The sequence below is a fragment of the Heterocephalus glaber genome, unplaced genomic scaffold (genome assembly GCF_053883595.1).
Source record: "Heterocephalus glaber isolate CG9 unplaced genomic scaffold, H.glaber_assembly_v1.0 deba00000071, whole genome shotgun sequence".
In the NCBI taxonomy this organism is placed as follows: Eukaryota; Metazoa; Chordata; class Mammalia; order Rodentia; family Bathyergidae; genus Heterocephalus; species Heterocephalus glaber.
Window position 1 is genome coordinate 28162386 of NW_028258137.1, and position 67790 is coordinate 28230175.

The 67790-nt window shown below is 49.2% G+C and overlaps 5 protein-coding genes across 8 annotated transcripts in view; 2 read left to right on the top strand and 3 right to left on the bottom strand.

The window, feature by feature from the left end:
• Window positions 1-1275: 1275 nt before the first annotated feature.
• Window positions 1276-14178, top strand: Dok4 (docking protein 4). Of its 2 annotated transcripts, XM_087206098.1 has the most exons (10): window positions 1300-1415; window positions 5751-5914; window positions 6482-6744; window positions 10220-10327; window positions 10478-10592; window positions 10866-10985; window positions 11081-11270; window positions 12017-12155; window positions 12478-12601; window positions 12706-14178. In XM_087206098.1, exons 3-10 carry the CDS (start codon window positions 6679-6681, stop codon window positions 12822-12824), a joined length of 981 nt encoding a protein of 326 aa, XP_087062224.1. In that variant the 5' UTR covers window positions 1300-1415; window positions 5751-5914; window positions 6482-6678; the 3' UTR covers window positions 12825-14178. The 2 variants fall into 2 exon arrangements, with proteins under 2 accessions (XP_004843219.1, XP_087062224.1); XM_004843162.3 differs by lacking the exon at window positions 5751-5914 and having other exon boundaries at window positions 1276-1415.
• Window positions 14179-14403: 225 nt separating this feature from the next.
• On the bottom strand, window positions 14404-23010 carry Polr2c (RNA polymerase II subunit C). Its single transcript, XM_004843160.4, has 9 exons — window positions 22835-23010; window positions 22644-22693; window positions 20177-20245; window positions 19973-20025; window positions 16633-16761; window positions 16203-16254; window positions 15827-15995; window positions 15627-15701; window positions 14404-15082 (listed from the first exon to the last, which is right to left on the bottom strand). Exons 1-9 carry the CDS (start codon window positions 22918-22920, stop codon window positions 14938-14940), a joined length of 828 nt encoding a protein of 275 aa, XP_004843217.1. The 5' UTR covers window positions 22921-23010; the 3' UTR covers window positions 14404-14937.
• A 1884-nt stretch (window positions 23011-24894) lies between these two features.
• Coq9 (coenzyme Q9) lies at window positions 24895-40992 on the bottom strand. 2 transcript variants are annotated; one of them, XM_087206114.1, is made up of 9 exons: window positions 40857-40992; window positions 36541-36709; window positions 34776-34911; window positions 29683-29825; window positions 29317-29401; window positions 27667-27771; window positions 26259-26414; window positions 25879-25932; window positions 24895-25556 (listed from the first exon to the last, which is right to left on the bottom strand). In XM_087206114.1, the coding sequence occupies exons 1-9, from the start codon at window positions 40930-40932 to the stop codon at window positions 25521-25523; spliced, it is 960 nt and encodes a 319-aa protein (XP_087062240.1). In that variant the 5' UTR covers window positions 40933-40992; the 3' UTR covers window positions 24895-25520. The 2 variants fall into 2 exon arrangements, with proteins under 2 accessions (XP_087062240.1, XP_087062251.1); XM_087206125.1 differs by having other exon boundaries at window positions 24895-25684.
• Window positions 40927-57446, top strand: Ciapin1 (cytokine induced apoptosis inhibitor 1). Of its 2 annotated transcripts, XM_004843166.3 has the most exons (10): window positions 40927-41087; window positions 41312-41494; window positions 46999-47184; window positions 47619-47771; window positions 49136-49212; window positions 50844-51012; window positions 52422-52495; window positions 53369-53484; window positions 56066-56147; window positions 56514-57446. In XM_004843166.3, exons 3-10 carry the CDS (start codon window positions 47028-47030, stop codon window positions 56622-56624), a joined length of 939 nt encoding a protein of 312 aa, XP_004843223.1. In that variant the 5' UTR covers window positions 40927-41087; window positions 41312-41494; window positions 46999-47027; the 3' UTR covers window positions 56625-57446. The 2 variants fall into 2 exon arrangements, with proteins under 2 accessions (XP_004843223.1, XP_004843224.1); XM_004843167.4 differs by lacking the exon at window positions 41312-41494 and having other exon boundaries at window positions 40961-41087.
• Window positions 57447-65911: 8465 nt separating this feature from the next.
• Ccl17 (C-C motif chemokine ligand 17) overlaps window positions 65912-67790 on the bottom strand; it is a 1888-nt gene continuing 9 nt past the window's right edge. The window contains exons 1-3 of the mRNA XM_004843168.3: window positions 67665-67790; window positions 66904-67021; window positions 65912-66319 (exon numbers count right to left, since the gene is read on the bottom strand). The exon at window positions 67665-67790 is cut by the window's right edge and continues 9 nt beyond it. Coding sequence (XP_004843225.1) covers window positions 66202-66319; window positions 66904-67021; window positions 67665-67734 — 306 coding nt within the window. The 5' untranslated portion in view covers window positions 67735-67790 and the 3' untranslated portion in view covers window positions 65912-66201. The remainder of the gene's footprint in view (window positions 66320-66903; window positions 67022-67664) is intronic.

Consider the following 67790-nt stretch of genomic DNA (forward strand, 5'->3'; position numbering starts at 1 on the left):
GATTGAGTGCTGGGCCTTTATGGGCTGTGGTTTGAAGCAGAGCAGGTAAGGTCAAGTTTGGAAGATGGATAGGAAGGTCAAGAGGTCCAGGCCCAGGGCAGCAGGCATGGGGCAATCCCCTCCTTCCTTCCTGGCAGCCTGGGGCTGGTTAACTGAAGCTCAAGGACAGAGGCTGCTGGAAGCCCCAGGGCCTCCTTTCTTTCCTGGTCACAGGCACCACGGTGGCCATTCAAGGACATTTTCAGGGGAAAGGAAGTGGACAACTCAGTGGGCAAGGCTGAGGCCCAGGGGTCTTTTTGGTGGGCAGATGAACTCCATGGGTAACTGGGGTCCCTGGTTGCTCCAGGAGTTAAGCCTATCCCTCTGCTGGATTAGGCTCAAGGGCACTTTCCTTTCTCAGGATTTTAGTTGTTCAGGTGTGGCCTTTGGTTTAGTTTTGTATATATGTCCCAAAGCAGGAGTTTTCACATATTAGCATGCATCAGAATCACTGAGGGGGTCTGCTTGAAACTCCCAGAAATTCAGCTTTTATAGGTCTGGATTAGGGTACAGATTTTTTTTTTTTTTTTTTTTTTTAAACAGGGTCTTGCTACGTAGCTCAGGCTGGACTTAAACTCACTATGTAGCCCAGGCTGGCCTCCTGCCTCACAGTTTCCTGGTTGCTGGGACGACAGGCAGGTGCCACCATGCCCAGTGGGATGGGAAATTTGCAGTTCTGACAAGTTTCATGGTGATACAAAAACTTCAGATTCAGATTCCACACTTTGAGAACGGATGATGTAAAACCAGCAGAGGAGACTTCCCTGCCCAGGGCACAGCTGTCACCTGTCACAATCTGTGATTCCCACAGCACAGGGAACCAGCACCTGCGCAGCCCGAGAGAAGCTAGGTGAGCTCTGGGGTGGAGGTTGGAGGAGGTCATGGGGCATTTGGGGAGAAGCAGAGATCACGGGGCGGGGGGACAAAGGGTGGTGCGCTGTGAAGAGCCAGGAAACCAGGAAATCATAGGAGATAGGAGAGCAATGGGTACGCATGGGATTCCTGCAGAAGTTGGGTGAGGGGGCTGGGGGCTGATCTGGGGTTCAGCATTCAGGGGCTGAGAGGCAATGTGAGATTGGGGTTTGGGGCCCAGAGAGGAGTGGTGGGGCTGGCCCAGCGCGTGTCCCGCGGCTCGGAGGAATACGGCGGGGGCGGGGCGGGACGGGGAGGGGACCAGAGGAGGCTGTGGCCCGCCGAGTCCCAGCCCGACGCGATCCGGAGCCCGGCGGCCGCGCCTCCCGCGCCGTCCCCGCCCGCCCGGAGCCCAGCGCCCGGGGCCGCCGCCCTCCGCCCCCGCCGGCCGCGCTGTGACACGGGCATGAGCCTGTCCCGCGGCCCCGTCGAGCCAGAGCCCGGGCCCGGGCCTCGGCGCCCAGGTAAATGGGGGGTGGTGGAGAGGGGGACCTAGGCCGCGCTGAGCCTGCGGGACCCTCGGCTCTCCCACCCTAGGGCACCCTCGGGCACCTCCTGAACCTTAGGACTCCGACCCCAAAACCTTCCTACTTGGGGGGGGGGGGCGGACTGGAAGACGCGACCCCCGAGCTAGCGCCCGGCCAGGAAACTATCCGTGAGCTGACCCCACCCCCAGCTCCCCTCTCTGGGGAGCCCAGGTTGGGCTCTGACCCCAGCTGCACTCACAGGTACCCATCAGAGAAACCCAGACCCTGCCCCCTCCCAGGCCTACCCTCCCGAAGGGCCCCCACCTCCCGGTTTCCTGCTTCCCGTGGCCTCCAGTTCCTACAGATTATTTTCCCTAGTCCTGCTGGCCCCAGTGCCCACCTCACCTGCAGATGGGGTTTCCTAACCACTGCTTATACTCATGGTCAGGTGCCTCCTGCCCTTGAACCTTTCTCCTTGGCCTGAAGGTCCTGCCCCCCCAATCCCAGCCCCCACCCCCGCTTTGGCTCCATTTAAATGCTTTCTGTCACTGATAAAGGAGCTTGAGCCAAGGCTGGGCACCTAAGTGATGTGGGCAGAGCAGGGGCTGGGGCAGAACAGTCGCCAGGCACTGGGAGGGAGGACTTGGGTGTGCGGTCAGATAATGCAGGGCAGTGGGGTGCTGGGCACCAGCTCTAGCTTGCTCGCTGTACAGTGGTTAGGGTCTAGGCTTCGCGCACTTTCTTTCCTGGCCCTTCTCAGGGAGATGCTGCTCCAGTACAGGCCAAGCTGTTCCTGTCCCCCTTCTGGGATGTGTCCCAGGAACTGTGCCCCTCTCACTCCTTTGCTTGTATTTGTGCCTGAGTGCTGGTTACTTCTGGGCAGGGCAATGGGCTGGACATGACCTCAGCCAACAACCCCAGCTAAGGTGGGGCTGGCCAGGCCTACAAACAGTGCCAGCAGTTCACTGTCCCCCGAGGCAGCTTTAAACCAAACTGTGGGGTCTGGGCCCAGTTGGTTCTCTAACAACAACTCTGCTGCCCATGATAGTCAGCACTGGGACCCTGGGAGGTGGGAGCTAATTTTGGAAGCTGAGCTGGCGGCTGGATGGATGTTGGTGGGGGTGGGAGAAGGGATGAGGAGTACAATACAGAGTGAATCATTCATTCAGACCCCAAACATTGAGCACCTCCTTGGCATTAGGCAGTGTTCTAGGAGCTGGGACAGAACTGTAACCAGATAGAGGAGCCCTGGCCATCAGGGAGCTGACATTCTAGATGTCTCTTCATGACCAAGTAATAAATGCACAGTCGAGGAACAAGAAAATCCTGTAGTGATGTGTGTATGACAAAGGTAGTGACGCTAGATTATGTTAGAGAGCTATCAGGGCTCTTCTGGTCAGAGTGGCCAGAGTGGTCAAGGAAGGCCTCTAGGAGGAAGTGACCATTGAACTGAGACCTGAATGAAGTCTTGAGAACACGTGAGGGAATAGTGTTGTGCACTCTATAGGAGGAGTTTGGCATGTCACAGGGTGGGCAGGGGACCAGGAGAGAACAGATGGCGGTGGTACAGGGGCATAGCACCACTTTCCTCGTTAAGGGGCTGGAGACCATGCTGTTCAGATGAGCCTCCTTCCCTTCCTCTCTTCTCGGTTAGGTATTGGTCGGTCTCTGCCACCCACTTTGGCTGGGACCTGTTCAGGGTGGTGGCTCCTTATGGAGATTTGGAGATTTTTGGAGCACTCCTGTGGCCTGTAACAAGCCCATGGGGGAGGGAGGTCAGATCAGCAGGTGATGGGAAATGACCCTGGTGCTGGAGAGAATCCACCCCACTGATAGGATCTTTACTGTGGGGTGGAGACAGGCAGTCTACGTGATGGTGAGGAGGTGTGCAGGTAGGGCTGTCCCAACACTCTGATAAGATCCAGCTGGAGCTGCCAGGAGGGGAGGCCCAGCCAGCCAGGCAGCTCTGCCATTGGTTGCTGGCCTCAGTGCGTAGCGAGTAGTGTTTGTTCTGGAGCCAAAGCCTCCAGGCAGAATCCAGGGAGGGAGAGCTCAGAGTGGCTGCCCCACGGGGCAGGTGGACAGGCAGGGCCCTGCCTGGCCCTGCTGGGCACTTGAGACACCCCCTCTCCACCTCTCCCCATAGGCACCTGCCCTCCCCAGCCCCCAGCCTGGCTCTCTCTGTGAGGAGCTGGTGGTGGCCTGACCCAGGCCACTGACTCTAGAGGAGCAGCCACGTCAACGCCAGACTGGGACGAGGGATTGGGACCCTTGTGCCCCACACCAGAATCTTGAGAGGGGCTGCCGGACTCCCTGCTTTGCTATTCTGGGGGCTCCCAGTTCATGTATCTCACAACCTGTGCTGGGGAGGGGCCCTTTCAGAATAGTGGGCCCTCCCTGCCCAGGCCTGAGAAAGGCTAGTGGTGATGGCTCAGCAGTGATGCGGACGGCCCCAGGGTGGGCAGGACAGGAGCTGCCTCAGCTGCCCCCTACTTCTTGAAACCTGTTGGGTCTTAACAGGGGGATCTTGGGGCCCCCTCTGTTGCTTAACACAGTGCAGTTCTTTTGGGGGATGGCCCGGCTCCAGGACCCCATTGCCTGTCAGATCTGTGGGTCCACCCTTTGTCTCTTCCTATACTCCCTGCTGACCTTCCCAACTGCTCTTTGCCATAGCACTTTGGGGCCCAGATTGGAGGGTGCTCTTGCAAACCTCATTAGAGACTGAGTGTGGCCCCTGGAACTCGGGGCCAGAGTAAGCTGCCAGGACGTTGCCCCCCAGGCTTCCCTGTGAAGGTTGCTCTTACTGCAGGTTTATTCCCATAGGACTTCTTCTAGGACCTGAGGTATGGGCGGGGATGTGGGCCTAGGGACAGACACAGCAGGAGCATGCTGAGTTTGATGACCACTGTCCCTCCCAGGCTGCCACTGGGAGCAACATTGGGCAGGTAGAAGGCGGCCTGAGGGTGATTTCACAGTCAAGGCTTGGCAGCAGCTCTTGGAACCAAACCAAACCAACAAACAAACAAAAACAGCTCTGAGTTTTCAAGGCAGAAGTTCTGGGTTGAGTGTGAGTGGGCAGTTAGATACCTCTTGGATTCATTTCCTCTTTTAAAGTAGCTAGATTTATCCTTTAAAAAAAATTAGTGGGGAAACGGTGCGAAAAAGTTAACTGGGTTGCCCATGACAACATGGCCAGCTGGGTCACAATCCTGGTTGTACCATATCCTGGGCACTCTGGATGAATGAGGGGTCTGGGGGCTTCTTCTAGGTGTGTTGAGAAAGGGGCCTTCGTGCTGGACCCACAGCCGTGGCCACCTTAGCGGGGACACTGTGGTGCTGGTCCTTGCTCTGGGGACAAGGTAGCCTCAGAGCCAGGCAGTGGAGACAGAGCTAGGAGCATTGATGCTCTTCTGACTACCAGAGCCCAGGTGAGTCAGGGCCCATGGGGACCGGACTTTCCAGGAGGAAAGCAGAGCTGCTGGGCGTGGGAGGGCCTGGGACCCCTGGAAACTGGGATACAGGAAGTGAGTGGGCAGAAGGGACGCTGGCAGGGCTTTCAGGGTGTGCATGACATGGGGGAACACCACCACCCTCTGCCCTTCCCCTTGTTTGTACGTGCCCACTGCGGTGTCCCATCTGTTCCTTGTTAGAGACTCAACAGACAGGCCTCCAGAAGATTAATTAATGCCAAGCTGCTGCAGCGTGCTTGCTCTGGGGCCCCATCCTGGCAGCATAGATACTCAGCTGATCCCCGGAGTGCTACTGAATTCCCACCCAGTGATTCTGAAAACACGGAGCCATGTTGTTGGTATGCCCCTGCCGCTGAGGCTTAATGGCAGAGAAGGCTTAGGTGGTAGCAGACAGTTGGAGGTGGCTGCAAGATGATGTTCTGTATCACCCATCCTGGAACGTCTCATTCATTCCTGGCTGTGCCCTGGACTTGCTGTGTGACCTTATTCTGGTGGCTTACCCTCTCTGGGCAACTTTCTTTTCTTATCTGTAAAATGAGGTTGGTAGACTGGGTCATTGCCAGAATTCCTATGAGTTTCTGTCTCTTGATTTGTCTGATTGAAAGTCTCCCTGTTGGTACCCCCATTTCCTATTCCATGTTGAGCTCTGCTTGGCACCCATACTGTGGTCTGCATCATCTGGGCTGGGCCCTGGGCCCAGGCTGCTTTTCCCTGTAATTAACTTCTGCCCATGCTCAGAACATGAAGGCAGTGGCTGGCCAGAGCCGACCTTGTGGCCTGTTGGGACCCAGCCCTACCCTTAGGTTGGCCCAGACTTCCCAAGGCCAGGGCCAGGGCCAGGCCGAAATGTCTGTTTCCACAGTAGCCACCTCCAGCCGGCCCAGCACATTCCTCAGGCTTATCTAGGGGCCCTCCCTGCTGGACTCTGCCCTCCCACCCAGGAAACAGCACCCAGAGGAGCTGCCAGAGGGCTCCAGGGGCCACTCGAGCAGAACCTGAGTGGGCCTGGGGTGTTGGAGAGACCAGGTATAAGATGGGGTGGGGCAGGGGATCTGGGGTCTTCAGAGGCCAACAGGGCTAAGTGTGGGGTTTGCTCAGACACCAGACCCTGGGCCGTCTCCTGGGTCCCCCTCTCCATTTCCCCTATCCATGGCTTCTATACTCTGCAGGGGGTTTTGTGCTGGCAAATTGCCCTAGGGGCTGCCCCAAAGTTGTTCCAGGAGAGAGGGCCAGGGGCAGAGGAACTGAGGGACAGCAGCTCCCTGGTCCCCGGTCCCCAGCCCTGGGCTCCAGCCACCTCCCTTCCTCTGCCCCCACCTCCGAAGCAGGAGCGGGAGCTGGTCCTCCCAGGAAGGGGTTAACCGCCAGCCCCAGTCGTGAGGGAGGGGACTGGGCTGGACCATTTTCCTCGCTGCTGCCTCCACCTCGGTTTTCCTGAATGGTTCTGTCGCCCTGGGGTGGGGAGGGAAGGGAAGGAAGAAGGGCGGAGGGCGGGAGGGAGGAGTGTGGGAAGAGGAAGGAAAAAAGAGCGAGACAGTGAGAGGAAGAGAAAGATGTCACTGTCTCTAATCTCCCTGTCATCTGTGTTTCCAGCAAGCACCAGGCGAAGGAACTGTTAGAACAATGCTAAGGCGGGCGAGGTGAGGAGGAGCCCCCGACACGGACAGACTAGGACAGAGTGCATCTGGAACAGGTGATCAGAGGAGTCAGAGACAGAGGCCACCTGGGCATCCCTCCCCTGCCTCAGCCCATCCCGGCGCCCCGCCCCAAGACAAGACAGTGGGGCAACCATGGCGACCAATTTCAATGACATCGTCAAGCAGGGCTATGTGAAGATGAAGAGCAGGAAGCTTGGGGTGAGTGATTGTCGCTGGGGCCCTGCTGAGGGTCCGGTCTGGAGGCATGGTGTGTGGTTTGTGCTTTCTGACGGTGGATTGGCATCGTGTGTTTGTGGTCTCCAGTCTTCTCACCGTGGGCCACCTGGCATGTGCCAGCCGGGCTCTGCCTGCTGTAGCCCCCACCCAGCAGGGCTGGCTGGCTGGCATCCCAGCTGCTGGGCCAGCGGTGTGGCTGAGGGGCAGCGCTCCGCTGCTATTGTTGAAGTTGTCGCCACAGCAGCAGCGGGAGCAGCTGGAGACACTGGGCTGTCTGAGCTGAAACTGGCACCTCCACTTCCCCACTTCCCCGGGCCTCTTGCTTCTCTTTCCTCACCTCTCCTGGCCTCTTTTCTTTAAAGTACCTCATCTTCCTGCTTCCCACTGCTTTCCGAGCATGCATATTTATCGTATTTTTCTTGTTGTGTTTGGTGTTAAAGAAATGTTTGAAAAAGAGAGACTGGTGGTGGGGAGGGGACGGGGCGCCAGGGGCCAAAGCCAATACTTACGTGTCTATAGATGAGAACTTCAGGCAGAGTTGCCCGTTTCTGTTTCTCTGGGACTGGCCACTGTGCTCCAAGTTGTTGGTGGGTGGCCCCATGCTTGGTTGGCCCTGGGCTGGGGCTTTGGGGGCTGCAGAGATGAGCTTCAGAGTACATTGTACCCCCAGCTGGAGAAGGTCCCCCAGAAGGCATGAGTATGCCCCAGGGACCCACTTAGCCATCGTGGTAGGGTGTCCAAGAGCTGCCTGTACTCCCTGCCCATCCTCCTTGTGCCTCCAGTGAGGGGGCTGGCAGTGCCCCCTCCCCAGCAGGGAGGAAAGAACTGGTGACCAGAATTGCCCAAGTTGTGCTTTATCCAGATTCCTAGCCTTCCTTTCTTCCCTCCCCCACTGCCTTGATGGGGTGGGAGTGGGATCAGACTGCTCAAGGCTTCTTGGCTCAGTCGGAGCTGGGTGGAAGACAAGGAGGGGAGACTCAGGGTTCTGATGCCTGGCTTCCCTTCTAGATACCAGGCAAGCAGGGCTGGCCTTGGAGAGAGGTGGATTTTGCTCCTCCTAGGGCCCCTGTGGGAGTGAATTGTGTCTGGGAAGGGGCCAGCATCTCACTGCTATCAGGTGAGCCATCCATCCAGCAAGGCAGAGCTGGTGGCGTGTTTGGAGTATTATGTGGACTTGATTTGTAGCCCAGGCTGGACCTAGCCTAGGGGAGACTGGGCCGTGGCAACCACCAGCCACTTTGCTCTTCCCCTGAGATAGAGATTCAGCCCACTGACTTGGAGCCCAGAACAAAGGCGGAGGCCAAGGCCCCAGTGGGGGGGACAGGGGGACTGGGACCCACTCCACCTTCCTATAGCCGATACCTAGCAAGTCCCCAGGGGCCTTTCCAGGGCAGAGCTTGACAGGAAGGCACTGGCCACAGGAGCAGCCACCTGGGGTCAGTATCAGAAGGAATCCTGGGGCCCTAAGTGGACAGGTGGGTACAGCCAAAAGGAGGGGCTAGGAGGTGGGGTGTGGCCAGGTCTAGTCTGGGGTTCACTCCCACCCAGGGGATCCACCTGCCCACGGCAGACTCAAGCCTTGCTTCCCATGATGTGAGGGGCTGCTGTGCTTGTCTCGGGCCTGAGGTGGAGGAGGGGCTGCACAGATGGGAGCCCACCCTCCTACCTGGCAGGCCTCCCTCCCTGGCAGAGCTGTGGCAGAGAGCTTCTGAAGCACTGATCAAAGCCCTAGAAGTGGGAAGGAGGGCTCTTGAGCACGTGGCTCCCTGGCTGTGTGAGTGTGTACATTGTAACCAGGCAACTGGGGTCCTCAGGCCCCCAGGCTCCTGCCCCTGCCACTGCAGTCTGCTTGGGACCCAACCTGCACCGTGTGTATCTGGGTCAGCAGCACGCACTGATCCATCCATTCACTGTCCCTTCTTATGCTCATTCATGTGTTCAGCAGAGCTCTGTAACGAGGCTACGAGATTCGAATGAGCAATCTGTGAATTTGCCTTAGGACCTTGACTTAGGGGTGCTCTGCAGCTCAGAGCTGGGGGTTTCTGTGGCCTAGGTGGACTGGCCAGGGGCCAAGCTGTGGTCAGGGGTGCAGGGGAGACATGGGGGCCCTAGACCAGAGCCAGGAATAGTCTGGTTCTGTGGGGCTTCATGAGATGGGGACAGTCTAGGTCCATGGCACCCTGTGACCCTGCCTGCCATGGACCTGGTACACCATGGCAGATTAGGGCTGAGAAGGGGCAGCGTTTTGGTGACCTCCAGGTCCCCTTGCCTCCTCTGCTCTGCTCTGGGCAACCCCTCAGGCTTCTCTTTTTTGCGGTGAGTGGCACTGGGGATACCCAGGGCAGGGCCTGCCACGCTTTGGAGCCATATGAGTGGGTGAACCACAGTCCTAGGCTGGACTGGAAAAGAGCCTGTGGCAGGAGGGTTGGACCCTGGGAAGAGGAGGCAGAACATTAGCTTAGGTGTGTGGCTTAGGCCACCCCTTAAAGTGCTTCATAGGCCAGTTTGAACCTTTAACCCTAGGGAATGGTCAGCCCTCTCTCCTTACCCCTAAAAGTGTTCAAGAAGCTCTAGAGAATGAAGGTGGTTGAATGCATGGGGTGTTGACAGTGGTTGGGACAAGAAGGAATGGCTAGAGGGCGCCGAGGCTCTTAGCTCTTCCTTTTTATCTCTGAGGACCTCTGGTGTCCCTATGGGAACAGGGCGGTTACCCTGGCCTCTTATGCTCTGGAGTTGGCAAGAGGATAAAAGAGAAGGGAAAACATTTGGGGACAAGAGTGGTGTTACCAAGAATTTTGTGTGGTATGGAAAACAAGACTACAATGACCACAGGGTGGCTGCGGGCCAGGGTCCCTCTACTCCCTGTCCATTAAAAACTCTCTATGTGGCAGCTGCTGGTTCTGGAGCCCCAGCCAGAACAGCCAGTGCAGTGGGCTGTACATGTTGGCTCTGGATCATGACAGCCTGCTTTAAGTATCAGCTCCTCATTTGCGAGCTGTTACTTAACTTTCTGTGCTTCACTTTCCCCATCTATAAAATGGGGACAATAATAGAATTGGCCTCTGGAAAGAGCCCAGGATCAGAGTGCTAATCCAGAAAATGAGGACATGAAGCCCTTGAACAGACTTTCGGAGGCAACCCAGTATGACTGCCTTCATTGGGGAAGGCAGGGGGAGGGGACTGCTCCCCCAACGCAATGTTACACTGACTTGTCTCCAGGTAGTTTTCTCCTGGCAGGGGCTCCAGGGAGGGCTGTGTGGCACTGCCTCCTGTGGCAAGCAGGGATAACTGCATGGCTACCTGGCGAGGTGGGAGGGTCCAGGAGGCCTGATCCCCTATTGTCTTTTTTTTGGTTTTTTTGGTACCAGGGATCGAATTCGGGACCTTGCGCTTTAGAGGCAGGTGCCAGAACCATTTAAATCCCCGGTCCCTGATGCCCTGTCATCTTGATCCACAGATCTACCGGAGGTGCTGGCTGGTATTCCGGAAGTCCTCCAGCAAGGGGCCCCAGCGGCTAGAGAAGTACCCGGATGAGAAGTCCGTGTGCCTCCGAGGCTGCCCCAAGGTTAGGGGATCTGGGCCCTAGCTTCCCCATTCTTTGAGCAAAGATGATTTGCTGAATCCTGAGGTCCAAGAGTACCTCCTGGGGGTGGCAGAGTTCTGGGGAGGCAAAGTTGCACCAGCCAGGCTTAGTCCCTTGTGGATGCCACCCCAGGTGACTGAGATCAGCAATGTCAAGTGTGTCACGCGGCTCCCCAAGGAGACCAAGCGGCAGGCTGTGGCCATCATATTCACCGATGACTCTGCACGTACTTTCACCTGTGACTCAGGTGAGGCCTTGGTCGGGGCTGCTGCCTCTATGTGGTCTCCCTGTCCTGGTCACGGTCAATGGCCCAGCCAGGAGGAGGCAGAGCAGGGCTGGCCCCGGCCGGGGAGGGTGATGTGGGGTGCCCTTGAAGGAGCTGCCCCAGACTGAGAAGGGCGGGCAAGCAGCATGGCCTTGCCCTCCCTGCCTTACGTGGTGGGATTCCTTGGGCTGAGGTAGATGGGAAGCCTCCTGGCTACCCTGAGCCAGCAGGAAGATGAGGAACCATTTTCTCCAGAGCTGGAGGCGGAAGAGTGGTACAAGACACTGTCTGTGGAATGTCTGGGATCACGGCTCAACGACATCAGTTTGGGAGAGCCCGACCTCCTGGCACCCGGTGTGCAGTGTGAGCAGACAGGTGAGGTCTGGCCCTGCTCCTGGGTCAGGGAAGCGAGGGGAATCAGGGGTCCCCCTCTCTGCTGCCCCATGCCCACCTGTCCCCTCCTGCTCCAGATCGCTTCAATGTCTTCCTGCTGCCCTGTCCCAACCTGGACGTGTATGGCGAGTGCAAGCTGCAGATCACCCACGAGAACATCTACCTCTGGGACATACACAACCCCCGTGTCAAGCTCGTCTCGTGGCCCCTCTGCTCCTTGCGCCGCTATGGCCGGGACGCCACTCGCTTTACCTTTGAGGCAGGCCGGTAAGACCCTCTTGCCTCCCCAGCTCGTCCCTGGTCATGCACTCTGTCAGGCATAGTGCTAGTTCAGAGTTAGCAGTATAGCAATCTGAAGAGGATGACGTTTCTAGTTTTACAGAGGAAGAAATCAAGGCTCAAAGTAATTTGCCCTGGGCAGCCCAATCAAGTAATGCTGTTTACCAAAGGGCTAACGGCTCAAATCAGGTGCTGGCACTGGGGGATAATGAAAGTACTGAGAAAGTTATGGCAAGGATGGTTCCTGGCTGGAACTTGAGTACTCTGTAAACTGGGCATGATGATGCATGCCTGTAATCCCAGCACTCAGAGGCTGAGGCAGGAGGATTGCTGCAAGTTCGAGGCCAGCCTGAACTACTTAAGTGCGTTCAAGGCCAGCCTGAACTGCATCGTGAGACCCAGAAATCTCTCTAATCCTCTGTACAATCTTGGTTGAGTTACTCAGTTTCTATATGCTTTGGTTTTCTCATCTATAAAATGGCTTGAGGAAACATAACAAGGGATTTGTTAATTATGTGGAGACCAGAGGGTGGTGGTGGTGGGTTAATTCTTGTGAAGCATGTTGAGCTCTGCCAGGCTCATGGAAGCACTCAGCGCATGTGCACTGGTGGTCAGGCTCCCAGCCACAGCCCTGCCTGTGCCCCAGGAGGCCTGGGTGCAGGACAGCCTGGCCAGGCACATGCAGTGTGGTGGGGTCCCCATCACCTTGCCCTCCTTGCTACCTGTGTCCTCAGGATGTGTGATGCTGGGGAAGGGCTCTACACCTTTCAGACACAGGAAGGGGAACAGATTTACCAGCGGGTCCACAGTGCCACCCTGGCCATCGCTGAGCAGCACAAGCGGGTCCTGCTGGAGATGGAGAAGAACGTGAGGGTGAGGCCAGTGGACACAAGTCCAGGGTCCAGGGTGGGCAGGCCTGAGTGCCTGGGGCCTCCCAGCCAAGTCTCTAGCCAGCGTGTACAAGGTGGGGGGAAGGCAGGCTTTTTATTGGGGTGGGGACGGGGGAGACACAGTCTTGTTCTGTAGCCCAGGCTGATCTCAAACTCAGAATCCTGCCTCAGCCTCCCAATTTCTGGGACTAACAGGTGTGTGCCACCATGCCAGACTAAGGCAGGCAGTCCTGAGCTAGTGCTCAGGGTCAGTGTCAGCCACTACCCCTAGAGCTAATGGGAAGGACTCCTTCTCTGCCCCACAGCTGCTGAACAAGGGCACTGAGCATTACTCCTATCCCTGCACACCCACTACCATGCTACCCCGCAGTGCCTACTGGCACCACATCACAGGTTCCCAGAACATTGCTGAAGCCTCCAGCTATGCCGGTGAGTCACTGCTCTGCCTCACACCCACGGAGGACCAGGCCTACTGGGCAGGGGTCTTTTGATGTGGATCTGACTTGAGCCCCAATCACCTTCTCTGCCTACAGGAGAGGGGTATGGGGCAGCCCAGGCCAGCTCAGAAACAGATCTCCTCAACAGATTCATCCTGCTAAAGCCAAAGCCCAGCCAGGGGGACAGCAGCGAGGCCAAGACCCCTTCCCAGTGACAGCAGGGCTGCTGGGCACCAATGACTGCTGGGGCCACCTGTTGCAGAACTGACTGCAGCATCCTATGGACAGCCTGAGGGGTGGGCTGTTGGTCAAGGGCCTGGAGAAAGGGAGCGAGGTGTTCCCTCCTTGCCCCCAGGGGTGTGGCTGGACCAAGGCAAAGAGCTGGCCACCCATCTGAGCATGTGAGGGGCTGAGCTACTGTGGGACTGTATACTGTTCATGATTTTAATATATATGGCTTATGACATACTCTATATACTGAGATTCCCCCCATCCCTCCTACCAACACATAACACATTTTTTAATCCCATGACCAAACCATGGTCACGGTCAAGGCAGATTTTGAGTATGAGGGCAGCTGTTTCCCTGCCCTCTGTTGTACAGCCCTCCTGCTGCCAGGACTTACCTGAGCTGCCAGGACTAGGGGAGGGGAACAATCAGAACTCGAGGCTGGCATGCTTGCGAGCTTTCCCCAAGCAGCCTAGGAGCCCAGACAGGAGGTGGCTTCTCAGTTCTCTGGGCCTGGAGTGACACAGGAAGGATCCGAACTTCCCCTGTGCCACTTGGCAACCTTGCACTTGGGAGTTCTAAGCAGAGGCGACATCTGGTTGATGCCTCAGGTGAAAATCTAGTTTAAAACGTACTTTCTGCACACCCTGCTTCCTGCTTAGCAGGATGTGAAGATGCCCTTGGGGTGGGGGGTGCCGTTACCTCAGCCAGGTGCAGGATGGGCCAGGTGGGAAGGCTGCGGCAGGACTGCTATGGGGAGCACCCCTGCTGCCCCCTCTCACTAACCAGGGGAGGATGCTGCCCCAGCAGAGGAGCCCCTCCACCCTGAGCCTGGCCACCCTATGCCAGAGCACTCAGAACCAAGACCTTCCCATTCCTGCTCTCCACATGGTGCTGAGGCTCCCTGCTGAAATGCAATTAAAGCAATTGATTTTCTAGTGCTGGTATTTATTGACTAACGTGCAGAAGGGCTATCTTTCTATTCACATCGAACCTTTGGTTGCGTGGGTTTTTGTTTATTGTTTTTTAATATTTTAGGGTTCTGATTTGTGGGAACAGACCTTCTTGTAAATAACCACTGTTCACATTTTGGCAGGATGATGACAAAGCAAGAGGCCCCTCCCAAAGGAGCCCTAGAGCCAGGGTGGTTGCACAGCCAGCTCAGCTCTGAATGTGACCCAGGGAATGATCACCCAGAGCAAGCTAGTGTGCTGGGGAGCTGGGGTCCAAAGGCCTTGGGGAGGGAGGCAGAGCTGGCTGGCTCAGCTAGTGGCACGATGACGCATGAAGGAGATTATGTTGTGCTCTTTATTGCCAAAAATAAAAACTTTTGAAAAGACAGCTATTGTTAATCAATATCCCTTCCTTTCTGTACTGATTTCTGCTTTTCTCCAGGCTGCCTAACCACCCTGAGTATGCTCCTACCTGGAGACAGTGCTAAGGAGCCAGGACCAGAACCTTCATTAGGAGAAAGAAATGTGTGGAGGAGCCTTTGCTCCTGCCCACCCCCCACCACCAAACAAAACGATCAGGCTGCTGGCAGGGAAGGAGTTCGAAACTGGTGGGTAGAGAATAAGAGCACCTTTATTTGTGGGAGCAGAAGACAGCCACAGTCCCAAAGTTACTTCTCGAATTAGGGACACTTAGGAATTTCAAGTGCCAGTAGGTTAGCCCTCAGGGAAGGATCAGAGAGCTTACACGCTTCCTGGATAACTAAATCTTAAAACCAGAAACCTCAGATACAGCTGTGAAAACTCTTGAACATAAAGGCTTTAAAGAGCCGGAATGACCTGGAGAAGTCCAGTGGTTCTCAACAAGGAAACAGGACAGCCCCCTACTGGTGTGCTAGGAGTCAGGATGGAAGGGATGCTTTGGGCTCTGAGACCAAGGATGCTAAATGTCTAGTAAAAATCGGCTCTGCTAAACACCAGAGGCATTCCTGGTAATCTATCTGCAACCCCCAGCTAGCTGGTCTTGGTGACCTATTGTGAAACTTGAGCAGCAGCAGTCCAGAGCCCAGTTAACTAAAAGGGCTCAAGAGAGACCTGAAATCCAGCTGCTGCCTTGACTCCCCATTGTGCTTAAACACGCAAGCTGCAGTTAGTTTATGGTTAATACATCGCTCTGGATCTCATGGCTTAACTGAGTCTGTAAATCACTCAACTTCTTCTTCAATCCAGACAGGGCTGAGAGGACAATGGTTTCAGGGCGCAGAGAGCCACAGGATTCCACATTGTAGTAAAACCTAGGAGGCAGGAATGTCGTGAGAGCCCAGCCCACACTTCCCTGCCCTGGGTCTGACTTCATTTCCACAGGGAGCCTGACCTTGGCACAGGGCAGACCTTTCATCTAAAACCACCTATGCAGCGGTCCAAACCACTTTGCAGCTCGAGGACACAGGTACTTCAAACAGGTACTGTTTGAAGTAAATCCTAAAACAATTCTGTATGCAGATGTTCCACACAGGGGACAAAGTAGAAAATCAAACTAGCAGCCTCTCCCTGATACATTCCTTTACATTCTTCATGGTAGAACCCAAACTAGGACCTAAATAGCCTTTTCTTTGGGGGGTCAAGGACAGAACAGGAACAGGGTGGGTTGCTGGAGGCCCCTTCTTTCTCATGGTGACCAAAAGGGAAATGATCACTGGCCTGGGGTGGGCACACACCATAGGTTCCAGTTTGGCAGCTGGTGGGTGAGAACTGGGATGTGAGGAGCTGCCTGATTCAGCCTGCATACAAACCCTACATTCTCACACTGCACCTTCCTGCATGGGACCAGGGTCTTACCTCTCTGGCTTGCCGTTGGGATCATAGGGAGCCTGTGACTCATCCTCATCCAGCTCCGAGTACTCACTCTTTGGCCTGAGGTCAAACACAGGTCAGCACATGGCCACTGCTACTTTCAGAGCCCTGCAATTCAGAGAGCCTGCCCCACCTCATGCACTAGCAGCCCCTTTCAACCCAGCCCCACCAGAGATGGGACCTACCATTCCTCAGGCTTGGGGTACACAGTATGCCTCAGGGCATTGTCTGGATCATATTCAAAAGCCACCCCTGCAGTTGGGTTCCACTTGGCATGCTCCTTGCCAAAGCCCTTTTTGGCATAGGCTCGAAGCCTCAGCTCCTGCCCCTTTCTCAGCTTGACAATGAGGATGTCTGCAGGCAGAGAGAGGTGCGAGTCAGTCAAGGGAAAGAGGGGCCCAGTTCTCCACCTTCCGACCTGGAGTGCTCCAGAAGACCACACGGGGAAAAATGGGTTTAGGGCCACATTACAGAGACCCGGCAGAACGAGGCTGTCTGGTGTGTCTGGCCTATGCAGCCACAACTCAGGAAGATGTCTGCACACCTGCCCTAGCCCCTTACCGTCCTGCTCCACATAATCATTGGGGTCATTGTCTCGGTTCCGGGATGTCACCTGTAGGAGCCCAAACAGAGGCATTTATTAGCCTCTCCCCTCCCAAGTCACCTCTTCTGCACTAGCTCCCAGCACCTCCAACCTGCAATATGTCAACCCAGGGAAAGGATGCTCAGAGGAGGCAGAGGTACCTCCAGGGACTCCATGCTACTCTGACAGCCTTCTCAGTCAACAAGCCTATGGCCTTTAAAAGGGTTCACTGTTGACAGAGGATACACAGGGATCAATGCTGCTCTACCCAAGAATCCAGGATCAGCACTTCTAGTTGGCAGTTTAGAGAAAGCCAACGTCTCACGACAATCCACTCCAGCCAGGCCCACTGGGAGCCAAAAAGGGCAGAGCACAGGCCCTGGGGAGGGAGGGCACTCAGACACTGACCGGAATGACCCGGGGACTGTTGGAAATGAGGTCTCGAGAGGTGACATGCCGTGTCTGGTCTTCGTTGCACCGCACGTCGAGTGTAAACTCTACTGAGCACTCAGGGCAGAACTCTTCACAGGTGCAGTCCTGAGGCAGTGGGGAAACAGGAAGGAGTGCATGAGGAGATGAGGAATTCCAACCAACCCCTGCATCTAGTACCCAGTCCCTTTTTAAGTTCATCATCTGTGGGCTGGGGATTTAGCTCAGTGGTTTCGCTGCCTGCTGCGCAAGCACAAAGACCCGAGTTCGATCCCCAGTACCAAAAAAAAAAAAAAAGTTCATCATCTGTAAAGAGGGCCTGACCACAGTCTCCAGGCTCTTGTGGGCTGTGACAATCTGGAACACTATTCTTATGGGCCACTCCAGCATAGAGACAAACTACATACGCGTTGACACCCACATCCTCTTCTTACCCACTGGCTGGCTGCCAGGCCACCCCAGGAGATACACTGCTACTTTCTCTGGCCTTGGAGTCCCCTTTCTCAGGATCAAGGCTATGACAAGAGGGTCATTCACTATAGACTATGGACTAAGGAGACCACCTTGGGGGAGATAAGCATCCTTAAAATACAGCAGTAGCTGGGCATAGTTGTGCATGCCTTTAATCCCAGCACTCAGGAGGCTGAGGCAGGAGGATCAGTGAGTTCAAGGCCAGCCTGAACAACATAGCAAGACCCTGTCTCAAAAAGCCAAAAATAAAATAAATTATAAAAAGACAGAGAAGAACAGAAAAAAGTAACTTTTAAGTTCTAGAATACTGACTTCTTTAAAAACCTTTCTCTTATGGAAAATCTCATACATGCAGAAAAATAGAAGGGTATATAATATATTGCTACTACATGACCATTACGAAGCTGTCACAATTATCAACATTTGCCATTCTTTAAATAACTGGTTTGGTTTCTTGGCATTATCGGGGCAGAACCCAGGGCTTTGTGTATGTTTGGTAAGTGCTCTATTACTAAGCTGCCTCTCCAGCCTACCAACTGGTTCCTTTTAAAAAAAAATTTGTTCTTTTAAAATTATGAGACACTGGGGCCGGGGATTTAGCTCAGTGGTTCTGCCGCCTACCTTGCAAGTGCGAGGACCCAAGTTCGATCCCCGGTACCAAAAAAAAAAAAACATTATGAGACACAGTCTTACTATGTAGTTCAGGCTGGCCTTGAACACACAGCAATCCTCTGGCCTCTGCCTCCTGAATGCTGGGATTACAGGCATGCACCACCATGCCTGGCTTTACCAACTGACTCTCGAAACAAACTATTCCCACGATAGGAACTCTCTGTGGCAATTTAACTAGGCAAGAAGAGTTACATGGATGTAATCACAAAGACTGCTTTCTCCCTCACACTAGTGAGGAAACCTCAATCTATTCTACATTTAGAGATGATGAGAGAGAAGAACCAATTGCCGGCCACTCTTGGGTATCTGCAGTCTTACCAGGGTGGGATACGACAACCTCTTAATACACAGGAAGGGAAGAATCAAAATATAAGACAGTTAAAATATAAAAAGGTACTCAACCTATAAAATAAAATAGCATGCTGAAAAGAGTCTGTTCAAGATGAAAAGACACTACAGTGCTCTACCAAAAACAAAGACTACAAAGACCTCTAAGAACCAAGAGAAATTTGGCTGCATCACACTCCCACAAACACAAAATAGAGGAATTTTGGAGATACTAGGAAAACTTGGATGTGAACTAAATGTAGATATTACAAATTAATGCTTATTTTCTTATGCATAATAGGGTGGCTATGTGGGACACTATCTTTATTCTCAGAAGATGTGCATGAAAGTACCGAAAAAAGAAGGGTCAGGATTCTGAAACTTACTTTTGAATAGTTCAGCAAAAATTATACCACATGTTAAAAATAATTCAAATGTAACAACATATTAACAACTGGTAACTACACAGGAAGAGTAAATGAGTGTTTATTCTGGTTTTTTAACTTTCTATAGATTCTCAGGGAAAAAAAGCACCATCCTTGTTCAGTAAGTATATTAGAAAGAATTTAATAAAAGGAATTGCTAAGTTGTAGGGCATGCATACCAAATTGTTCTTTTTTTTTTTTGGTACCAGGGACTGAACTCGGGACCTTGTGCTTGTGAGGTAGGCAGCGGCACCACTGAGCTAAATCCCCAGCCCCCCAAATTGTTCTTAATTGACTGTACAATTGTCCCCACCAATATGTGGGGGTTTTTGTTTTGTTTTTTGTGGTACTGGGGATTGAAACCAGGGCCTTTGCACTGAGCTATATCAGAACCCTTTTTAAATTTTTTGAGACAGGGTTTCACTAAGTTGCTCAGGCTGGGCTCAAACTTGCAATCCTCCTGCCTTAGTCACCTATAGTGCTGTTAAGCTTTATTTCTTAGAAACAAAAATCTTGGGGCTGCAGTAGTAGCTCAGTGGTAGAGCACTTGCCTAACAAGGTTGAGGCTCTGGGTTCAATCCCAGCCTAGGAAAGGGACTGGAGATGTGAAACAAATATGGCAAAATGCAAAATGTGACCAATTAGTTAGGTAAAATTTGTAATATTAGCTCCACATTTTCTGTGTGGGTATTTCTCAAAACGAAAACAAAAACAAACCCTATACACATATTTAGAAGACATATCACGTAAGCCACTAGAGATGACATGCCCTTCCTTGGGAATATCAGAAAAAGGCTTGATTCAGTATCACCCAGAGCCATCAAAAGGGCATAGTCTGAGCTGTTATCTAATGCTGCCCTAGTAAAACTAAAAAAGCCCTAGTAAAAGATGAAATTAACCCAATCTCTCCTACTTTCCCCTGTTAACACATCATCAGAGAAAGCAAACCCGATCCTATGGAGAATAAGAGTGGCCATGCTTCAAGAGCCTCCCCTACCGGAAGAGGCATGGATCTGGCAGGCACCTGTACTTAAGTCCCTCAGGTGCTGCTGCTCTAGTGAACAGTTTCCACTCCCTCTGCTCCTTGTTCCCATTGACCCCATCCTGCTGGCTGATTCCTGTCAGCCTGCCAGTCTCATGTTGCTGGAAGAGATGCTCTAGAAAGAAGAGCCCACCAGCCAGTATAAATGGGCATTCAGGTAGATGCCCCCTCTTGTGTGGCTGGCTAACGAGATGCCTTTATGCCTAATCAACCTGAAGCCCCATAAGAACCAAAGACTAGGTCTGCCTCAGGGGCTAGACAATTCCACACTGTCTCCCTAAACTACAACAGAGTCCAAACCAGAAACAAGCTGTCTGGAGAAGTCTCTAAGAAAAGTGAAGTCTCTCCCCACCCCCAAGGTCCACCCACCACACACACATACCCGGGAGTACTGCAGCTTGTCCACAATGTCATCACTAGTGAGGGGAATTAACCCTGTAAGACACAGAAAAGCACTTTACCGAAGTCCCAATACCCAAGCCAACCCACAAACTCACAAGTCCCTTTGGGAGCGAGGAGGGAGGGAGGGAAGCCTAGGCTCAGTACCCATCCTTCAACCTTCCAACACCAGAACACTAGCACTCACCAAGCCTGTGTGCGATGAACTCATCATGAAGGACTGAGGAATTGGCATCAATCTGAACCCAATCGATGGCTACAAATGAAGGAAGCAAAGATGCACAAAGTGATTTAGCCACCAAATTCACCTAAAGACTTACAGCAATGCTCTCAAGATCCTTAGGGAAGAACAGATGCCGGGGCCAGGATGCTGGAGGCTCTGATTTCACTGTGCTAGAACGGACCCCAGGAACCTGCATTTTAACAACCACACACCCACACATGGGACCTCTCCCCACTGCCCAGGTGAATTTACTGCAGAGGGTTCCCTGTACTACACAGAGAAACACTGAGGGAATATCACAGGAGTGGGGACATATATCTTTGAGCTGAGTATTTCTGTAAGAAGCATTTAAATGTGCTACCTGGGCTGGGGATTTAGGTCAGTGGTGCCTCGCCTGCCTTGAAAGAAGGTCCTGAGTTCAATCCCTGGTACCTAAATAAATAAATGTGCTACCTGAGACAATGCCAATCCTAACAAAAACTATGTGGGCACTTAATAACACAAACTCATGCTAAGTTTGTATACATCTGTCTAAGACAAGGTCTCACTAAGTGACTAAGTTGCCCAGGCTGCGTTTGAATTTCTTTCTTTTTTTTTTTTTGGTACCAGGGATTGAACTTGGGACCTTGCACTTGCAAGGCAGGCACAGAAACCACTGAGCTAAACCCCCGGCCCCTAGGTTTGAATTTCTGATCTTTCTGCCTCAGCTTCCTATAGAGCTGGGATTACTAGCAGGTGCTGCCACAACCAGTACCATCCCTCATTTTGTGACACAATGACTATATCACCCAATTTCAAACTTCATTACCATTCCATAATGGATGTTTTGTGAATTCCATCAGTGGGCTAGGCATACTGATATAAAACCCAGTCCCTACCAGCAATGTGCTGGGAGGCCAAGGACTGTACTCTTACACATGCTTGACTTAAATACAAATTTATCCATTCACAAATAAACATCTGCATGTAAACAATGACATTCAGAAATTAATGGGATGGGGGCCCAACTCCTAACTTACAGTGCTTTGTCCTGCTACTCTTCCTCAATCTAAGCAAACACCATGACCCAAGCTATTCTACCTCTTCACTCGTCCCCTGCCCCTGCATGCCTTTACTCTGTTCACTCCCCTAACACCCTCTAAGCCTCCTAAAAATGAAGTTTTATTTACTATCCATGCTGCAGATGTGATCACTCCCTCCCTTTGAACTCTTCCTTCAGATAAGTCTGTCCAGACTTTCTTTTAAGACACCTGTAGGGCTGGGGATTTAGCTCAGTGGCTCCAACGCCTGCCTCGAAAGCGCAAGGACCCAAGTTTGATCCCTGGTACCAAAAAAAAAAAAAAAAAAAGACACCTGTCGTAGTTTGTTTTGCGTCATATTTGTATCATACCTCTACCTCAAGCTTTTGAAAATTCCCGAGGCAGGGTTCTGAGATGCTGTTGCATTCCTAGAGTGGGTACTCAATATCATCTTCAGAAATAAATTTGTAAGAAAAGAGGCATTTAGACTCAGGCTGTCAGGGCTGCACCACTTTACTCATAATGGAACTGAGGCTCAGAGGCACGCAGAGATTTGGCAGAGGTAGGACCAGCATGCCAAGCTGAGCTGAAGATGTGACTGGGATGGTGGAGAAGCACAACATTCTCTTGATCGCTAACCATTCGGTCTGCTTATTTTCTTAAGTCTGATAACTTGACCCACCAGCTATGACTTATATATCCTTTGCCTAACCCAACTCTCTGAGCTGACACTTAGAACACACTTGTAGACTTATACAAGCATAATCAATGTGTAAAACACTTGGAGCAGAGTGGCTAGAACCAGACCAGAAACAGGTCTGCACTCAGCTAGGCACCAAGTGCCCTGTGGCTATGCTTCTCCTGTCCTGCTCCAAGTTTATGTGTGTCACTGTTGTCTGTGGATTCATCTTTCTCCTGCAACTTTACTGTGAGCTCCACCAGGGCTAAACCCCTGTTCTACACAGCAGTGCATTCCCAGTGCCCAGCACCATGCCTGGCACTTAGATGTCCCATTCGCGAAGTGGAAAGAAGAGATTCATAAAAACACATCTATCAGTACTGAACACTCACTAGATGCAAAGCACTTAATACAGATGAGCTCACTTAATCCTCGCCATCACCCATATGCCCTGTTACTTTCTCCTGTTTCCACACAGCCATTAAGTGAAAACTGTCGGACCCAAGTCAGCCCAGGTCTGAACCAACGCTTCTCAGCAAGTACAAACCGTGTAAGGGGGTACCTAAGTGGCCCTCGAGAGCCTGGGAAGCCGGCAGAGGCCACTGCACCAGCAGCACCGGGTCTAATCAGGTCTCAGCACCCCCACCCCCAGACCCCCAACCAAAGACGAAAGGCAGGTGCTCCAAGGTGGCGGCAGGGACTGAGAGGAATAAGAACCTGGCAGGAATCTTACCTATGATGGGGACTTCAGCGATGAAGACCCTCCGAATGGAATTGGCCACCCTGAGGGAGAGACAACCGGCGGCATGGGTCCCGCACCCCGCGCTCCCACGCCAGCCCTGGCACAGGATGGGTGGCTCTGGAAGGACCCCACCTCCACCCCGAACCTGCGGAGCCGCCAGGCGCTTCCCACAGCTGCCTTACGCCAGGTCCGTGTTCTCTATGATAAACTTGACATTCTCGTCGGTTAGCTCAGTGATCCGCACAGTGGGCTGGTTGGCGTACGGCATCTCGCCCCTCCACCTGTGGGCTCCCTGCCTCTGGGCCTACCGAATCCGCCCCGCCGCAGCGACCGGAAGTTGGACAGCGCGGCCCTCTCTGCTTCCGCCGGGACGCGCCGCAGCGCCACCTGCCTCTCGGAGGCTGGGACCGCCCCAGGCCAGCGTTTCTACTTCGCCTGCTTCAAAATTCACCAGGTTCAACCTCCCCCATTCAAGACAGGCTGGCCTTGAACTCACTAAGTAGCACAGGCTGGCCTCGAATTCGGAGTGATCCTCCTGCTTCAATGTCCCAAGTGCAGTTCAACCATCTTGGAAAATAACGAGGCAAAACATATGTTGACATAACAATTAACTTCTAAGACTTCACACTGCAGAAGCATTTGAAAACAAAGATACACGTACAGGGCTGTTTGTTTGCAGGACTGTTAGTAATGGCAAAGGATAAAATTTGTAAGACAATGTTTTTTGATAAGAATCCTGGTTAGAAAAAAAGAGAAAGAGTCCTGGTTAAATATATACACATAGAAATACTATGAAGCCTTTAGAAAGAATGAAGTAAAGCTGTATCTCTATGGAAAAGTAAAAGCATACTTAGCATTGTACGTATACCTTAGCAAAGTAAGCTTGAACTAGAGGTATATAAACTTTTCTATCCAACGTTCATGTCTGGATTGTGTGCTTCTAAAAACTGTAGGAAAAGATACAATGCTCTTCAAAATAATACATCATCTACAGTTCTGTGTACTTGCAGAGGGTGGGAGCTCTTCATCTCTGCATCCTCAGCACCTGGTAGTGTGTACCACATGGGGTGTGTGCTCTACCAAAAAGTAAGGTGTGGTGGCACACACGTGTAATCCCAGTACCCTGAGAGGTTGAGGCAAAAAAATCTCAAATTCAAGCTTGGTCTGGACTAGAGACTTAGTGAGACCCTGTCTCAAAATAAAAAGGAGCTGGTAGCCAGAGATGGTGGTGCGCACCTGTAATCCCAGCACTCAGGAGGCTGAGGCAGGAGGATTCCTGTGAGTTCAAGGCCAGCCTGGGTGGGCTACATAGTGAGACCCTGTCAAAGAAAGAGGGGGAGGGGCTGAGGATGTAGCTCAGTGTGAAGGCCCTGGGTTCAATCCTCAGTACCAGGAAAAAGACTCCTACACAGCTTAGAGAAGGGTTTCAATGGGCCTCTAAAAAGTGGCGGTTGAAATGAGACCCTTAAATAGAAACCAGTAGGTATTACATTTAGAAAAATAATCAGAGAATAAAGAGGAGTTTGTTGTAGCAGGAAGTGATATCTCTTCCAGGTACTAGGGCAGGAGCACTGAAGGGGCCCTTTTCCACTACCCATGCTGTCTCAGTAAATTATGAATTACAGTCAACTAATGAGTGTGAAATGGATGCTATGAAAGAAAAAGGAAAGAATGCAATGGAACATGGAATAGTACTGCAGGAACCTCACAGGGCATTAAGAGACACAAAGAATCTGAGGTACAGAAAGGGCCTAGCAGAAGCCCCACAAGTAGAGATCCGAGGCCCTATTAGTTCCTGACTTCCCCACTGATACTCAGCTGATTTAGGCAGGTCAGGGAAAAGCAGAAGATGGAGTTAGCCAGAAATGCAAAGGGAGTCAATGAGTTAAAGAATGTATCACTGGCGCTAGGCATATAGCTCCTAGGTTCAATCCCCAGAACAAAAAAGGAAAGAAAAAGAAAAGAATGTATCATTGAAGTGGTCAGGGGCAGACAAGACAGCCAAGGGAGCTAATGGTCTTTGAAAGGCCTGTTACCTTCCAGCGACCAATGGGAAGACCTGGGCTCAGAGACCTGGGCAGAGCTGTCATAACTGCCCCTCAGGTACCGCCCCCCTTAGGCAGTGCCAGGGCCAGACCTTAGGTCCCCAGGCTACTAGGTGTAAGCCTCTTCCATAATACATCACCTTCCGCTGGGGTCTTGAATACCTATCTTGGTCTAGATAGAAACTACACAATAGGCATTTCCTTCAAACATATTTATTATTTTTTACAGATCCTAAATACACCAATAATCCTTCAATGCATGTTGGCATAATGTGATGCCAAGCTTGGAATCACAACACTGTCCAGCAGGCACCTGTCCAGGTGAGGCAGCTTTCAGAGGGGATCAGCAGGAGTAGCCTCTCAGGTCAGCTGAGGAAACTGTGTTCCTGCCTATGCTGTGCCATGCCGGGGATGAGCTGCCACCTTGTGGTAGCTTCAGACCTTTCCTCGGTCTTGGGAGCCCCAGGGAGCACGCCTAAAACAGCTAAGCCATGATCAGGGTGCCTGCTTGTGAGACCATGATGGGGCGTGCTGAGTTTTATGTTGCTTGGTTGCGTCTCATTTTTCAATCATACAGCTGCACTACAGAAAGGCATCAAAAGGCCAGAGCCTGCTATCAGAAAATGAAGAGGTGACCTGTGCTAGGCCAGAACCATATCATCAAGGGCCCTGTGGTTTCCAGGTGGCTGTGGGAGTGACTCTGGAGTCCTTCAGTGTGTGCTCATTAACATCCTACCCCATGGATGATGCTTCATACTTCTCAAAGCCCTTTAAATCTACTCGCTGGTTTTCTTCCAAGCACTTTGGTGTATTCCCCTTCCTCTCACCGGCGCTGGTTTAGACCTGTCAGGTTCTTGAGCTGACACAATGAGGGAAACAGAGTGGTGAGACCTTACACTGCCTCTAGGACTCCACTGGGAAAGACTGAGGTTTTCAAGGCAGGAAGCACAGCTATGACACACCAGAGTCCTGGAATCAGTGAAGTTTCTATATGCCAGTAAAAAAATAACAAGGTAGGCCATTCTTGATCAAGACTGACACTGGGGCTGAACCAGTGTCAGTCTTACTATCAGCATTCTGTTTAAGGCTCTGAGCTATGTGGGGTCAATGACACATGTGGTAAGCTTCACAGGGCCAGAGCAGGAAGAGGGGTAGGCAGGGGTAAGCTGGGCAGTACTCACCGTCACTGCTGCACCCATGAGTCCTTGCACCAGAGCCTCTCCAGTCAATTTCACCTAGAAAAGTATAAGTCAGGTTCCCTTAGGCCCCAGCATGAGCTCAAAAGTGGGAGAGGGACAAATTGGAAAGCCTATGAGCCCCAACAGGTGGAGTCAAGATGGCCCTGTGTACTAGAGGAGGAGCCTATGGACAATACACAATGGGCAAGGCACAGCTCTCAGGGAAGGGGTGGTGTGAAGAAGAACCAGCCAGGCTCCCTGGAAAGGCCCTGGGGACTGACAGCTGAGGCCCTAGGGAGCAAGAGAACAGCTAGGTGACCAGCTGTGGCCTGAGGATGGCTGTGCTGACTGAAGAGGTTTCCTAATGGCTGGTCCCCAGCTACCTGCTTGGCAGTGTGGCCCACGTTCATTGCATCATTAATCCGGTTTTCCAGGAAGCGCCAAGTGTCCTCAAAATCTGGGGACGAGTCCTGCATCATCACCAGCTCTGTTGTGTTGTAGATGCCAGCCAGCACAGCTCGGCGGGTGTACCAGTTAAACTGCAGAGAAATGCAGCCAGGAAGGTGGGTTACTACTGCTGTTGTGGGCTGGGGGAAGCCTGAGGTAGTTCCTACCAAAGGCCTCAGGGACTCCCAGGCTCCCTTCTGATTTCTTCCATCCCTTGAGATACATCCAACCCTCTGGTCTACATTAATGTCCCAAATCTGTCTGGGCATCAGAACTGCCTGCAGGATTAATGTAAGCTCCTGGGCTCAACCTCTAGCATTTACAGTGGGCCTGAATGATGGCAGGATGTTGAATCAGCATTCCAAGTGATCTAGGGACATCTAACCCATTTGGAACTGCTAGGAAAAAGACTAAGTCTTAGGACATCTGAGTCGCAGGGAGGTGTTGCAATTAGCCAGTTACGACCAAACCTTCATGTGCTTATAAACAGGGTGGGGGCTGAGGGGAGATCAGGGACAGGTTACAACACCTGGGCAGAGTCGAGAGTTCAAGTTCCTCTGTGACTTCTGCCGGTCCTGCAAACGACTCTTCAGGGGACCAGCTCAGCTGCTCAGTGTTTTATTCCTTTAATTTCTTTTGCTTTCTAATTTTGTTTTCCTATCATCTCTGTTGGGGGCATATTCCCACACCGAGGAAGCTTATTACAGCACTTTGTTATGAGTGGTGGGAGTATCTGCGTGGATCTCACAAAGTACCATCACATTTTAATTTCTTTTATGAAGGTGTGCTTTGTTCTTTCAACTTTCCACCAGAAACATGATAGCACTGACAAGTCAGATACTTTCCTGTACCTCTTTAAAAGAGCTTATTGATCATTTACCAAAGCAGGCCAAGATGGGTCGGGGGAGGCAGTTTCTTTTTAAAGTGGGCGTCTCCATGGCATTCTTTCTTTCTTTTTTTTTCAAAATCAGTCCCAGGAAAGACAAACACTGAGGAATTCTACTGCAGAATCTATATCTGAGGAGACTGAGGCGGAAACAGTTCTAAAAAAGCAGCCCAATCCCAAGGGCCTCTGAAGCCTCATGCCACCACTGTAGGTGGGAAGGAATAATCACTGGTTTGTGTCTGGTCTCTGAGTGAAGATAACCCAGATTCACTTTGGCTTATTGAGGGACTTTCCTCAGACCTTAGATGGCAATGTCACTGTGTGCACATGTGGACACACACACACACACACACACACACGCACAGGACAATTTGTGATCAAAGAAATTTCACAAAATTCTTGAAGAAATGCTTAACTCAAGCCTTTCCCAGTAACAGTGGGCTGCAGAAAACACTCACATCTGTGGACTGGTCCCCAGCATAATGCCACATGTCATCCACCATGCTGGTGAGCAGGCTTAGGCTGGGTGGGATGTTGTGAGGGAGCAGGAGGATGCCGAGGGCCTGTGGAGAGAGTAACAGGAAGAGATTCTGCACACAGATAACAACAGCACATAGGTGGCTCTACAGAGTCAGGAGGGGGACAGTTCAGCTCCGGTTCTCTGAGACCCACAGTCCCCACCCCCACAATGTGAGTTCCCTGCAGCTAACGACCCTGACTACAGCTAATGGGAGCCAGGTTATATTTTTGTCCTAAGCTGGCCCAATCAGATTCTCCATCCCTAACATTTGGAATTGGGACTGCAGACAGCCAAAGGGTCACGGTCTAGTCCTGAAAGCAAGCATGGGGAGGGCACCCCACTCCATCAGAGTTAGAAGCAGACAGCAGGAGAGGGCAAAAGGGATGGGAGTGTGGGGTGGCTTCCATGACCGCACACAAGGCCACCCCCAGAGCCCAGCAACAATCCTGCCTGTGGCATACCACCACAGTATCACAATAAATTCCTACTCATTCTTTTGCTTAATTCACATTGACTTCTATTTCCTGTAAGCAAAAACTCTTCAACTAATACTAGCAATGACACAAACCAGATCGCTCTATTAGCAGACACAGTTCCTCCCGGCCTGATAAGCCCAGGTTGTATCACTTTACAAATGCTAAAACCTAAGGGCTATGGCCTGGGGAGCTGGATTGGCTGGAAGTTCTCTCTTACTGAAGCAGCCCAGAAGGAAACTGAATCGGCAAGGTAGTGAGGGCCTGATGTGTACATTTCCAGGGCTTCAACTGCAGGAGGCAAGACTGACTGGCTCTATCCTCCCCTCACATCCAGCTGGGACCAGGTGCACTATAGGTGCTCAGGTATCTGTCAACCAGAAGACTGAAATTACATGCTCAAAGGTGTCTTCCAACTAGATTGAGGATACTGGATGGTTGAGTCCCTCTCATTTCTGACGTGCTTTGACTCTGTAACTCAAAGAATGGCCCACACTGTGACATGCTTTGAAACAGGAAAAAGCTCAGAAAAGTTAGGAAAAAAAAAAAAAAGTGGAATGAATACTCCTTTACCCAAACATCATAGTGATAATTTGACAAGAAGCCCCAGTCCTTGAGATCGGAAACAGGACAGGCTATTATTATTATTATTTGTTGGGGGGAGGGTTCTCACTATGTAATCCAAGTTGCCTGAACTCGTGGTGATCCTGTGCCTCAGCCTCCCAGGTGCTGGGATTACAAGCGTGTGCCACTATACCCAGCTAGGTCAGGGCTACTACTGAAGTAAGACAGGCAATAAAATGTTCTGCCTATTTTAACCTCTTTCAGGTATTCTTCCTTGTGGAAGATTTAGTGGCACGCTCAGGCCGCTGGACCCTCATCTGAGATGTGCAGTCACACATATCCAGGAACCAAGACATAGATGGCTTAGAGTTGCTCTCTTTGCACGCCCAAGCTTGAAACCTAGCTCTACGAACCGTACTACACATTCCTGGGTTTATGGAGATTAATGACCTAACTTCTCAACAGTGTGCAAAGTCCTCTGAGTGAAAGGCGTTGAGAGTGAGAATTATTAATATTATTGGTGCTTTGGGGCCTGGATATGGACTCTGTACCCGGGGCCAGTGCTCAATGTAGGGAATCAGCATTCTCAGTCTGGTTTCCACTGCATCCCTCAGGAACTGGTCTGTCTTCCTCTTCCTGGAAGAGGGAAAAGAAAACAGTGTGTCTCTGGGTCACAGGCAGGGGCTCAGTGCTGCACTGCTTACTCAACCCTGGGGAGGCAGGTCCCACTAGCTTCTGACACTGAGCTCACTAAAGCTGCCACATGGACTCCTGGGTTTCAGTCCCTTCAAAAGCAGCAGGGTTGTTAGTGCTACTCACTTTTGGCTCTGCTTGGGTTGGTTTTCTGGGGTTAGCTGATGCAATCAGAGTCCCCCATCCTCGGCCACCACCCTGAGCAGTAACGCCACAGGACTTACTCTGCCTGGCCCAGCTGCACCAGCTTCTGCTCCTCTTCTAGAATGCAGGTAAGCTGAGCGTTGCTCTGGGTCACAAAGTGCAGTATCAGCTCACTGCCGTCATTCCCAAACATGCTGGCTGCTGCACTGGAGAGACCCAGAGACTACAGCAGGGAAAAAGAACAGAAAAGTGATGGGCAGGGGTTGTGGACATTTGTTGCCTGGTCACCAACAGTGCCTCTTCCAGTAGCAGGGGTGGGACTTTCAGCCAGACCCCGACTCTTCACTCTGGCCTATGTGATTCTGATGAAGCTGACCACCGCCAGTCCCTCCAATACCCACCAAGCCCTGTGGTGTGTGTGAAAACCATGGGCCCCAGGCTTACATGACCAGAGCTAAAAGACTAGCTCTGGAACAGACACATGACCAAGTGCAGGTCTTAGGAGTGCACCTTGGGACTCTTGCTAGCACTTAAAGGGAAGTCCTCTTTTCACTGGGCTGTTGTGCTATTTTCAGTCCTGCATGGGAAGTGCGCACTGACAGAGAAGCTTGAGGACGAAAGCAAAGCCGAAGTGGTAGAGGCAGTTCCTGGCAGCAAAGTCTAGGAACAATGAGCCAGAGCTACTTCCAGACTTTTCTGTCATTACATGAACCAAAATATCCCCTTTCTACCATGGGTCAGTAAGAGCTGAGCTCTGGCCCCTGAAACCTGGAGCCCCAATACTCCCTGCCTGACTCACTCACTTAACCTGGATTTCTTAGAACTGGATGTGTCAGTATTTAAAATAAGACTTTCTTGGCTGGGGATTTAGCTCAGTGGTTCTGCCACCTGCCCTGCAAGCACAAGGACCCAAGTTCGATCCCAGTACCAAAAAAAAAAAGACTTGCTTAATGAGTTGCCAAGGAATTAACAGCACAGAAACCTTTTGTTAGTTCTGATCCACAGCAATCACTGAGGGTCTACTAGAAACAGAACCAACAGCAGCAGGCACAGGAAAGGAAGACAAACATATTAAATGTGAATATCCATTGCTACAAGGAGAAACTGCCCCTCTTTTGGAAGAGTGTATAGCTTTTATAGAGGAAAGTTGGCAGAAGGACAGAGGTGCAGGATCAACACTAATAGCAAGTACATGCTGACTACATGCAGTCACCCTGCTAGTACCTGCATCGTCATAGCAGTTGTGAGGGGTGGGTGTTATTATCACCACTTTGTAGATGAGGAATCTGGGGGTTCAGGTGCTTATCCTCAAGGTTAGATGTCCTCTAATAAGGGTGTTAAAAGAACCTCAAGAATATACCTACTCCTGAGCCAGTTAGGAAGTCACTGTCTCTCAGTCCCAAACCTGCCCTTCCAGGTTCAGTCTGTGATGCAGGGTGTAGGACTCTACAAGCCATATTTCTGGCTCCTGATGGGCTCTGCCATAGGGTCCCTAGAGACGGGCTGCAGAGGAAGAAGGAACTGGCTCCTTCCTGTTGTCTGCTGAAGTTCCTGGAAGTAGCATCCTAGTGATGCTTCTTCACTCGGCAACTGCAGCTCCCTCCTGAAGCAGCGGCTCAACATGGTTTGCAGTTTTCTCAACACCTGCAGAACTGACTTCACCTCCCACTATCCTCTCCTCACCCTCCCGGCTCTCCTCCCAGGTTGGGTGGCAGCCTCAAACGAACCCCCTCCAGCACACAGACTGCAGCGCCAGCTGAGTACTGGCTCCTCCTTAGGGGCCTGAGATTCCCCTTCTTGGGACTCTCCTACCACCATCCAGTTTGAATACAGTAAGTCCCTGACTTATGAACATTCGAGTTGCAAACTTCCACAGATGTACTGTATTAGACTCACTGTCGGCTTATGAACAAATCCAAATCTGACTTATGAACAATTCTCCCGAATGGAACTCCTTTGTAAGTTAGGGACTTCACTTTATTCCTACATTTCCTTTTGTTCCCTCAGCCCTGCCTGGAGCTGCTTTCTGCAGTTGGTACCTCTAAAATACTTTATTCTTTTCATCCTTTCCATTACCTGCTTACCAACTTTATACCTAGTTACCAATTCTTTATATTAAATACTATTCCCCAAACTGTGTGGTTGTTGTCTTCTGACTGAACCCTGAGTGGTACAGTCCCTGAAAGAGCAACTTTCCTTCTTGAAACCTGTCCTAAAAAAAATGAATAAAAAGAGCTGGGGATGTAGCTCAGTGGCACCACATCTACTTGGCAAGTGGAAGGTTCTGAGTTCAATCCCAGTACCAAAAGAAAGAAAGAAAGGAAGAAAAAGAAAGAAAGGAAGGAAGGAAGGAAGAAAAAAAGAAAGAAAGAAAGAAAGAGAGAAAGAAAAAGAAAGAGAGAGAGAAAGAAAAAAAAAGAAAGAAAGAAAGGAAAGAAAGAAAGAAAGAACGAACTAAAGTATGTTGTACACATAGGTTTACAATACCCCCCCCCAAAGGAAACATTCAAATGTTTATGAACTGAGACTTAGGAAAACCGCACCACTTTCTGTAGAACCTTCTTCCCCACCCTCAAGCCTTTGTCTCCTTCTTTCCCCAGCTTCAGGTTCACAAGACAACCATGCCTACTTCAGAGAGAAAAAGAAGCCATTCTCTTAATTTAACCTGCAGCTGGCCTCTTTAACTCTGCACCTAATCGTCATGGTCAGTTCTTACACCTGTTTCTCCTGATCTCATAATTCTTGCCACCAGGGAACCTCATAGTTTTGATTTTGCCTATTTTTCTCCCACATCTTCACCCTCATATATCTGAACCACACTCCGGCCTCCATCCTTCTTCCCCTTCTGGGCACACCCTCCACATCCAAATGCTTCCACATTTCCTCACCTTCTGCTCATGCCTGCACCCACTCCAACTAATTTCTGATCCTAGATTCCACCCCAATGGCTGCAGCTACAGTAAACCAGTGTCAAGTTTTTTAATCCACCCTCTCCTGCTCTGCTTCCAACACTAGGATGTTTGAACTCAGACTTCCTTGATGGTTCATCGCTTTACCCTACCTTTAAATGTTAAGAGATCCTTGAGGGTCTATACTCCCCTCTCTTATCATATTATAGTCTTGCTTTGGGCATCTGATTCACTTCCACAGTTTCACTGTGACATACACTACAATGCCCACAGGTCTACCTCTAGTCCAGCTCTCTCCTCCAATTCCAGACCTGTAGTTGACAGCTCTACTTGGTTGACTCAAAAACTCATGATCAATAAGGATCAAGACTGCACTCTTGGGCTGGGAATTTAGCTCAGTGGTTTCGCTGCCTGCTATACAAGTGCAAGGACCCGAGTTCAATCCTTAGTACCAAAAAAAAAAAAAAAAAAAAAGACTGTACCCATCATGTGTCCCCAGACCTGGCCCTCTTCCACTGGGCCTACTCTTGGAAAACAACACCACCATGAACCCACACATGTAAACTGGCAACTCTGGTGCCATCTTATCACTCCCTCCCATGTCCAGTGTTCCACCAAACTCACCCCCATCTCTACTGCACTGCTATCACTCTAAGCCAGACAACCTCATCTCTCCTGGATGACTGCAGCAGCCCCCGAAGATTCTACCTCCATCCATTCCCACTCACTCAGCAATGCTGTGAAATGAAAACTCAATACTGTACCTTCAGTTAGTCTTAGAACAAAAGCCTACATCCTGACCTTTCATCCTTTGCTAGATCTGGCCTCCATGGACCTTTTCTCCAGTCTTACTCATCTCAAGTCTCTCTTCCTTCACTGTTTAAAGGTTTCCTTTAGTTCTCCTAACACAATGCGCTTCTCTATCTGGATTGGTCCATCCCTGGGTCCCTGCCCAAGCTAGATAAAGACAACTCATTCCTCCATTCTCAGCCTTTCCAGGTCAGGTCGCTTTATTGCATGTCCTGACGGCACCTTTTCTTGTTAGCACATGCCACATTTTAGAAGTACATATAGTACATATCTGATTAATGTTGCTCATCTTGAAAGTGCCACAAAGGTCAGGAATTGTAGCTGTTGTGACCACTGTTATGTCTTTAGTACCTAGCACAAGTGCCCAATGCATATTACTTGGTCAATAAATATTCAAAGAATTTTTTTTGATTGAAAGAATAAGCTTGAAATGTTGATAGTAGGATCTCCGGTGTAATCACAGATGATTTATTTTTACATTCCTTTCTATATCTCTTTGTACTATTTCAGTTTTCATACAGTAGAGTCAACATTTACATATTCCCCTAGTATGACTTCAGTTACCATCCATGACCTTTGGAGTGAGACAAAGAAATAAGAAAGCAGCAAATCTGCCTATTGTCCAACATGCCCTGTAGCAAGCTTGGGATGAGATGACTCCACTTCCCTCAGTGTTCTCAGATGGTATCTAGATGACTCTGTACATGTGGCCTAAACATGAGCCCACTGCTTCATCTACATAGCAGTCTGTTACAATGCAAGAGTAAAGGCTGTCAGAATTACTGAGAGATTTGATGTGTGGGGGGTTTTCAAATATCCTATCTCATTAATTCTATGATGTACTTTTTTTTTTTTTTTTTTGAGACAGGGTCTCACTATGTAGTTCAGGCTGGCCTTGAACTCACTATATAGCCTATTCTGGCCTTGAACTCATAGGGCTCCACATGCCCCAGCCTCCTAAGTGCTGAGATTACAGGCATGTGCCAATGCTCCTGGCCAAAATGTGGTAATTTTGATCACAGCTATTTCTTGCCTAACAGGCCGTCTTAGAACAGTTCCCACCAGGCATGCAGGTGGTGCACACCTGTATCCCAGCACTCGAGAGGCTGAGGCAGGAGGATTGCCTCAAGTGTGAGGCCAGTCTGGGCTACATAATGAGTTCAAGGCCAGCCTGGAGTACATAGTCAGACTCTGTCTCAAAAAAAAAAAAAAAGAATCAAGAATGACCACAAAAAACATAGTTCCCAAGAACCAAGTCCTTTTATAATTAAAAAATAATCCCATTTCCACCCTATTGCCCCACCACCACCAAAATAAACTAAACAACCAAATGAAACCAGACAATCCTATGGTTGGGAGCACTTCAAGCAGGCTGGAAGGCAGGAGGTGCTTTGCTGCACAGTCTGACTTCTTGCTGACACTGGTCAGGCTGCCCCATCCTCACCCATACACACCTGGGCTCCCTGGGCAATCGCCTCTGCTGTCCAGCCATGGGCAGGCACAAACTCCAGGGCTGCTGTCAGGATGCGATGCTGCAGCTGGTCCTCGCTCTCACTGTCCTCCTCCTCCTCCCCGCTCTGGTCTGTGTACCTGGGACACAGAGACAGAGGCCCCCACACTTCATCTCACTGTCTACTGCCTGGCAGGCAAACTGGGTGAAACATGAGGCTCTGGGTCTCCTCTGAGCACATGAGGAAAGGACATTAACTTCTGTGTCAGTCTGGATGTTTTCATGCCAATGGAGTGAAAATCCTGGCATCCTCATCCTCCCACCTGATCAGTGGGAGAAGGGACCCAGTAGTCCGATCCATACTGTCACATGAAGCCAACGCTCTGTTCCATGGCCCTGGGTTTCCCCATTTACAGCCTTTAGCACACTGCACTCCAGGACTTCTTTATCTGCCTTTATCTGTAATCTGCACCAGGCTGTAACTCCACCTTCTCCTCATGAGGGGGGATGATGGTTTTATTCACAGGGCCAGGTACACAGTAGATTCTCAAAACATATTTGTTGAGGGCCAGGGATTTAGCTGAGTGGTTCTGGCACCTGCCTTGCAAGCCCAAGGTCAATCCCAGATACCAAAAAAAAAAAAAAAAAAAAAGATGTTTGTTGAATTGAAATGAAAAGTACTTTAATTAGGAAACCAGATAAAGATGATGAATAAGCTCATTTGACATTGAAGAATGGTTAATTTCCAGTGGCAGGATTAAGAAAAAAACAAATCTAATAGAAATGTAAATTATTACCTTTTGGGAAGGCAATTTGGCCCCATATATGTAACAAAACATTAAATGTGCTTATCTTTCACTTGCCCCTCTTTCCCTCCTCCCCCTTTCTCCTTGCTAGGAATCAAACCCCGGGCCTTGTGCATGCTGGGCAAGCGTTCTATCACCAAGCCAGGCTCCCAGCCCAAATATGCTATCTTTTAATTCAGTGCTCCCACTTTTTTTTTCTCTTTTAAGTGTTTTGAGACAGGGTCTCACTATGTAGTCCAGGCTGGTCTTGAACTCACTGCATAGGCCAGGCTGGCCTCAAATTTGTGGCAATCCTTCTGCCTCAGTCTCCCAAGTGCTGGGTTTACAGGCGTGCCCGGCAGTACTCCCACTTCTAATGAACATCACACATTTTATTATTCTCTCCTTCACACCATGAAGGAAATCTAAATTTTCACCAGTAATACAGATTCAATAAATTTTGGCCCATTCATTGGTGCAATGTTGTATAACCACTAAAATAATGTAAATTATGAAAAGACATTAAAAATATTACTGTTGAGGGCTGAGGATTGAGCTCAGTGGTTCTGCCGCCTGCCTCACAAGTGCAAGGTCCCAAATTCAATTACCCCGTATCAAAAAACATATATATATATTACTGTTGAGTAAAACAACAGGCTCTGGGACATCAGTAGAGTTTAATTAATCATTTATTATATATACACTTAGATGTGAAATATGATTAGAGAAACATTTAAGCACAGTTATCTCTGTGCAGAATTTCAGGTAATTTTTGCTTTATTTTTGTGAACTTCTCAGTATTGTTTAGATGTATAAAAATGTTTAGGAACCATTTTTTATGAAAACAGGAGGTTCTTTTCAAGGAAGCCTTGGAAATGATGGAACGCGAGTAAGGCAACTGAAAGGAGAGAGCAAGTGGAGAAGACACAGTTATCCAAGCAGGCAAACTGGCCATGAACAGATGGACTGGGGTCCTGTGCCTACCTGGGGGGTGGGCGAGAAGATTCTGCATCGGGTTTTTCTGTCCCCTGTGTCTCAGAAAGCTGCTCAGAAAAAGAGGGGGGAGGTTGCTGCTTCTGCTCCTCTGAAGACCTTAGTCGCACGGCTGAAGCATGGAAGGCACGAGGTACCAGGGGCGGTTGGCAGCGGGACACTGAAACAGAAACTGGGCTGGTCAGCCAGAAAATCCACCAGAGAAGATTGAGTGGAAACACAACCCAGGAGAAAATACAGGGCAGAGGCTCCTCAGAACCACAACCCTCATCCCACACAAAAGCCTTGGGCAAACTGGAACCTGCAGGCAATGATGTGATGAAGCAGGAAACAGAACACCTACCTGGCTTCTCAGCCTGTTCCTAGCCCTGGCCAGCTGGGTGGTAATACACCTCAACGCCTATGGTTTTTTTTTTTTCTTTTTTTGAGGTACTGGCATTTGAACCCAGTGCCTGGCACAGAGCCACATTCCCAACTCTTACTATTTTTTATTTTTGAGACAGGGTCTTGCTAAGTTGCCCAGACTGGACTTGAATTAGTCCACCTGCCTCAGACTCCCAAGTAGCTGGGATTATAGGTGTAATAATCCCTGTTTGCTCAATGATACTGTTGTAAAACTCAAACAAAAAGTGAAGTGGCTGGACATGTTGCAAACCTGTGATCCCAGCACTCTGGGAGGCTGAGGCAGGAGTTGCCAAGTTTGAACCCAGCCTTGGCAATTTAGCAACTTAGCAAGACCTTGTCTCAAAATAAAAATTTTAAAAAGTAAAAGGGCTGGGGATGTAGCTTAGTTTGAAGGTCCTGGGTTCAATCTCCAGTACCCAGAAAAAAAAAAAAAGGGAAAATGACTTGAAAAATGGGAAAAAAGGGAAAATGACATATTATGGCAAGAGCACTGCAGTAGGAATTAGAAGGCCTCAGCATGGATTCCCCTAGTTATTACATGGCATCTCCAGACAAGTCACTTGTTTCTACCTGCTTTCCTATCTGCACTTGCACATGCCTCCCTACTTATGTTAGGAAAGATTAGGAATGTTTCCTAAGCGAAAACTCACACTACTTTCTTCTTTCCCAACATTATATCATAAAAATTTGCAAACATACAGGCTGAAGGAGTTGTGAACACTTGTATACCCACACTAGCTGCTGAACATCTATTAAGCATTCATTACTTCAGTTTGATATCTGATGTATTTACTGCAGCTCTCAATATTGTTTCTCTAAACATTCAGTATACATATCCTTGACCAGAGTTCAATGTTTACTGATGTCCCCCTTCCCGCCCCCGCTCCACTGGAGATTGAACCTATGGCCTCATGTATGCCAGGCAAGTGCTCTACCACTGAGCTATATCCCCCCCCCCACCATTTACTGTTCTTTCATTGTTATTAATATACAATGAAATACACAAATCTTATACCATTCTAAGTTGTGACAGTTAAATACACTTGCACAGCCTGAATTCTTAGAGACCATTACCATCACCCCAGAAACCTCTCATAACTTTTCAGTCATTCCTCATCTATACTGTGCTGAATCCTTAACCCTAGATTTGTTTAGTTGTCTTAGTCTTACCTGTCCCAGGAGTTCATTTAAATATACCTTTTCTGTAAGACTTCTTTTACCTAGTGTATTTTTTTGTACAGATTGGTCTATATTTTTTCATAAATCAGTATATCTGATAAAGATTCTCTTCTTGATCAAAGTCTAGCCAGGCTCTTCTGTGCCCTATTTTTTTTTTTTTAACTAGTAAGTACATGCCTAACATTTCCTAATTTTTTTTTTTTTTTTTGGTACCAGAGATTGAACTCAGGACCTTGCACTTGCAAGGCAGGCACGGTGGTGCCACTGAGCTAAATCCCCGGCCCTCTTAATTCTTTTTTTTAACCCCTGCCTCTCCCCTCCATCGCCCTCCTTGCATCTCTTGTACTTTTTCTCATATTTCTTTATACATGTTTGTAGTACATAATGATCACATTCCTCATACTGTGCCCTATTCTTAACTAGGTTTTAACCTTGGCCTATAAAGATCTGAACACACATTAAATGTACTTTCACTCAAGGCCACCTCCCTAAGACCCTAACTCCCTTTAATGTTACTGACAAACTGGATGTGGTGGTACATGCCTATAATTTCAGTGCTGTGAGCCTGAGGCAGGAGGATCTCAAGTTCAAGCTTAGCCTGGGAAACTTAGCAATTGAGTAACACCTTGTCTCAAAATTTAAAAATGTCTGGGGATGTAGCTCAATGCAAAGACTCTGGGTACAATTCCCTGTACTGCAAAAAGAGATACCATGAATATACTTCAGACCTTTTTGTAGACACATGTTATTTCTTTTGCATAAATATCTAAGAGTGGATTTTCTGGGTCATGGGCATTAGTTTTACTAAACATACTTAGTCTGGAATTTTGTATAGAAGTTACAAAAAGGCATTCATTGAAGAAAAAAAAAAAAGGCCTAGAGAAACTAGACATGGAGGTACATGGCTGTAATTCCAGCACTTGGGAAGCTACTCCAGGAGTATTATAGACAGCTAAGTAGTTTGAAATATTATACATAGTCAGACAAGGCTAGGCCCTCAGTGCAAAAGATAAGAACACATGTAGTGGGTGGAGGAACATTCCTTAAAGCTCAGACCTCAGGACAAAGATGAAATGACTACACCAACTTCTCCAAAGATAAACAATAATGACTGATATTCTAAATAGGCATTAATTATCTGGGTGGGGGACCAAGATCTTGACCCGTCCCTTCCAGGAAAGGTCTTTGTTCTTTATGTGACTTGCTTCCCAACTGGATCAATATTACCTAAGTGACTGTACTTATAAACTTATTAGTTGACCATAGTTTTGTCCCACCTTCTACCCAACACAGGATTTTGTACCCACTTGGTGATTTAGTTCTATAAAGCCCCCCCTGTAAATGGAGTCCATAGCAACCCACTTTCAGGGTCCCCTCCTGTCCCTCTTCAGCAGGAGCTGTCTATCCCTCAATAAATACTTTCTATTCCTAATCTCCATTGTTCCTAGAATTCATTCTTCAATTTTAGGGAACACAAACTCAGCGCATCAGACATCTAACAGGATGGGAGTTATAATACTTCCCTTATATCAATTGGAGGTCCTCATATCATCCTTATTATCATTTTGGAGCTCCTATATCATGCTTATATCAGGAAGACTATGAGTTCAAGATCAGCCTGGGCTCCACAGAGTTCAAGGCCAGCCTGGACCACATAGCAAGATGACCCTGTTTCAACAAATAAACAACAAAAAGCTACTATGGAATAACTCAGGGGGAAAAAAAAAAGAATCAGGAAAAATGATTTTGAAAGAAACACAGAACAGTATGTAAAAAAAAAAAAAATCAATATATTAGTATATGTACAGAAAATGGAACAAACATCCCTAAAACTTATAAAAGAAAGGTTGAGGTCCCAAAGTATGACTTTGGAACCACTATTCATGAAAATATTTCAAAGGAAATCCATACATGGTGGCAAAGGCCTGTAATCCCAGCTATTCACCAGGCAGAGGCAGAGGCAGGAGGATGCTCAGGTTCGAGCCCCAGCCTGGGCAACTTTGTGAGGTCCTGGATCTCGAAATAAAAAATGAAAAAGGGCTGGTGATGGACCTCGGTGCAAAAGCCCTGGGTTCAATTCCCAGTACCAGCAAAAAACTGTTTTCAAGTGAAATACAAGAGGCTATTTCATTAGGTACATATTTATGTCAGTATGTCAATGCATAGCACATTCCGTTAGTGGAAGGTGATATTGGTTTTCTATTTATGACAGTGATACAAAGTTTTCTCTTTAAGTGAATGTCTATTTTTAGACATTCAAACAAAAAAATACTGAGTATATTGCAGCAAAGGTGGCAAAAGAATGTCACAATTAGTGAAATAGTAGGGAACGTGACTGACTTGGGATAATGGATTGGACGCTATGTCCTTTTTCATGTGTCCTTGGGGTGATCCTGGCCCAGGGACCAATGACAATGGACTTGAGAATGGGTCTGCGATAGTCAGTTCTGCAACCTACAAACTGTGTCACCATGGGCACTCCCAGCCCTCTCTGAAGCTATTAACTCTTAACCCCGGAGTGACAGGCCCTGCCCCGCAGCTCTAGCGCCTCACAGCTGGAGACTGAAGACGCAAGCTGGCCCGGCTCGTTCCTGCCCACTACGCCCTTCACCTCACCTTCCTTGGGCCACTACGATAAGCTTCTTCCGCCCCGCACCCAGCCCCAGACCGCCTCGCCCCGCTTCCCCTCTCTTCCTCCTTCTCTGGCTCGGTCGCCCTCTCACCAGGTAGGCAACGCAGCTGCAGAAGCCTCCAGCCCGCCCGTCCCAGGACACCAGTCACCGCCGCTGCCGCCGCCATCTTGGAAGCGGGCACCCACGCTGACGATGGCGACACGACGAGTAGGGGACTGCGCGACCTGTTCCGCCCGCTTCCGTGGGGCCTCCTCCTCTCGCGAGAGGCGTGAGACGCTGAGAAGGTGGCTACAGCGAGGCCGGGAGACAGCCTGAGGACTGGTGAGTACCCTCGGGGAGACCTGAGCGTCCCCAAGCCTCCCCGGCGGTCTCATCTCGGCCCACTGTTGTCCCTCATTCCCCCATTTTCTCTTCCCAGCCCTGTCCCTGTGAGGGGCGTAGCCTTGGCCATCCCTGCGGGCTTGTGCTGGGGAAGCCGGTGTGAGGGGCCACGCCGGCCCTGCTCGCCCTGGGCTCCTGACGCGGTGGCTTCTGTCTTTCCTAAGCTGCCTCAGGGACTGCGCGGGAAAAGCCCTGAGCTGAGGTCCAGGGACGCAAGTCTGGGACTCGTCCTACCCCGGCCTACCTCAGCTGTTGTGACTTTGGGTCTCGGTTCCTCGGAAGTTTCGGTCTCTGAGCGAAGCGGGCCGCACGCTACGAAAGCTTGGTTGTGTCTGAACCCTCAGACTGTAAGTTTCAACTTAGAACTTGTGTCTTCAAGGTATTGAGTATTTCCCAAATTTGCACAATCGGACGAATCTAGGATGCTTATGAATAAAATGAACACTAGGTTTTTGTCCTGGAGGATTGATTCAGTGTCTAGGGGTGGTCCAGGAATCGTGCTTTGGCTAACCATGGCTCCGGGTGATTTGTAGGATCTGCGAAGTTTGGGAGAGAAGAGGCTGGTTTCCTTGTTTCTGGCATTTCTGAGTGACCTGGGTGGCTTGTGAAGGTCAGGGTGTTGTAGCTAAACAAAAATGTAAATACAGAGTAGCATCTCCTTAGGGTGCTACTGGGGAAGGCTTAATAGGAGGAAGAAGTAAATGGTTTTTGGATTGGGGATAACTGACCACAAGCGCGTGTAATTCTAAAAGTGTGTTTAAAGTTAGACCCATCTTTTTTTGTTTGTTTGTTTTTTTTTTTTGAGGTACCAGGGATCAAACTTAAGACATTGTGCTTGCGAGGCAGGCGCTGTGCCACTGAGCTGAATCCCTGGTGGCCCTAGACCCATCTTTTTATCTGTTAAAAGTTCTTGTGCACATTTTTTTCCTGGTCTCCCCCTGCTGGGCGTGGAGGAAGACCTCCTGAATCAAAAATTCCTCCAAATTTCAGATTTATTTATTTATTTGGTGCGGCACTGGGAATTGAGCCTAGGGCCTTTGCACTGAGCTACATCCTCAAACCTGACCCCCTTTACGTGAGAAGGGTTGCAGGATGTGCTCAGACCTGTGATCCTCCTTCCTCAGCAGGCTGGTCTCAAACTCTTAGGCTCTGATTTTCTTTGCTTCAGCAAAAGAGTAGCTGAGAGTGTAAGTATGCACCGCTGTGCCTGTCTAGGCTTCATTTTCTGAGTTCTGCCTACCCATCTTTGAGTAGGTTCTTTCCTGTGGAAACTAATGTTAGGCACTAGGAATGGAATCCAGGTCTTTGCACATGAACCAAGGCAGGACACACTACAATGAACTACACTCCAGCCCCAAATCTGTTATATAAATATATATGGGGGTTTTTTGTCTTGAGATGGGGTATTGCTATGTTGTTCAGGCTGGCCTTGAGCTCACTGTAGCCCAGGCTGCCCTGGAAATCCTGGTGATCCACCTGCCCAACCCAACACCTGCCAGCCTTTGAAAAATTTTTTCACTGTGTACATGTGAACTTCAATTTGTTAATTTTAATTAAAATTTCACTTTCTGATAACTAGCGGTATTTAGAGAATTTTTTTAATGTGCCTAATTTAAAAGTATTTGATCCTTGAACTAAAGCCCAAACTTCAGTCATATTTTAGCTTTGGCCACGTGTGTGGGGGGGCATGCCAGAAATTGAACTCAGGGCCTTGCACATGCTAGGCAAGCGTTCTACCACTGAGCTACACCCCCAGCCCTTGATCATCCCCTCCCTTCCAAGGAGGAAGCAAGATTTGAGATTTCTTGGATACCTTAAAAATAAACAAGTGCATATGTGTGGTATTCACAGACATCTGCTTTTACTGTCTGCCTACAACATTTTATAAGAGCGTTGGGTAAGTGTATGCAGGAGTCCGTTGGAGAAGTATCTGACAAACAAGGTCAGTGATGTGACAAGATCTACTCCACCTCTTTTTAGTTGTGAAACTTGGCCCCGAGTCACAGCTCCTAAGTATGTTGGCTTAGGTGCTGGGTATTATTTTCTTTTTTTTTTTAACAGATTCACAGTAAGAAAACAAAACTCTGATGATGAAAAGTATCACACTTTGGCTTTTAAAAATTTAAAAGGATATGGTCTCCAATTTTATTTAGAAAATACTGACCGATGGTAGGGGGTATGCCTATTTGGGGGTAGTTGATATTTAATAAATGTATATTATGAATTCCCTCTAGCTGCAAGATTAGCTGGGGGAGAAATGAAAGCAAGACATTTTATTCAGTCTTCTAATTGACAGACACAGTCCCAGGCGGGTGCTGTCTAAGGTGTCTTAAAGTCTAGCCATCACACTGCAGTTGTAAGGATGAAAAGGAAGCTTCGAGTAGCTCCCTAGGGAATCCTCCTATCAAGCATGGCTGAGGGGGAAAATAAGCTTTATAGTACTATTTGCAGCAAAGGCAAATAAACTGGCAATGGAGAAGTAGAAGCCCAGCATTCTCTCAGAACATTGTTTCACTGAACTCTACCATATCCTGCTGACTGCATTACACTTATCTTTTCATTGTTTCTTACAGCAGCCTTGCAAAATACGAGGCTACTATCCCTATTTGTTGGTGGGAAAATAGACTCAGAAAAGACAATAACTTATGGTCATGTACCTAATAAGACCCATTGGTAAATAGAATTTAAGGTCATTTATTTCTTAGAATTTACTGCCCAAGAGTCTACTCATCTTCTCTGGCTGGCTTATTTATTTCTTTGTTTTGGTGCCAGAAATCGAACTCAGGACCTTGCATTTGCGAGGCAGACAGCGGAACCACTGAGCTAAATCCCCAGTCCCTGGCTATTTTTAAAATGTGAGATTGATCCCAAGTTACTCATCTTAAAGATTTTACAAAGGTTCTTCAACATCATGTGACAGTTAAAAGCTTAAAAGTTTCATTTTTCAGTGTGTGCTCTTTTAGGGATTTAAAATCCAAAATTAAATGACTAACGAATCCTGCCTGCCTGCCTGCCTGTTTGCCTACCGGCATCCTTTTTTACTGGTGATTGTAGTCAGATCAGGGTTAATAAAGGGTGTTCACATGAAGACAGGTAAAATCCACAATATAGTGACAATAGAAAGACTTTTTGTAGAATAAGGATTCATGTGAATGGTGGGTCAGATTATGAAGGCCTTGAGTCCAGCAGGCTAAGGTGTGTGTGTATGTGTGTGTGTTTGCACGCGTGCATGTGCACACAATTGGGGATTGAAACCAAGGCCTTCAAGCACTGAGCTACATTCCTAGCCCTTTTTGAGACAAGGTCTTGCTAAGTTGCCCAGGCTGGGCTCAGACTTGTGATCCCCTGCCTCAGCCTCCCAGACTGCTGGCATTATAGACATGTACCACTAAGCCTGGCTCAGGCTAAGGAGTTTTGATTTTGCTCTAGAAATGGCTGGAGGTGTTGCTCAGTGGTAGAACACTTGCCTTGGGTGTACAAGTATAGGGAACAGGGAAAGGGTTACTAGAACCTCTGCAGTAAGTCAGTCCTAGTCTCCTTCGAGCCACGGCAGTACACGGCGAATTACAGGAAAGGTAGAAAAATGAGACTGAGAAGAAGCTGAGCTTTGGTTCTGATCAGTGCTGCTCTGGGTGGCAAAGACGAAAGCCCCCAGCTTACCGCACCTAGTACATCCGTGTAAACAAGATGTAACAATCCAAGAACAATGAGGAACTGTGTAGATGAAGATTTTGTTCCTCCCAGGATGTTTTCAGCTGGTGTAATCTTGTCCTGGAGAATCACAGCATCACCGGATCATTGAGGTATCAAGTTGTGACCCGGAGGCCAAAATGGAATTATGTCTCAGAATTCCATAGCTGGGCTGTAGGCAGGAGAACTAGGCTAACCAAATGATTTTACCCTAAAATTATGTAGCAATGCTCCCAACACACAAGGCTCTGGGCCCAGCACTGTCAAAAAAAAAGAAAGATGACTGCGGTTGATGGGCCTGGTTTGTAGACAGAGGAGACAGTCATTTGTTTTTTCCTGGTTTTTGTTTATGATTTTTGCTTTGTTTTGAGAAAGGGTCTTGCTTTGTACTAGTTCCCGGCTAACCATGACTCACTATGTAGCCCAGGCTGGCCTCAAACTCAGTGATCCTCCTCCCTTAGCTTCCCAGTGCTGGGATTACAGACATGTGCCACCATGCCCAGGCAGTCATTTAAAGGGAACATTTTTAAAGAAGGAAGAATGTAGGGTATGCAGCTTAAATTCAGGCCCAGAGTGTTTGTGGTGACATAATTGTCACTGTCAGCCACCTGTGCGGAAGTCCCAAGTGTTCAGGGTAAAATTAATCCATGCTTGACCCTTATTGTATCACTTTTCTTTTTGTTTCATGTATTTTACCTACTTTAAGTCAGAAATTTGGTGGCATTAATGTTTAAGAAAGGAGAAGCTAAACAACTTGCTATCTCTTGACCTAATTTCATTGTAAGCGCTTTACATACTCACCTGTGTATCAAGTAGAAGAAAAAGTTGATGGGGGGGGGTGGCCGGAGATTTTAAACATGGGCTTCATGATCAGATAGATTGGGATTCAGGGCCAGGGATTTAGCTCAGTGGTGCCACCCGCCTGCCTCGAAAGTGCAAGGACCTGAGTTCCGTCCCCGGTACCAAAACAAAACAAAACAGAAAAACCCAGATAGATTGGGATTCAAATCTTAGCCCTTACTTTATCCTTATAACTCTCCTGGTTGTGTGACTTGCACAATGTCAGTTGCCTCAGGTCCCTTGAACTTACTATGTAGCCCAGGCTGGCCTCCAATTCATGGCAATCCTCCTGTCTCAGCCTCTCAAGTGCTAGGATTACAGATATGTGCCACCACACCTGACTGGATTTGTCAGGTAAAAGGGCCGAAGACCAAGACCAGACCAGGCCACAACAAGCCTTTATTAGGGGACTAGATCTGCCGGACTGTCTCTGAACAAAGGAGAGACAAAAGCAATATGGCCGGGGCAGGGAGAGTCTTTTATAGAGACTGGGGTGGGGTTTGTAGGGGCTGAGGTGGGGTTGAGTGAGGTAGTGACTAGGGAATGGAGGAGCCAGTGATGTCACTAGATGGTAGGAGGTGAGCGAGTATTAGGTTACTTTCTAGGTGGGAACAGGGGCATACTGGGAAGAAGGGTTTATTCTCTGGTGGGAGCAACCATCTTGGCATGACCTCACACAGGGGAGGGGGCAAGGCACCATAGGAGGAGGGCAGCTACTATACATAATAGCTGCTGAGGTGGTGGGAGACCTATCAGGGTTTATATATTTTTTATGAAAGAGAAAATAGTATTCAGTTTGCAAAATGTAAATGTGCTATCTTTTTTAAAAAAACATGAAGGGGTGGTTGGGTTATGCCTGCCAATTTATTTCCTTCCTTGCTGAGTCATGCTTCTGCCTAATTAATGCCTTGTGTTTTATATTCTATTTAAGCTGAGTTACTTCAAAGAAGAAATAATCTTTCTGTTTCTAATGTCCTTCCTTCTCTCTAAACCCCACCTCCCCACCCCACTTTAATTTTTTTTGCTGTGCGGAGAGCAATCCCAGGGTTAGGCAAGGGCTGTACCGCTGAGCTTCACCCTTAGCTCACCTACTCCCTTTTCTTGACTGCTGTGTCAGTATTCTAGCCACGTGGCTTGTTGGGGAATGTTAGGATTATGAAGCCTTGAGGTAATAGGTTCATTTATTTAGACTCTAGCATCTGCGTTAAGATCTCTAATGCATTTGCCCGTGGGAGGTTGGAAGTAGGTTGTGATTCTAATCGTAGTTGGTGATACTCTCGGATTAAATTGCACTGCTTGGTCTTGATTCTCTTTTGGTCAGGAGCTTTTAGGCTCGTCAACACTGCAGGAATGGCAGAGTTCGGGGTCTCAGCAGGCCAGCTGGTGGCAGTGATCTGGGATAAGTCAGCCCCTGTGGAAGCCCTGAAAGATCTGGTGGATAAACTGCAAGGGTTAACTGGCAGTGAGGACCGAGTATCTGTGGAAAACATCAACCAGCTGCTGCAGTGTAAGTATCTACCCACTTGGTCTACACAGGGTTGGAAGGGCTTTGATGAGAGTGCCAGGGTCTGTATTCCTTGGTGTCTGAGTTTTTGTTCTGGGTGGCACAGGAAAACAGTGGCTGGTCGCTGTTATTTTTCAGTGGAAATGTGTTATTTTTCATATAGGAAACTTAAAATATAGTTGATTTCTGTATTCCACATTGATGTTTTGAAAGCTTGCTCTTCATCTTGCTTCCTTTTTCATGTCTTGCCCTGAGCATGTGAAAGGATGTGAAGTTAGTAAGGCTGAGGGAGCAGGGCAGAGCCCCATTGCCTCTTGCTAGTGCTTGTGTTTTGATAGAGTTAACTGAAACAGGTAGGAGCTCATAGCTTTTGGGAGGGCTTGGGAAATTGCTTCTGGGGCTTAGGTGATTGCTGATTAGGCATTCTTTCTTTTCAGCTGCCCACAAGGAATCCAGCTTCGACATTATTTTGTCGGGGGTAATCCCAGGAAGCACTACTCTGCATAGTCCTGAGGTTTTGGCAGAGATGGCCCGGATCCTTCGCCCTGGCGGGTGCCTTTTTCTGAAAGAACCAGTAGAGACAGCTGTAGGTAAGAGTTCGTAGGGTTGAGCTCGATGTTGTGGTGCACACCTGTAATCCCAGGACTGGAGAGGCTGAGACAGGAGGATTGCCACAAATTCGGGGCCAGTCTGGGCTACTTAGTGAGTTCAAGGCCAGCCTGGATTACATAGCAAAACTCTATCTTAAAAAACAAAACCAAAAAGGTAGCAAAGATATCATTTGGAGATCAGTATTCTTGTAGAAGAACCTACCCCTTAGGGATATGTTATTGTTAAAATCTGAGGCAACAGAGCTGAAGAAATTATGATCTTTGGTTGATGCATTAGATAATAAATTAGAAGGAAACTCCCACCTAAAAATGGCTGGGTCATTAGCAGATGAAAAGTTAAACTTTGGTATGGAAACAGTGTAACAGTAAAACAGAGCAAACTATTGTGCAGAGAGGAAAAAGCCAGTTTCAGAAGGTTCTGTGCTATGTGATTCTATTCATACTCTTAAAATTATAGCAAAGAATATCATGATAGTGGTTGCCAGGGGTTAAGTATGGGAAAGAGGAGGTGCCTATGGCTGCAACAGGGTAGTATTTCAATTTCCTTGTTTGCATACTTTGAGGGATGTTAGCATGGGGGAGCTCAGGTGAAGGATCTACGGGCTTCTGTGAACTTGTCTGTGTGTCTGTGCATGTGTATGAATCGATAGCTCCTGTGAATCTATGGTTATTTCAAAGTAAAGAGGTTTTTTGAGGCAGGGTCTCACTTTGTAGTTCAGGCTGGCCCTGAACTCACTATGTACCCCAGGCTCGCCTCGAACTTGCGGCGATCCTCCTGCCTCAGCCTCCCGAGTGCTGGGATTACAGGCCTGTGCCACCACACCTGGCTCAGAATAAAGAGTTTAAAAATAATGCTTGGAGGCCTGTGGATTTAGCTCAGTGGTTCTGGTGCCTGCCTCGCAAGCGCAAGGTCCCGAGTTCGATCCCCGGTACCAAAAAAATAATAATAATAATAATGCTTGGAGTGCTGGGGATTTAGCTCAGTGGCGCTGCTGCCTGCCTCGCAACTGCAAAGTCCCAAGTTTGATCCCCGGTCCAAAAAAATAATAATAATAAAGCTTGGAAGTCTAACAGTGATGAAGTAGTTATTGTTTGAAACTAATGACAATGTCTAAGAATTAATAATCTTTGGCTTAGTGGTGTAGCTATAAGAAAGTCATTCAAAACACTTTCAATCAAAATATGACACATTTCATCAAAATAATAGAAATGCAAGTAAACTATATATACCTTAGACAGAAAAGTTATTATTTGTGTATCTACTGACCTATAAAGGATAGAGCCTTAATTATTCTTCCTGCTTTGATCTATAAAGCTATTGATTGGGGTTTTCCTCTTGGCAGCTAACAATAGCAAAGTGAAGACGGCATCTAAATTGTGTTCAGCCCTGACTCTGTCTGGTCTTGTGGAAGTGAAAGAGGTAGGTATGTGTGTAGACAGCCCTCTTTGCTGGGTTAAACCTTGGTTAACAAACCCAGAGTTTGCTTGTCAGAGCAGTCATGGGCCGGCAGGGCAGTGTTGCCCAGAACGAGGAAACAAGCCCAGACTTGGTGCACACGAGGTATCTGTGAGGCCTTCAGGGGGCAGATCTCCTTTGGAGAGACTTGGCTGGGTGCCTGGGGGTGGCTTGTCCTGAATCCCAGTGGTGGCTCCAACAGGGCAGGAACAAGCAGCAGCTCAGCCCTTTCAGCCCCATCTCAGTAGACACAAATCCTAGGCCCACTGAATCACCATCATCTAGACCAGCCTCCCACTTCTGGTGGGAGACAGGGTAAGTTGGGAGGAAATCACATTTCTGACAATCCAGTGGAGATAATTGAATTAAACATAAGTGTGTATATGTTTCCATATTCTTCAGTGTTAAATTATCTTGAGTATGGGAAAAGTATGTACTATCCCAGGATAACTGTTACTGTCTTCTTACACGATCTAGTGCCTTAGATTCTTTGTATCTACTGTTCCTTTTCCTTTAAAGCTTTTTGTGTTTGGTTCTAAAATAAGGAATGCTTGTAAAAATTCAATTTATACTGAAGAATATAAAATATAAAGTAATCTAGTCTTCTTTTACACTTATTTTCCTAGAGGAAGCCAACATGCATTTTTGTTACCGGGGATCAAACTTGAGTCCTTGCACTTGCTCAGCAGGTGGCGAAACCACTGAGCTAAATCCCTGGCCCAAATAAACTTTTTTTGGGGGGGGGGGGGCGCGGTACCGGGGATCGAACTAGGGTCCTTGCACTTGTGCAGCAGGCGGCGAACCAACGTGCATTTTTGTATTTCTATTCAGACTATTTCCTCTGTATTTGCCATAATATGTATCCACATACTTTTAAAATTGTAAATAAATTCATATGTATACATTGTTCAGTTACTAGATTTTTTTCCCATCCTTAGATATCTTAGACACTTAGCAATTTCAGTATATTTTTCCTGCCCTCATTTTATTAATGATGTAACGGTTTTCCATGTTGCAGGAGGACTATTTGGTTTATTTAAAATTCAATAACTGGCCAGTTGTAGTGTTACCCCCTTATAATCCCAGCACTTGGGAGGCTGAGGCAGGAGGATCACCACAAGTTTGAGGCCAGCCTGGGCTACATAATGAGTTCAAGGCCAGCCTGACTATGACCCTGTCTCAATAAAATAAAAAAAAATTCAATAACTATTGGCCATGGAGTTGGTACCCTGATCCCTTTCCCCTGCTACCTTTATTATCTGTAACTTCTCAAGAAACTTTTCCTTTAGATTAAAGAGTTCTACAGTCTTCATTGTGAGCATGCTTCTGTTATACAGTGGGACCATGTCTGACTGATCTTTATAATCATAATCATTAAGCTCCCACAATGATCAGGTTTCTTGTACCTTGTATTTTATAAATACTTTCTTTCCAAAGGGTAAGATCAAAGCTAACATACTGATAAAATTAGGGCTCTGATATGAATTGTGACATTCTGTTATCTCCTATTATATTTAATCACAGAAATGTGTGTTTAATTCTGTGCGGGCGGACATTTGATATGAGTGTGATCCCTTTAATGTCTTGAATTCCAGCTGCAGAGGGACCCCTTGAGCCCTGAGGAGATGCAGTCTGCCCAAGAACACCTGAGTTACAACAGCGACAGTCTGCTGTCTGTTCAGGTCACAGGCAAAAAGCCCAACTTTGAAGTGGGTTCTTCTAGTCAGCTCAAACTTTGCATCACCAAGAAGGTATCTCCTTCAGGTAAGGCCAGCCTGCACATACTTCTGTTTGAATGGGGCTGGAAGGACATGTTGGAAATTGAGTCAGGAATCCAAGTATTTTTAGAGGATTAGTCCTTTAATGTCTGTCATTTCCAAGTTGTAGAATGCATAATGTGCTTTTATCCCAGGCGTATTAGGATCCAGCCTTGCAATAATGCATAGATATTATCTAGTGCAGCCCCTTCCCACCAGAAGTCTCCTTACTTTGGAGGCCAGAGTCATATGTTTAGATAATGACATTTTCCAGTCCCCAGAGGTACAGCAGTCACCCTCAGAACACCTCATGGTACTGGCAATGGTAGATTAGGTGCCCTCGTCCTGTTGCAGGGCTTTTTTCTCTTTTTTTGCAGTACTTGGATTAAACCTTGGCCCCTACGAATCCTAGGCAAGTGGTCTACCACTGTAGCTATGCCCCAAGTCCTTTTTATTTTATTTTGAGACAAAGTCACTAGGTTACCTAGGCTAACCTCAAACTTGAGAACATCCTCAAATAGCTGGGATTATAGATATGCACCACCACACTGAGCCCACAGGGTTTTTTCTCATACCAGTTAAGTCAGCTTTTCTTATTTTGTGGATCCTATGATGCTTATACAACTGTATTCCACCCAGAAAGCTCAGTGCATGCACATGTATACACACACTTTACCACTTCACCCTTCCTGTCACTGTTTTCAATGCCTGAATTACTGTCCCTGCTGGGAGGAGTGCAGAACTTCACAGCTATTTCCTGGCATATCCACACCGCACCTTTTTGACTAACCAGCCTAAGTCTTCAAGAAACTCTTTGGAATCTAACCTTTAGTTCACTGTTCCAGAATAGGTAGGAGCAGATTAGATGAGCAGCTGGCCTGGTGGAAATTCTGAAGTTCAGCTATGACAGTGATCACTGAGGTTGCTCATGACAGAAGCCTTCTGAGCCCCCCAGGTCTCTGCTGTCTCAGGCCCTTTGTATTCTCCTGACCTGGACAATCAGAAGGTGTGAAGTTTGTGTCTGCCACGCTTTATGTGACCTTGCCACCAGCAGCTCCAGTGCCTCATTCTCATATAACAGGTTTAGGGAAGGCTGAAAATTTGTCACTTAATGAAGTCTTTGACAGATTGCTCATGTAATCCTCAAAATACCTACAGTAGGTAGAGGGAGTACTGTTTAGCTCCATGTTGTAGGGGTAGAAGCTAAGATAACTAAGAGAAAGCAGCACGGAAGTGAAGACTTCTTCGTGTGTTAAAGCCCAGAGTCCTGTCTCAGTAAGAGGTGGAGCTGTGCCAAGCCTCTGAGCCCTCCAGCTGTTCTGCACAGGCTCTGTGGAAAGCACTTCTGTGATGTTGCTTGTAGTCTGTTTCGGGCTGGTTTTATGGAGCTCTTTTTCTTTTTTTGGTTGGACTCAGTGAAACCTGCTGTGGATCCTGCTGCCGCTAAGCTCTGGACCCTCTCAGCCAATGACATGGAGGATGATAGCATGGTGAGTTGGCACTGTGGTCATCGACTGCCACTTCCAGGCCCTGCCTTATGTGCGACAGCCATAGGTCAGAGTGACTCCCACGTGTGGATGTGTTTGAAGCCTAGCATTGCGTCTGTGCCTATTGCTGGTGCCTGTGGCTTAGAAGGACACTGCATCTTGGTAGCATTTTCAGTTTATTTGTTAACATCTTTTCCCCACAGATTTTCTGGTTCTCACTTTATGTGATATATAAGAAACCCTTGTGGATGTTTGTAAACCAGAAAAGAGTTTGTCCATTGGACTTTTTATTGGCCCCCTTATCTGGACAAGTCACTGAGTACTCACAGTGTTAAAAACAGTCCTTTCCGTCTTTGGTCAAAGTTGTGTATAATCAAGTCCTTCCTTCCACACCTCCACTACTGAGGTGAGAGAGTGGTGAGGAAAGTAGGTCATGTCCATATGTTTACAAAGAATTACACAAGCAAGTATTTGCCCTTTTCTCTGGAATTATGTAGAAAATATTTTACTCTGTTTTCCACATGACTCTTCATATATTCAAGTAAATACAGCCCTTCCCTCTCTTCTGCCTGCTCCCACCTGTCTTTCCCCTTCCTCCCTCTCTCCCTCTTCCCACCCTTCTTCCCCCTCCCTTCCCTGCCTCCATGTTGCGAGCCAGTCTAATAGGTGTTTCTCTTGTAAGTTAGCTCCCAGTTCTTTCATACTGTAGTGCATCTTGTCATGAGCATGTTGATCTGTAGGGTTGAGCGCGGTGATCAGTCCAAAGTAGGGCACAGATGATGCCTTCTTTGATAGTCTGCTTGCATCAGCTGTGATCACTAATTTAGCTTTCATTAGATCTCAACTGCATCGCTAATTGCTTTGAATACTCTCCAGGATCTCATTGACTCAGATGAGCTGCTGGATCCAGAAGATTTGAAAAAGCCTGATCCTGCTTCCCTGCGGGCTGCTTCCTGCGGAGAGGGGAAAAAGAGGAAGGCCTGCAAGAACTGGTGAGTGCTGCTGCCTGTGGCTCGAGTCTCAAGTCCTCGATGCTTGACTGTATTAGAGCATGTTTTATTGTGAGAGTGTCGTGTGGAGTCAATTAAACGTGCACTTTTGGTGGTTTTTTTGGTACTGGGAACGAACTCTGGACCTTGTGGGGGCACCGCTGAGCTAAATCCCCGGCCCTAAACATGTACATTTTAAAGAATGACAAGCACCCACATACTCTTCGCCCAGACTAAGGAACAGAAACATTGGGCCAGGAATTTAGCTCAGTGGTTCCGTTTGCCTGCCTCGCAAGCACAAGGTCCTGAGTTCGATCCCTGGTACCAAAGAAAAAAAAAGGAACAGAAACATTACTAGTACCTTACATACACATCACCTATGTGTGCTTCCTCAGCCGCATCTTGCTCCTCCCCTAAAAAGGTTACTGTTGTTCCAAGTCTGTGTTCATCATTCATGGGTTTTTGATAGTTGACCACCTACATGTGAATCTGCAAACAGTACTTTAGCATGAGTCCGAGTCCATACCCAATTCTGTAAATATTCCCACATTACATAAGGGCTGGGGCAGCAGGGGGGGTTGGGGAGGCTGGCCAGTATCTTTGGTTTGCTTTGGTCTCAGCCTCATTGAGAGTGGACAAGAGGCCCTCAGGGAAGTTAGTGGGAAGAGTCCTGGGTGAGTTGGAGGAAATGAAGGGCACAGTGCATGCACGTGGAGCAGCAGGCAGGGTTGTAGAGGTGCAGTGACCTGAAGGGCGGCCGGAATGTGGTCAGGGAGGGACTACTCTAGCCCTGTTGTAGCCCAGGATCTGCTGACAGGAGTAGGTCAGAGCAGGAACAAGTGTCGTCAGCAGGTCCAGCCTCAAGTGTGGCACAGAAAGTTGGACATTTTCAGCACACGGTTGAGGTGAGCTGAGGACAGAATCAGGCTGACTTGCCTGGCCTTGGGTGACATAATGGTATGGTGCCAACAGGGATCATGGTGATGCAGCCTTCAGTGTGTCTGTCTCATGTGACTGTCGCAGAGCTGATGTGCTGGCATCTGCCTTCACTGTTCCCTGCAGAGTCCCTCCCCTCTGCCTCTGTCTGTGTTAGCTTTTATTTCCTGTGTTTCATGGTGTTCTCTCGTGGTTTTCTCTATGGTGTTGGGGGAGCATATTCTCCGTGGTTTTTTAGAAAAGCTACCTGGAAAGTAAATGTTGGATTTTGGTTTGTTGTTTTTTCATTTTTTTAGATGTGCTTGTGCGAACTTGCGTGTGTGTGTGTGTGTGTGTGAAAATACCTGTGTTCTACTCATAAATGGTTGGTGACTAAGGTTTAAAAATCTTGGTTGGAAATAATTTTCTTATAATTTGGAGATTGTTCTGTTGTTTTCTTCTCATTATTCTGACATCTGAAGTCAGACAGGTATCTTTGATCCTTTCTATTAGAGCATCTTGATCTTTTCCATAAGACTTCTTTCTCTATTTCAGAAATTTGTAGAATCTTCTTTATCTCTGTTATCATTTTGTGATAGCATGACTTGAATGGAGATTTGTTTTCATATTTTGTACTAACCACTTAGTGCATCTTTTTCTGTAAAAAACCATGTCTGTGGTCTTGGGACATTTAAAAAAAATTCTGTTTAGCCAGGCATGGTGGCACAAACCTATAATCCCAGAATTTGGGAGTCTGAGGCAGGAGAATTGCCAGTAATTCAAGGCCAACCTGGGCTACACAGTGAGTTCAAGGCCACCCTGAACTACATAACAAGACCCTTTCTCAAAAAAAAAAAAAAAAAAGTTGTTTCGGAGTTTCATCTTCTCTTTGTTTTTTTCTGAGTAATCTGAGACTCAGATTTTGGACTCTTTGGTCCTGTAATTTCCTTTTCTCTCACATTTGCCACGTGCCCCTTTCAGGGAGATTTCTTCATTTATCCTCCAAAACGTCCAATGTTATTTTATTCATACTATTCTGTTTTTATTTCTAAGTTGACTTTTTTTGTCCTTGACTTTTTTTTTTTGATACTGGAGATCGAACTCAGGTCCTTGCACTTGCACAGCAGGTGGCAAAACCACTGAGCTAAATCCCCGGCCCTGTCCTTGACTTTTTTTTTTTTAAATAATGCATCCTGGTTTTATTTCATGAATGTGACATCTTTTCTTTTGAAGATCCTGATCTAAGTTTTTTCCTCCTTGCATAGTTTCTGGTTCTTTTGTTTTTGTTTTTGTTTGATTGGTTGTTTCGGGGGCCGGGAATTTAGCTCAGTGGTTCCGGTGCCTGCCTTGCAAGTGCAAGTTTCCGAGTTCAATCTCAGGTACCAAAAAAAACCATGATTGCTTGTTTGTTTGTTTTGGTACTGGGGATCAAACTCAGGATCTTGCGCTTGCAAGGCAGGCATGGTCACCTTTCTTGAGGTGCCTGGTAACCCCACGCTTCTCCATGATTAAGAGTGCAGGACAAGGCTGGCATGTTGTTTTCTGCCTAGCCCCAAGGTACCTGTGCTTTAGAGAAAAGAGAAGTCTTAGAGTACATTTTGGCTCTGTTGTGGATTTGGGGTTTCTGGGTAGTGGCAAATCTCCGTCAGTAGCAACTGGTTTCCCCCAGCACTTGTGGCCTTGCAGAAGAACTGGAGAAGGAGAAGTCAGAGGCCCAGAAGAGCTCGCAGCCCAAGTCAGCCTGCGGAAATGTAAGTATCTGGACCTTACAGCTTGTGGTCCCCTGTGGTGGAGGGCATCATCCCAAACTAAGAGACTTGCTTGCTTGCAAGCATAGTCCTTTCTTACTTTTAGTCCCTTTATTTCTGCCTCAGAGCGGGACTGGAAGTTATTTGGCCATTTGGCTGAGCTTGGCTATGATTTGAAATGGTTAGAATAGAGACACATGGCCTCCTAAGGAGCTTTTCTTGACTTTTTATGAAACTAGAGATCTTGAAAACTCCTAGTATTTGGGTCCTGCTGGACCTACGAATGCATCCAGACATTCCTCCCGGGCCCGGGTCTTGGGTGAGCTGGCCCCGGGTGTCCCTGTGTGACTTCCCTTTCTTTCTCCATAGTGCTACTTGGGCGATGCATTCCGCTGCGCCAGCTGCCCCTACCTAGGGATGCCAGCCTTCAAGCCCGGGGAGAAGGTGCTCCTGAGCAATAGCAACCTGCACGATGCCTAGGAGGGCCCCTGCTGCCACGTCTGCTCCTCCGAAGCTTCTCCTGACCCTCTCCTCCTGCCTCCTGTGGACTCATTCTCTCTGTTGGAAATCTCTGAAATCATTTTTGGGGAGTCGCTTGTTGACAGAGGGAGGCTGGCTGCAGTGCAGTGGTGTTAGTGCTGCTGTCTCCCAAAAGACCAAGGCATGGCAGAGGCTGGTTCCCCGAAGCAGCCCCTGCCTCCTCACTGAGTGTTAGGACCTCATGATAAAGCGCTGACCATGCTCTCTTGAGCCCAGGTATCCTTGAGTATTTATGCCCCGAAGCTCAGTGACGCTGCCATCTACTTGCCCTTCCAAGTAGGTGGGGCATTCAATACACACTCTTAGTGACTTAAGTCAACTGTCTCATGACCTCGGGTCACCAAAGGGGTCACTTGCTGGTTACTGTGATCCCATCCTGTGTCCCTCTGTCCTTTTCCACCCGTGTCTGTGTCTCTTGTCATTTCTGTTCACCGACAGGTGTTACACTTGCACACTAATAAGGGGTGTGTAGGTGCATGTGGTGTCCATGTATCATCCATGCTCTGCCTGGACTGGGAAACGCTCTTTTTGGAGGAATTTGGTGGCCTGAACAGTGGGGCCAGTGCTGTACATGCAATGAGCACCTCTTCCTCTGAGAGGAGTCCAGGTTGGGGAGAAGCAGGGAAGACTGACCCAACAGCACTCTGTGTTTTTGCTGTGCATCCACAGACCCAGAATGGATCTTGCCAAATACTTGGAGAGATCATGTGGGTTTAAGAGACCTGGATTTTTGTTTCACCAATAAATAAGTGTTAATTGGTATCTGTCTGCAAAGCTTGGTTTGATTCTCCTGACTTGTTTTTCCTTCTGGTCCCTGCTGTAGTTAGTGCTGTGTCTAAAGCTGGGCTCCCAAGCCAGCGGGAGGCAGGGTGCCGAGATGCCCTCCAGTGACCCATGCCCCTGTGTCACCCCTGAGCAAGACCTGTGAAGCCATGGGATCTCCCTCCTGGGATTAGAGGAGGTTCTGTGGCAAAAGCCAAGGGATTTTGCAAATGTAGTTAAAGTTCCTGCTGGTTTAAGTTGATTAGAAGGGAGATTATCCTGAGCAAGCCTGATGCAGTCAGGTGATCCTTGAAAAGAACTAGAGAACAGAGCTCCCTGATGGTATAGAAGTTGCCAAGTTGTGAGAGGTCCAAGCAAGGACGTATGCTCCCAACAGCCACTGAGACAGCGGGTCCCTCAGTCCAACCACAACGATCTCAGTCCCGCCAACAGCATGTGGCTTGGACGAGGACCTCAAGTCCACACAAGAAGGGTGGTGCCCCCACTATAGTTGTGGGAGGCCCCACAGAAACCAGTGTAATAAGCAGATGTCTGAAGCAGCTAAGTGGCTGGTGACTTGTTACACGGCAACAGAAACTAACAGCCGGGAAAGCTTAACGATGGTGTGTCTACCGAGCCATTAAGCCCTTGTCGGTAGTTTGGCTGCAGTTGCCACGATCCTGAGCCAGAGCTTTCCAGGACGAGCTCAGCATGTGCCCCAGTCCTTGGCTGCCCTGCCTGGTTCTGAGTCCCAGCCACTGCTAGCACAGGATGAAGCTTTGGGTGGCATGGTTGATGGGATTGTGTCACAGCTGCTGTGTCATCCTACAGGGACAGGGCTGGAGGATGGTAGAGGCCTTGCCAGTCAGCAGTGCACATCTGGGCCTTGGAGCCCAGGTCCGGCTTCACACAGTGAGGGGACATGGGAGGGGACAGCTGGTCCTTATGTTTGTGACTTTGCAAGGGGGCATTTCTAAGGGGAGAGGTTTATTTTGGGAGCTCACAACATTGGAGCCCAAAACAGCAGTCGGGTATCCCGAATGCAACCTCAATTTACAGTTAAGGAAACACAGAGCTGGAGGGTGACCTGTGGCCGTCGCCAGAGTACTTTGTAATACAGACTCCTGGGGCTGGGGACCAAGCTCAGTTGAAGAAGGACCTGGGTTGGATCCTCAGCACCACAAAAACCAAAACATATGGAAAGTACAAATGCCTGATGTCACCTGTGGACATTCTAGATCGGTAAGTCTGAGGGGACTGGGCATCTTAACTGGTTTAGAATCTGTCTTACGGTCTTTTGCTAGAACCTGGCAGTGTACATTTAGGATTCCCCCTTGCCTGCTTTCTGTTTGTATTCTAAAACGGCCTTGCCATGGACTCCAGGCGGGCCTTACACTCAGTCCTCCTGACTCAGCCTCCCAAGTGCTGGGGTCACAGATATGCATCAGGCGCCTGGTGCTGTCCCCACCTGAAGTCACTCAAGCTGCAAGTGCAGTGGGCAGCAGAAACAAACCACACCGTGGGGTTAGGTGGCAGCCAAAACTTTGGAGGTGTGAAAAGCAGGTGCTCCGGAGCAGAGCCCATGTGGCTGGGGAAGAAGGGAGGATGAAAATGCTGCCAACTGTTCTGGGGCCAGGCAGCCCCTTGAGTGGCAGAGTGACCACAGGTGCAGCAGTGGCCTCCAGCTGGGCTGAAGGGAGAACTCCGCATACCGGAAGCACTCCTGCTGCTGGACTAGGGAAGAGGCGCCCGCTTTGTGAATGACGGAACAGTTGTGAGAGGCTAAGCAGCAACTCGCCAACTGCAGCAGCAGGTATGGGCCAGAAGGGAGCAGTTTGGTGAGATTCCTTCAGGCAGTTCAATGCGGGCTGTGTGTTAGAATCATCTGTGGAACTTCTGGAAATAAAACTAGCTCTTGTGTGACTGAGTTTTCCTTCCAAAGGCCAAGTAAGTCAGTGCCTTCTGGAGCGGGGCCCATGGTGTCTGCTTTTTTTTTTTTTTTTTTGAGAGAGGATCTCACATGTAGCCCAGGCTGGCCTTGAACTCACCGAGATTGTCCTGCCTCAGCTTCCCAAGTGCTGGGATTACAGGCGTGTGCCACCATAGCTGGCTGGCATCACCATTTTATAATGCTTCCCTGGGTCATGCTGAAGTGCACCCAAGCTTAAGAACTACTCCCCTAGAGAAAGTCTTCCCTACATGCACCAGAAGACAAGCTAACAAAATAGCCAAAGCTGCAACATGTGAGAACAAGAACCTGGTCAGGATCCAGTGGGCCATTAGCAAGAGTAGATGGGTGACTTGTGTGACCGTGGGGTGGGACACTACAGCAAGATGGCCTGTGGCAGTGCGTGTGGGCCTGGAGAGGTTGCAAAGCAGAGCTGCAAGAGCAAGTCATGGAAGCATGTGTAAGAAATAGGTCATCTACATAAAGTTCAAAACCACCATGCCTGCCTCACAAGCGCAAGGTCCTGAGTTTGATCCCCGGTATCAAAAATAAAAAATAATGGGCTGGGGATTTAGCTCAGTGGTTTCGCCTCCTGCTGCCCAAGCTCAAGGACCCGAGTTTGATCCCCAGTACCAAAAATTTTTAAAAAACAAAATAAAAATGATAAAGACATTTCACAAGATTGGTAGTCTTGGTCGGGGATTTAGCTCAGTGGTTCCGATGCCTGCCTCGCAAGTGCAAGGTCCCGAGTTTGATCCCTGGTACCAAAAAAAAACCCTTACAAATAAAAAATAAAGTTCAAAACCATGTGAGGTGCATCAGTACATCATTAGGGACACACACGGAAACATACAGATTATGCATACACGTATATGATGACTAAAGAAGCTCAAGGAGACTGGTGAACAAAACTCAGGGCCAGCCAGGCATGGTGCCACACCTGTAATCACAGGGTTCAGGAGGCTGAGGCAGGAAGACTGCAGCAAGTTCGAGGCCAGCTAGGCTACGCAGTGAGACCCTGTGTCAAACAACAACAACAACAACAAAGGTCATAGTTGGGTTGAGAGGGAATGGGAGGGGAAATGGGCTTTCAGAGTAGCAGGAAGTTTCTGTTGCTTTCTCTTTTTATTCTGATGCTGGGACTTGAACCCAGGGCCTCATATAACTACCACCAAGCAACACCCCCAAGCCCTGATGCTTCTGCTTAAGCTGGGAAGCAGGTTTACAGGTGTTTAATTAATTGGTTTGTATGCCTTATTCATATAATAGGTATTTTTTTTAATTTGTAGGAAACTTTGTTTTAAGAAAGTAGAAAAACATAAAACCCTGACTCTTAAGGAAAATACTGGTATGCTAGAGCAAAGTCCTGTGCCTCCTGACATGAACCTCCAGGACCACTTGGCCCCGTTCTAATCTCAGTGTTTAAAAAGTGAAGCCAGCATCGTATCTATATAGATAGCGTAGCTGGGCAATCCTAGCAGTCTGGGAGGCTGAGGCAGGAGAATGGCAAGTCTGAGCCCCAACCTAGGCAATTTAATGGCTTAGTAGTCTCAAAAATTTAGAAAGGGATGTAGCTCAGTGTGAATGAAGGCCCTGGGTTCCATCCCAGCATGAAGACAAATGAGGGAGACAATAGGCACAGAGCAGATGGATGCTGTGACCACATATTTTTTTTTACTGAAAATTACACAAATATATAAAATAAAACAAAGATTTGAGAGCTCAAGATGATTTAAGAGACATAGAAAGATGTGTGATGAAAACACGAATTGGCAGATCTGAGTCAAGGAGTGAAAAAATAAAATTTCAGATGTGAAGTCAGTAAACATTGGCAGGAGGATCACAAGTTCGAGCCCAGCTTGAGCTTAGCAACTTAGACCCTGGTTCCAAATAAGAAACACAAGGGCTGGAGGTATAGCTCAGTGCAAAGGCCCTGGGCTCAATCCCCAGCACTGGGGGGAAAAATCAGCAGCATCTCGTACATTCACAATATTGTGTGATCACCACCTCTCCCTGTTTTATCACCGGAAAGGAAAGCCTTAGTCATTAAGCAGCTGCTTCCCACCTCCCCTCTCCCTGCCCCTGGATACCACCAGTCTGTGATCTGACTAGATTTGCTTCTTCCAATATGGTGTGACATCATGCAATATGTGACCTTTTGTGGCTGGCTTCTTTCATTTAGCATAGTGTCCCCCATCATTGCCTTTGATGGCAGGGTGGTACGTTCCTCTACGCTGCAGCCACTGCCATTGTGGGAGGATGGACATTGGGCTGTTTGCACCTGTTGGCTGCTGTGAAAATCCCACAGCGAACGCACAGGTGTGAGATCTGATGAGTCCATTGGACTCGCTGTATGTGTGACAAGGCCCTGGCCCCGAGCCTGGCCAAGTATTCCATCCCTGTGGTTGCTGTGTCGGCTTTGGAGATCAGGATAGGCAACACCAGGTCACTGGCCGTGTATTAGGAGGAAACTGCAGAGTTCCTAAGGCTGGGACCCCCTAAGGCCAACGTGAGAGGCAGGAAAGCAGCCAGCAGAGCACAGATCGGAGAAGGCCCAAGCGCACTGTTGTGTGGAGACCAGGCTCTGGAAGAGAAGCAAATGCATGAGGGTCCACGGCCAGTCAGTGGCAAAGTCAAAATTGGAAACAGGCCCCTGACCCCTTGTGTTAAAATACACTTGTGAGATTTGAATTTACAGAGGTGACCATGTGATGACACTGAGGGCTGTGCTACTGAATGAAGACTGTCGCCTGCATTTTCCAAACGAGAGGACACCATGCCATGTAGAGTCACAGTGACTCACTGGGGCTGGTCAGGAGGCAGAAAAGGTTAGGCCACGGCCTTTCTGGGGTTTCCTCACGAAAGGCAAAGCTGGGAGGGAAAGATAGAGAGCTCTTAGGATTGGCCAGGTGGAGTGATTCCCAGAGGGCCTTGGGCCTGGTTCCTATTGCTGGGTGATTCAGGGCAGAGGAAATATTGGCTTGGTGTGAGAGCTCCACAAAGGAGAGGGTGGGTGATCTGGATTCAGGATTGGCTTATAATAAGATTTTTGGGGAGGGGGGTTTGAGACAGGGACTCTCTGTGCAGTTCAGGTTGGCCTTGAACTCACCAGGCTGGCCTTGAACTCGAAGTGATCCTCCTGTCTCAGCCTCTCAAGTGCTGGGATTACAGGTGTGTGCCACCATTCCCCACAGAATTTTTTTTTTTTTTTGAGATGGGGTCTTGCTATGTTGCCCAGACTGGTCTCAAATTCCTAGGCTCATATGACCCTCCTGCCTCGGCCTCCCAAGGAGCTGAGACTCCAGGTATGTACCATTGGGAGCAATGCTACGTAATTCTAGGGAAAAATCATTTGAGTAGGCCTAGTTCTCCTGCCTACAGCCCAGCTAGGACATTCCAGACATAATTGCATTTTGGCCTCGGGTCACAATTGAGACCTCAGTGATCCCCGGATGCTGTAATGCTCCAGGACAAGACCACACCTGTGGGAGACGCCAGGGAGAAACCAAATATTCATCTGCATAGTTCCTCATTGTTCTTAGATTTCCACTGCCCCCCAGTCTTCTGTTACACCTTGTTTATCCCAATGTGAGGTACTGAACTCTGCATTTCATTTGTTACATTTGTTTCTCTGGATGTACTAAATAAAAGGTGCTGCAAGCTAGGAGGTCTTTGTCTTTGCTGCCCAGAGCAGCACTGATCAGACCCGAAGCTCAGTTTCTCCTCAGTCTCAGTTTTCTACCTTTCCTGTAATTCGCTGTGTGCTGCCGTGGCTCTCAGGAGACTAGGACTTATTGCAGAGGTTCTAATAACGTCCCCTTCCCCTGTTCCCTACAATGTACCACTGTCTTTGGCTTTACAATATGATTTTCGAACAGCCACAAAATCTGGATCACAGAAGCTATAACAACTTTGGCTGTTGACCTGTGATGAATGAATGCCACGTGGGCAAATACAGACCCAGAAAACACAGGCCACCCCTGCTTGGTACTCCAAGCATGGCCACATTTCTCCTGAAATCTGGTCCTGCAACCCCAGCACCGTTTGTTCCTTCTTCTCTACCCAGCTACCCCCAGGCAGCGTATGTGGTGGTTTCCTAGCCTCTGCTCCCCCAGAAGAGCTAGCCAGCTGCCCTACAGCTACCATCAGATGTCCCCCTGCAGACAGCGCTGAGGCCAGTCTGGGCCTCACACCCCAACCTCAGAATTTTGTTGCACAGCGCCCTCTGGTGGGCCATTGGGGAAAGACCCAAGTTTAATTTCCACCTCTTAGGATGTGTGGACCTGAAGCTGTTATGGCACCTTGGGACATTTCTTTCCCCACTAGTGCCCCTGTGGAATTCACCTGATGAAAATGTATAAATCAGACATCCACCATGCACAAAATACTTCCTCCCCTTATAACCAGGTCTGAATTATCTGACCCAAATACCTGCGCCACTGAGCTCCTTGGGTGAATCCAACCCAAGGCAGTTAGAAGGCAGGGGACAGCCCGTGTGTAATGTCGGGCAGGTGAGAGTGGGGAGCTGGTCAATTGCTGGTTAGGTGCAACCAAGGAGACCAGGGAGGAGGTGAGCTTCAAATGGGAACTGGATTTCAGAAGTGGAGGAAGCGGTTACCTTCCAGGTGGAAGGAGCAATGTATGGCTGGTGCCTCTTTGCACTGTTCACCACCCCTTCTTCCTCCCTTCCCCACAATCATGGGGGTCTCAAATGTGCCATGGGAACATGGTAGCATCTCACTCCACCTACTTGGTACCTTGACGGTGTTACAACACTTGGCTTCTGAATCCTGCATTCTGCAGCCTGTTCTGGCTCCACCTGTCCCTGCCCAGTGGCCTGGAACCACCCCTGCCTGCTCGTTTTCAGGGCCCTCCCCACGAGCCCCCAGCACCTCTCCTTATTGGAGTTTACCCTATGGACTTCGGCGGGGGCGGGGGGGGGGTCCTTGCTTTTTCTTCCAGTACTAGAAATTGAACCCAGGACCTCAGCACACGCCAGGCCCAGCACTATCCACTCCCCAAAAGAGCTTGCTTCTTTTAGGAAAACTGCAGTGCACAGGGTTAAACATTGAGTCCTCCAGGGCTCGGTTGCAGGGTGCAGCACCCAAGCCCTGGCCCTTGCTCTCCTTTGCTGCCTTAGGAGATAGCCTCTTCACTTCCCTCTCAAATGAGTAAATAAATAAATAATATTAATATTTTTAAAATAATATTTATTAATTAGGGGTTTTTTTGGAGACAGGATCTAGCTATGGAGGTCAGGCTGGCCTTGGGCTCATTTCGTAGCCCAGGCTGACCTCGAGCTCCTGGTCCCTCCCGTTTTAGATTATTCTCCCACCTGGTGGATCCAGAGGACCTAATTCCTTAAGGCCTTCAGACAGGCAGTTGTTCGAGGGGTCCCCCTCGGCGTCAGGGCAGGAAGAGAGCCCACTTGTCCCGGAGAGACCCTGGGGTCGGAGGAGCCAGCCTATCACCGTTGTCAGCCTGTTTATTGTTAACTGGTTTTTGTTTTTGTTTTTGTTTTTGTTTTCTGCCTCTACTAGATAGTGGTCGTGGGTTTCATCTGCCCTGCCATGAGACGAATGGCCACAAGGGGGCAGCAGGAGGCAAACACCTTGCCTGGAAATGACTCCAGACCTCAGCCTTGCCAAACCACGCAGGGCTCAGTGAGTGGTAGGAGTGACAGCTGCCTCAGCCCCAGACTGTCCCAAGAGAAGCTGACCGGTGCGTGAGGTAGTCCTGGAATGCAAAGACCCCTGACTCTCCTGCTGCCCACTGTGGCTCCAGTCCTGAGCTGGGCCTAGACAGAGGCTCCTGTCTCCAACCTTCAGAGCATGGGGGGACCCAGAGCGGCTCACAGAGCTCCCAATGTAACCCAGAGCTGGGATTGACGGGCACAGCCGGGCATAGCCGGCATCCCTGGGAGAGTGACCCGCACGGGAGACAGGAGGAAACCCCAGGGGGCATGGGAGTGGGGTGGGGGCTGGGCTCAGGCTGGGTGAGGCCGGGTGGGTGGGACTGGGGTGGGAGGAGCCATGGGGTCAAGTGGAGCAGACTTCGAGGAGAGGGGGAGGGAGGGGGCAGGTGAAAGGGACCCTGGGAGCAGAGGGGCAGGGTGGGAGGAGGAGGCTCAGTGGAGTTGCTGCAGTTTGAGCTGTGGGCCCCAGAGATTTTTCTGGAGTCAGCTGGACTGCAGTGAGTGCTGAGGGACTGGGGAGGGGGAGACGGGGCTGGTGCTGCAGGACACCTCCCTAACCCCATTCCAGCCAGGAAACTGCCCAGCACTTGAAGGGTCCTGGGAACACTTGTACAGTTGAATCCAAAGCATAAAGGGAACCATGTTCCCAGGTCTGCATCAGGTGAGAACAGGGCTGGTCTAGGGAGCAACCCTGGGACAGAGAAATCCAGGGGGTCCAGCAGGGGAGGGTCAGCCTGAGGGCTGCTGAGCCTCTGTCCACCCTGCCCTGCTCAGCCCCACCCTCCCGCCAGGTCCTCCCCTCACTTGTGCATGGTCTGCAGCAGCCACGTCCCTCCAGCCTCAGTTTCCCTTCTGACCTGGACAGGCCAGGACCAGATGTTCTCTGAGGACCCTGCAGTGTGACAGCCCAGAGGAGACGGGTGTCCGGCCCTGTGGGAACAGAACACGCTGACCCAGATGAGGGGGAAAGGCTGTTTAATCTGGGCTCATCTGTGCCCCTGGATTTAGTTCGGGAAGGGGACAGGTCTCCCTCACTGTGGCTCCTCAGGCAGTTCAGGGATGGGGTCCTAAGCACTGATGCTGGAAGTCTCTGAATGGTCCAGGGAAAAAAATCAGTCCTGGGTGGTGGTCCTGTGTGACTTCTTGAGGCTGTCCAAGTATCTAACTGCCTTCTTCACGAGCCAGTTCTCAGGGTCCGAGCAGATGAGCCTGGCCCTGACAGTCACAAACCTGCTCAGAAGGAAGCCATGAGGGTGTCAGGGTCAGAAGGACCTTCTGGAGCCGGACCAGCCTGCCCTATGCTGAGCATGACCTTGAGGACCCAAAGAGGTGAGAACTTGCCTGAAGCCACACCAGCCATCAGCAGCAGCCCTAGGACATCAGGCTGCTGTGGCTCAGTGAAAGCGACACTCATGGCCCTACCTGGGTACAGCTGGAGGGACCAGGGCTGCTGACCTTGTGCCCACTCCATCCCACCTAGAGCCTGGAGACAGGGTGCTGGAGGGGCTGTGCAGGAGCTGTCCTCCACCTAGCTCCGGCCCAGGAAGGGGAAGTGACCTCATGGTCACCGACTGGTGCATGACCTGGGGTGTCCCTTCCCTCCCGGTGCCTCAGTTTTACCATAAATCAACAGAGAGGTTGGACCTCATGGCCTGCAGCCCCTTGGGTGCCCCAATGTGGGCTTCAGGAGCTGCCCCGGGAGCCAGGCTGTTAGTCAGGAGCAGAAGGGACTCCTCTCGGCCTCTATCCCCAGCAGCTGTCCCAGGAGCTCCAGGGCCGGCCCCAGAGTAGGGGTGCAGTGGAAGGGGACTTACACAATGGCGTCCCTGGGACACTCGGACGAGGTCCTGTACCAGTGCACCAGCTTTTTGCTGGGAATGGCTCCCTTGAAGTACTCCAGGCAGCACTCCCGCCCCACGTTGGTGGCTCGAGCTATAGAGAGAGAAGGATCCGTGTCTGAGGGTCTGGGGGAAGGTGTCTGTGGTGGTGTCTGTGCGTGTCCGCATGTGGTGACTGCATGTGTGTGTCCCTGCGTCTCCCTGTGCCTGTGTTCTTGGGGTGGGTCCATGTGCGAGTGTTTGGACTGGGCAGTTTTGTGTGTCTCTGTTCACATGTGCATGTGTGTGAGAGGCCTCTGTGATGTCCTATGTGTTTGTGTGCGTTTGTGCACTTACCCGTGTGTGCATCTATAACCAGCAACCTTATTTCAACTTTCCCTTCCCAACTGAATATAAAAGCCTCTTTTTTCACATGTTCTTGAAGTCAGTCCTCCTGTCTTTATGCTGCTTCCCTTATTGTACATAAAAACCCACTAATAAAACAGATGCAAACACATAACTGTGTGAATCATTTGTTCTGTGCTGCAAACCCAGTCACGGTCACTGCTTCCTGACATTGCAGCCCCAGATGCGCTGCACCCCGTCCGGCCCCCAGCCTGTCCCCACGGGCAGGGGCCCAGCACCTTCACCACTGTCCTCATCTGACCACTTTCCTCCAAAGGCTCGGCTGCCAGCCCCTGAGGTCCTCTGTGGGCACAGACAGGGCCCTGCACCCAGCCCCTGTGCCCTGCTCTCACCTGCTCGGCTGAACTGCAGAGAGGCGCCCAGCAGCAGGGCGGCCAGGAACAGCGTCTTCAGGGACCTCATGGCGCCAGGGTCTCCGTGAGGTCCCTCTGCTCGGCAGGCATGAGCGTGAGGGCGAG

What these genes read in the sequence shown, in the direction of transcription:
- Ciapin1 (XM_004843166.3), top strand. Translation starts at nt 47,028, where the DNA reads ATGGCAGAGTTCGGGGTCTCAGCAGGCCAGCTGGTGGCAGTGATCTGG. An exon ending in ACATGGAGGATGATAGCATG is followed by an intron (nt 52,496 to 53,368) that starts GTGAGTTGGCAC and finishes AATACTCTCCAG; the next exon opens with GATCTCATTGACTCAGATGA. An exon ending in CCAAGTCAGCCTGCGGAAAT is followed by an intron (nt 56,148 to 56,513) that starts GTAAGTATCTGG and finishes CTTTCTCCATAG; the next exon opens with TGCTACTTGGGCGATGCATT.
- Dok4 (XM_004843162.3), top strand. Translation starts at nt 6,679, where the DNA reads ATGGCGACCAATTTCAATGACATCGTCAAGCAGGGCTATGTGAAGATG. An exon ending in TGAAGAGCAGGAAGCTTGGG is followed by an intron (nt 6,745 to 10,219) that starts GTGAGTGATTGT and finishes CTTGATCCACAG; the next exon opens with ATCTACCGGAGGTGCTGGCT. An exon ending in TACTTTCACCTGTGACTCAG is followed by an intron (nt 10,593 to 10,865) that starts GTGAGGCCTTGG and finishes CATTTTCTCCAG; the next exon opens with AGCTGGAGGCGGAAGAGTGG.
- Coq9 (XM_087206114.1), bottom strand. Translation starts at nt 40,932, where the DNA reads ATGGCGGCGGCAGCGGCGGTGACTGGTGTCCTGGGACGGGCGGGCTGG. An exon ending in GCAGCTGCGTTGCCTACCTG is followed by an intron (nt 36,710 to 40,856) that starts GTGAGAGGGCGA and finishes TTTCTGTTTCAG; the next exon opens with TGTCCCGCTGCCAACCGCCC. An exon ending in CTGGGGACCAGTCCACAGAT is followed by an intron (nt 26,415 to 27,666) that starts GTGAGTGTTTTC and finishes ATTTCTCTGCAG; the next exon opens with TTTAACTGGTACACCCGCCG.
- Polr2c (XM_004843160.4), bottom strand. Translation starts at nt 22,920, where the DNA reads ATGCCGTACGCCAACCAGCCCACTGTGCGGATCACTGAGCTAACCGAC. An exon ending in GTTCATCGCACACAGGCTTG is followed by an intron (nt 20,026 to 20,176) that starts GTGAGTGCTAGT and finishes TGTGTCTTACAG; the next exon opens with GGTTAATTCCCCTCACTAGT. An exon ending in TGATTATGTGGAGCAGGACG is followed by an intron (nt 15,996 to 16,202) that starts GTAAGGGGCTAG and finishes CTCTGCCTGCAG; the next exon opens with ACATCCTCATTGTCAAGCTG.